This window comes from Passer montanus, unplaced genomic scaffold, assembly GCF_014805655.1.
Source record: "Passer montanus isolate IOZ18808 unplaced genomic scaffold, ASM1480565v1 scaffold54, whole genome shotgun sequence".
Taxonomy (NCBI): Eukaryota; Metazoa; Chordata; class Aves; order Passeriformes; family Passeridae; genus Passer; species Passer montanus.
In genome coordinates, this window is record NW_024370374.1 from 5,150,705 (window position 1) to 5,222,793 (window position 72,089).

The following is a 72,089-nucleotide window of genomic DNA, read 5'->3' on the forward strand; positions in this document are numbered from 1 at the left end:
GCATAGCTGAGTTCTTAACTGTGTGAGAATAACACCATTTAAAATCAATGCACGATTATTCATTCCTGAGACATTTTTGTGATATTCTATTTAGAGAACTCTCACCAGTGAGATAGTATTTCCATCTGTAATACCTTCACCACGACAGAAGAATAAAACTGACTTTCTGACACTAGGTCTTCCCTGATCAAAGCACTTTTTCCAGTCAGAAAACACATATTTTTTCAGTTCTTCAAGCAGACAGGACTTCACATCACATCTTTGCATGAGACTGAAATAATAACATGCTTTGTTACACTGCAGTATTGGAATAATTACACTTGTGTTACACTGCAGTATTGAGAGATTAAGAGTTAAAAACAAAAGTATGTTTTAGTGCATTTATCAAGAACTATATTGTGGTTCTCCTTCTGCTACATAGAAGAAAAATGTGCTAAAAAATGCACATGGGTCACTGCATCCAGTAGATGAAGCATGAGAATAGGAGCTGTGCTCCTCTGCATTCTAGCCCTAGCTTTGACAATCATCATCTTGCTTCAGGCAAATCACTTGGAACTCTTTGGTTGCAGCCTCTCTATCTACAAAATAATTAAAAATATTTTACTGTGCAAAGCTTTCACTATAAATTAAAGGCTAGGGGAACTATTATGTGGGAATTAAAAGGGACTGAAAACAATTTTTAGCTGCAGACTCTGAGCCAAGCTCAGTCCAGTGGTAACCAAATGTAATCCAGATGAAAAACACCAGGATTTCATTAAAACCTCACAAAGGCTTTTTTTTTTTTACTGCATCAATTGACAGAGCAACACCAGGCCCCAAATTCTCAGCTAATTAAGCAGCTTTATAGGGAAATAAGATTATGAATTGATGTGCTGGGTTACAGACTTACAGCTGAAATGACCATCCCTGCGTGTGTGTGAGAGAGATAAGAGTGGAACATCTCTGCCATTTCACCACAATAGCTGTGCCTCCCCATTGTGCCACAGGGCTCTTCCCTGCTCTGCAATCCCCCCAGCTCCTCACACGTTCACAGACTCCTCATGCCCCCTTTCAAAAGGCAGTGCTGTGCATTCATGACTCGTGGAAAAGCAGAATATTGAGATTGGAGTGGCCAGCTGGTCACACACAACACTGCACCTCAGTCAGACACGGCACCAAAGAGCACACGAGCATGAAAGCGCTTCCAGACTGCACCAGTCTGGGCTTCTACACCCACAGTGCCACTGATTTCTGCTCCATTTTATTTCAGAGAGCTTCCTTCATGCCAGCTAGAATAAGATCTATTTACCTACTTTGGTTTTTAAAAGGTCACCTTTTCCCTGGGATAGAAATCTGAAGTTTCATTCTGTTATAAAAGCTTCAAAATGGAAGAGTGGCACTGTGCCTCTGCTTGAGTTTTGCCACTACCTATTTTTTTACTTAAAAATGCCTGAACAACAACAAAAAAAATCTAGGAATTAATGTATAAATTGTATTTTTTATATAAATTAGATTTACAGTAAAGGATAATCCCTTTATTGTAAATGTAATTTATATTAAAAATGTGTGATTTACATAAAATCAAGAGGAAGAGCAACATGGACCAGATTTCCCTAAAGAATTCTAATACCTGAAATTCAGCCTTTATCTCCTCTGACACAGCTTAAGTTGGAAAAAAACCTGCGCAAGCTATTACATAAATCCAAGAGATAACTGCATGATAAAAATCTCCAACTGCAACCCACAACTATCTAAACTGCTATGAAAAACATATGTTTGACATAAAAATAACTGGCATTATGTTACCATGCAATGAAATCTCCGCATAAGTCATAGTTAATTATACATTCAGGGGAAAAAAGTGAATAATTTAACCCACATCTCAGAAAAAAACTCAAAAGAGCGAAGCAAAAAACATCCATCAACCCATTGTATCACCACAGCATATTTCTACACAATGTAAAGAGAACGAGCAACAAAAAGTCTTATTCTTTACTAATTGAAGGATACATCAAGACCCTAATTAGGAATGTTCTGAAGTAAGGTGATTACTCACCAGGTTCAGCACTTGGTTACGGCTCTGATGGCGTGCCCTAAGAGCACTCCAGGGCCCAGCAGAGCTGGCACAGTAAGATTGGGGTGCAGCTTTGGGAGCAGGGTGGTGCAGAATGAGCCAACTGCAAGGAAAATGGTCCAGCCATGGACATTTGTGCTGTGGGCAGGGAGAGCAGAACTGCCCTGTCCTTCCTTTCATCACATTTCTGCAGCATCTCACTCATCACTGAAAGTCTAAGTTGGTTTTAGTAAGTTGTCTTAGTAAGTTGTTGTTTTTTTTTCTACGAGGGCAATTCAGACATGCATTGCTACATGAATGCCATGACTATCAAGCCACTAAAATTACTTTTTGAGACACAAGGCAGTAATTTTATTCATCCATCAATTCAGACATGCATTTCTACATGAATACCATAACTATCAAACCACTGAATTTATTTTTTGATATACAAGGCAGTAATTTTGTTCATCCATCCACTCTCTGATTAGGGATTGTATATTAATGGAGTCTGCACATCTGGATTCCTTTTGGTCAATGGTGAAATGGGATCCTGCCAAGGGCTGTTTAGCCATTCCCACAAAGAATTTGGTTTTCTATTTTGTATAACTTTATTAGCAAGCTTCTCATTATTTATGTGATTATAAGTTAGAGGATTTCATGGTTCTTTTGTTTATGTATAGCACAGTGGCTAATTGCTTTTTGTGGCCCTGAGCAAAGTAATTTTATTATCTACATTCATGACAATCTGATCAACTCATGTGTAGGAAAGAAAGGCTTGACTTTCAACTCATGTGGAATGTCTGGGATATTAAATATGAATTTGACCTCAACTAAATTCCAAATTAAAGTATTGTTTCCAGATTGTGGAAACCAGAGGACACAGCCTACTTCAGAGGAAAGTGTAGCTCTTTGCTGCTCAGGAGATCCAATTTAACATTTCTGATGGTTTCCTCTGGCACAAAAATCTACTATTTGCTTAATGTGATTATAGGATTATGGCATTGTTTGTTATATCTGAGAATTTTCTTGGGTTTACAACTTTTAATCTCTGACCTAATTGAACAGAAAGCCATTTCCTCTTCACCAAATTTCCCTCACGCTGTCTGCACCACTCATTCTCATTAGTACCATGTTCTAAAACCAGTACTTGTGCTGATCTTACCTATGTAGAAGATTTTAGAAAGGTTTATTTCCTGACCTTTTGCAGCCTGCAGCAATGACAAGTACAAATCACAAACTACAGGGTTGAATTGTGCTAACAACAACAGGGATTCCCAAGAACACAAGAGAGACCCCAGGTATTAACCAGGTATTAAAATGTTGAGATAAATTAGTGATTTGAGACAATGAACAGCCAAATATTTTGGTTGACCCTTTAATGTAAAAAAAGTTGCAAAAAAAACCTTTTCCTTTCCTTGTTCATCTTTTCTAACATCAGATATCATCCCTTATTATTCTCTCATACCTTGATGAAGTCTAGCTATAATTAATGAATATCATCTGGCATGATATCTAAACAAGATAACTCCCAACTCTTTCTGCTCATTTGAAATATTTTAGTTTAAGCAATTCAGATTAAAAAGAAGTTTAAAAAAAATTATCCAATGAACAAGAAGGGTGAAAAAAGAGTCACCACTAAAGTGGATAAAAATCAGGAATGCTTTTAGAAAAAACACCCCAAAAAAATGAAAATGTGTGATGAAAAGACACAATCTAGTTCAGGGAAAAAAATGCAGAACAGTGCATGTAGGTCAGCAGCTCCCAGGGTTTATGTGCACCTCTATTCCTTTTGGTGGGTCCTTTTTACATATTGTTTCCATAATTTTGTTCATAATCACTTTGGAAAGGGAATAAATTAAAACATGGATAAGGTTTTGCAAACCAGAACTATTTTTGCAGCTCCTCCAAAGATAGAAGTCAATTCTGAGATGCCACATAGTCACAGGATCTGCTCACCCTTAATGCAGGCAGCGAGACCGCAGTGGCTGCTCCATCTTCTGAAAATGCAGCAATTGTTTTTGGTCATTCTGCAATGCCAGCCCAGACAACTTCCAACCCAGCTGGATGAGGTACCTGTACTCACACTGGCTTCAAAGATTTGATCAGAGCTCACTGGAATTTGCCAGAGAGTTCCATTTGCATCGTTGGGCTCTCAAGTATCATTGCAATTCTGGATGGATTTTAATGGGACACTACCTACTGCAGGAACCCAGATTAGGTGGAGATTAAAAACCTATGTGTTTAAAACTTGCCCTCCAAGTGGGGCCTGTTTCATCTTTACTGAGTTTGAATTATCATATAAATAGAGAAAATATGAAACAAAGTATAAAATAATGGGCAGCACAGCTGTAAAGAAAAATAGAACAGCAACAGAGCAATGGCAGCATACTAATAAAAACACATGCAGTATCTAATAAAACCACAAACGTGATACATTTGCAGTGCAGCCCCAGCCCTGGTTTGCCGCACAGAACAGCGAGCAAGCAGCAGTTCTGCTGCCTTGCAAAAATTCTCAGCATAAACACGGTTAATCAAAATACTCTGTAATAATTCTGGAGTTGAACATTCTCCCATAATGTATCAGTCATGGGTGGGAAATCAATTTATGCATCCAAATGCTGACCATCAGCATAGGTTCTCAAAGATTAATAGGGTACTCATGTTTGACAAGAATTTACTTAATCAATTTATGGATTAAAAGTAAGAATCTTGACAGTCCCATAAATCTGCATTTTAGTTTAGAAGCAAGGATCTCAAAAAAACCAGAATAGCTATTTAGGGAAAGATTTTTTTTAAATAGCAACATTTAGAGATAGGGCAAACACATTTAACATTCACTTTTCCATTTTACCAAATGGTGATGAGAATATATAACTGACTGTGCTAATGCACTTTGAGATCTCTTAACAAAAGGCACCAATAGAGTTTTTCACTTGAAATGGAGGGCTTGCTTACAGAAACACCTTTCTTCATTTGTCTGTGTTATGTGCACCTCTGAGAGCAGCATCTCAGTGCCCTCTTGGGCGTCATGGCAGTGAAAACATTGACATGAAACCCTGGGCTGATCTGGGTGCACATTTACCAGGACATTTGTGCAGTGCCTACAGAAGCCAACAGAAGCTGGCTTACAAAGTGCCTGCTCTGCTTGCAGGACAAGATCACATCCCTCCTGCAAATGAGTAAGTGGTGCCTGGATCTGCCATCCCAAGCGTGCATCACTCAGGAGAGAGAAACAGGATTATTCTGACTTCAGTCACATTTAGGGAAATCCAGACTTGAGGGCAGTTGAAATACAAGAGGGAATGCTGTGAAGGAACAATCTGAACAGTGCAGCATAGAGAGAATTTTCTAGAAGAAAAAGCTAACAAGGGGGAAAGTATTTATAAAGCATAAAATGGGTGAGTAACTTGGGACATCAGTATGGAGGAGAGAAGGGTGCTGTACTTTGGAAAAAGAAGCTTATTTTTCTGATTCTTCCCTACCAAGTCCTCTTGTGGCAGCCCAATGCGAGCGCAAATACAAAACACAAAATAGCCATAGAAATTATTACATTAAATAGGTATAGTATATGAGTGCAAACACAAAACACACAATAGCCATAAAAATTACTCAATTATTAAATTCATGTGGAGGGTGAGGGGACATGGTTACAGCTCTATGTACTTCATGATCCCTATTTCAGGCTTCACTGTGCTTTTCTTAGAAGTCCTATGCACCCCCAAATGTGGCTGTTGTTACAGGTGATGCTGACATTCAAGCTCTAAAAGATTCTCCATCTCCTCTCTGCTCACCTGAAGACTCTTAGGAATCTGCTCCTCTAAGTTCATCACTGAATTTCTTCATGAATATGATTTTCATTTAAATGATTTCACTGTTTTTCTTCTACCTATTCATGTACAGCTCTAAAATTATAATTGAAAAAAAAGTCTGAGCTCGGTACATTTTTTTCCCTGCTGTCTACTTATAGTTATTCTTTTTACTTTCCCTTTGCAGAAGGAAAGTGAATAAAGTACATGCCACTGTGCCAGGGAGACACACTGGGAATTATGACAAATCTAGGCTATCTGTAGTACAGGAGATTTTCTTGTCACTTCACTCTAACTATGTGCAACAAAGAAAATCAAGCTTTTCAGTGTTCTGCAAGAAAATTACAATGATAGCACCCTGCATTTCAGTTCAAACCACTGTTCTGCATTTTATTCCATTGACTTGCAGAAGAAAATAGAAGCCTTTGCTGAAGACTCTTTGTACCATCTTTCTGAGTTTAAGAATGATGCTCTTTTTAGAATTATAGGGAACAGCTCCAGGAGGAGAAAACTATAACTGGAAAACGTTGTGAACTGCATCCTCCAAAAAGAGTCATTTTTGAAGAACTCTGCTGGTGGATACCATAAAATAAGATGGTACATGAATAATTCCAACAGAACTATGAGAGTGAAGGCATGATTATACTGCTTTTTTTTCACCTGAGCAAATGTAATTGTCATTTAGATTCCTCGGATCAAAAAAGATGCAATTAAGCTGCCTTTCCTCTCCCCTCTGTTAACATATATATTGTGGAGAAAATGAGGCATATAGATAGTAACACCAGAGCATTAACACTTGTGGAAAATGTTATACTGACAGAACAGAAGCAAAATTACCTGCAGAGTTGAGAACAGGGATGGTCCCCATTGTCACCTGAGACACGACATGCTGTACTGGGCACATTCCAGTTCAGGATGTTTCGAAGTGTTTATTTGCCCTTTCAGTCCAGTTCTTCAATTCTCCAGGTAAAAATGGCATCTTTTCCTGAGGGAGCCAGAAGCCAAGCCGTGTGTCAGTTGCCCAGAAGGACTGACACTGTGTTAACAGTGATGGTATCTTATTATTCCCTCCCAAAGATGTGGTCTCACCATTGTATTCAGTTTTATCATACTCAGATTTCTCATTTAATCACTGAAGGATAACTGAAGTAACGTGCATTTACTGTACATTTTGCTTTCATCTTCTGCCTGGCATTTTAACACTGTTATTTTATTATTGTGGTATCTTATTTTTTGAAGTCTTCAGTTTAACTTATTTCTACCTCTTCAACATCATTTAAAACAGGGCTGCTGAAGTTTAACTGAGAAGCCCATAAGAGAAAAATAGGCCTTAATAACTCATTAAATACATTTCTACAGCTGAAAAATTCTCAAGGAAAGCAGAAGCTTCAAATCCAGTTACTTAACATATTGAAAGTCAGCCATAATGGAAGATTTAAAAAGAAGGGTTAATCAAATAAAATTGAGGTGTTTTTTAATTAGCTTGAGCTTAATTGTTGCATTTGCTGCAAGTGATGAGAAACATGACCAGATCCAACCAGCTGCAACCCAGAGCACCCAGTTCCTACCTCATGCTCTGCTTATGACCTTGAGGACATCACCCAATTTTTCCATTCCCCTCTTTCCACTTTCTCTCTTGTTGTGATGGATTTGCAGCTGCCTTGAAATAATCTATTAATGCTTCACGTCGACCTGCTACAGGGAAGATGAATGCTCTGAATAAATTCAGTGAGCTCCTGTCTGGAGGAGCAGACAGGAAGAAAATGCCTGTTCCAAGACAGGCATCTCCATTCTTAAGGAACACACTGAGGACTCTCATTTAGAGTCATCCTTTTGTAAAAAGAGCCTCAAGAAAGAAAGAAGCTTCCCAAAGGCCTGAAGCACAGCTTCAAAGTTGGCCACTCTCCAGCCAAGAGAAGCAGCAGCTCTTTCTGGGAATAGGATTCCCATATAGAACCCTAATGAGACCATTAAAAAGCCCCACCTGCCAAAGCCATCATCTGTGCACGGCGAGATTTATGGCTTGCTAGGCCTGCTAGCAAAAAGAGCTTTTTCTAAGTCTCTTTTCCTCACTGAACACTTTGTTTCCAGTGTTAAAAGAAATATTACTTTGATGAAGAAAGGCCCTTGCCACACATTCCACCAACACCAGCATTTAAAGTGCTCCAGCAGTCTAGTCAAGAGAAAATAAAGAGATGTACTTTTATGGACAAAGAAGTCTACAGATTTAAAATGTGGCTATTGAATTGTTTTGGTAGATTGCCTGAACACATCAGAGCTTTGCAGTAAACAAATCTAAAATAACCAATATATTCTATATTTTTTTTAATTAAGAGGAGGGTGGGGGTGCAGAACAAATTCAGGGACTATCAACCAGCTACTAAAACTTCAGTTGCTGTAAAAATACTGCAGTTTATCAAGCAAACTACCACAAGCAACTGAAAGAAAAGGAAGTAAAGGGAAGCACCTCTGCACACGTGTGAAAGCCCACTCAGAAAATGGATACCCTGGTAATGGGAAAAAAAAACATTTAGAAGTCATCATGTACAGGAAGAAGTAAAAAAAAACCCCTTTCTACCATGTTATCTATCTCAGCTTTAAAACATGACAATGAAATTCTTGGAGCAAGTAAATCTTTTCCTCCACTACTTTTTGAAAGCTGCCTTTTGCAAAGAAGACCCCACCTCATTCTAAGGCAATTCTGTAATCTGCAATTACATAAAGCACAGACTATGCCAACATGCTTGCTTGCTAAATTCATTGTAGTTATATATCTCAAAATTAAAATTAGCTGTGCAATTTAAAGCATTATTTTATTTCTGTACAGAATTTCATTCATGTTTTCTTTTACTTAAATGCCCTGATGTTAACTTGTTATGTTCTCCTTTTCCTCAAGCTACAATATATCTAAACTTTTTTTTTTTTTCTTTTTTTAAGGGAAAGCTTAAGGATTAAGGCAAAGATTTTTAAACTGCTGCTATGAAAGAAAAAACCAGACCTTTAAAATCTTCTTTGCAAAGAAAGGAAATCAGGAACTGAGAGTACTGTGGTAATGATTACCTGACTGAACCACGGTACAGGATTGCACGAAGTGATGCAGGGCAGCATTTAGACAAAGCAGACTAATCCTACAGCCCCAAAGGTGGGGTTTTTTAAAATGTTTATTTTTAGGGATCTAGCTTCCAGATATCAGAGACTTTGCCAAAACTCAAGTCCTGCAGAGAGAGGAAGAGAGGCTTAGCAGTACCACTACTGCCCACCAATATTCCCTGGTGTGGTGCTCACATCACAGCTCAGGAGAAAGGCTTTAGAGCCACTCATTATCGTTTTGCTACTCATTATCATTCTGTCATTATCATTATCACATTCACTGACCTGTACCTTCATTTTCTGAGCCTTTCCGTTTCCAACATAAGAGCCAATTGTTGTGGAAGTGTTAAGGATGACCATAAAAATGATTTTATTACAGCTGTGCCTCTTATACACATTAGCTACCTACCTCATCTTCATAAAAAGAAATTAAAAACCAACAGTAAAAAAATTTTAAAAATTACAACTACTCTATTAAAACGACAAGTCTGAAAGTAAACTTAGAATTGAAAATAATTCACAGAAAACAAAACAGAAGAAAGAACAAGAATGAGAACTTGTAATGCTATTTCAGGATATATAGGCCATAATTAACTAGCTCCACTGTAATATGAAACCAGTATGAGGTGGTTATTTGGAAAATTGTGTTACTTTGGGACATAGCTGCCAATATTCAAGGGGTTTTTTCAGTTTGTATCAACTCCAAATAAAACCCAGAAGACATAAGTCTTTATTGTACTTAAACACAAACAAATGAATTATAAGTGCACAAAGTACCAGTAAGTACATTAAAAAAGTCATTCATAATTCTGACCTAAAGTGAAGTCTACCCTCTGCCCACACACTAAAGCTTCAGAGATGTTAAATTTTATTGCTCCAAAGAGAAACTAAACCCGCATTTCACATGCTCAGAGTGCAACATTTTTATTCAGTTACCAGCTGAAGAATCCGCTACGCTAAAATGAAATTAAAGGAGCAGTTTCATTAACTACCACGGGGTGTTTGTAGTGTGGATGCAGGGTAGAACAGAGCCTTCCCCTCCCGTTGGCAGATAAAACAGGATCAAGCATTTGAAAGAAACTCAACTAGCTACACTGCTGTAATATCTGCATTTGTCGACACCCAGCATCACTCACCATCTCTGTTGGCCTCAATGTCATTTCTGTACAAATTATGTCGATTTGCACCTTAACTACTTTCTGTAGCTTTGTGTCCACAGCAGAGCAAGTCTAGCTTATCTGCTCCAGCTTCTGTTCCTTTCCTCATTTCATCTCTGAACACTTCTTCCCATCTCCTGTGTTCATCTTTCTCCATTACAAAAGCTTCCTCCTTCCTTTTTTAACTTTTCTTGGACTTGAAACAATCTGCTTCTATTCTCTCTACCTTACAAAACCTCACGTAACTTTTGCAGATTGACATACTTTATCTGGTTTCTATCTAAATTTTTAAGATCTTTATAGCAGAGCAAGTATAGTTTTCATGGTATGTTCAAGTCCTCTGTGAATGTATAAGTGTTACTCCTAATGTATTATTGCAGCTGCAGTTCATGTAGAATCCACTCTTCCTCCAGGTCATGTTTCAAATCTTTTATTGTTCCATTTATTTTCAAGATTTTCCTCTCACTGGATATTAATGTGAAGATTTGATTATAAAAATAGAGAACATGAAAGTTTGCTACTGTAATTCTTCTGTGCCAAGCAGCTGCTGCAGTCCTTGGCTCTAAACACTCAATCCTTCAGACACTCAGGTTTTGAAATCCCTGATGTACCAGCTATGACAAAACTATCTTAAGAGCACTATTTATGTCTGCCCTGCTCTTCATACAAACCTTGTGATCAACTTCCTGCACAAACCAAAAAAAACCCGACCACACTCTAACCTGTTCCAGAAAATCCTGTCCTTATTCCAGCATATTATGTTCTTGCAAGTCCTCCAATATTTTTGCAAGATCAAAACAGACATCTTTTCCATGCCACTTTGTTCTATATGCTTCACAACTTCTGCAGCCCCAAATGCCAAGAAATCTTTTTCCATCCATTCTAAGACCCTTCTTCTGTAAATTCTGGTGGATATAACTCTTGCCATAAATATTTTCATTCTGCTTATACGGTGATTTATACAAGAATCTACCCTACACTAGCAACACAACCAAATTTGCAGTGATTTGACTGGATATTCATGGCACAAGCACAATAACTCAATCTAGAGGAGGAGCCCATGCATTCCATGTGTGCACCCACCCACCCCTACACCCTCACTTGGCAGGCTGGAAAATCCTCTGAAAAATCAATATTTTGGCTGTCAAATGTTTCTTCATCATAAGTAGTACACACAGAGCCCCTGTCAAAACCCTTCAATATTATTCACTATTACCAAAGCTTTTTCATGTAGGATCAAGTAAATTTCAGTCATTCAAGAACTGCAATGACAATCTGCAGAAGGAGGATTGAATTACACAGTCTGAAATTGCAGATTAACAACTTAGAAGATAATGATGATGATAAAAATATAAGGAAAGCTGAGACTAATAAATAAATAAAGCTTGAGATGTTGGATGATAAAGTACTTCAAGTTGACAAAGATGATCAGAGTTAACAAGGTTGTATTTTAACTTTGTACCTGGGGAAACTTTAAAATAAATCATTCGGTAAACACAGGGATGAAGAATTAAGTAAATTAATTCTTAGGAGCTAGGAATCTTGCCAGAAATGCCCTGTGTTTATGCATGAGCTCAACAACTTACCTGAAAACACAACTGGAATGTGTTCTAAGTACAGAGCCTTAAGCCAGCTTGCATTTATTCCTCCCAAAACAGGACAGCAGAATACACGGAGAAACAGCAGAAACACTGAGAAAGTGTTTCAACAGGCACAGTTATTATTATTACCTCTGCCAACACCATCACTAAAAAACTACTGTCTTCCAAAGAAAAATAAAGGGCAAGTTGAATCAAGAAATACAGGTCTTGAGCCAAATCTTACAGAAGTGAAGTCCCCAGTCTCACTGACACCAACAACTTCAGTTTTGCTCCATTAACTTCAGTAAAAAGTAACACAACTTATTCATTTGTATCAATACAGCTATGAAGCTATGTACTTGTTTATTACCATTTAATACATGCTTTGAGATTGATGTAAATTTTTAATGGATTTTATTGCAAAAATGAGAAAAATTAAAATTTATTACAGCACAGAAAAGCATGATTAACTAAGAAAGAGTAAAAACTTGGATTTTACACATCTATTATTCCATGTCATAATACACTTCAAGTATTGTAATTTCTATACTAATACAAGAGATTTAATAACTGTGAGCAGTTTTACAGTGGTAAAAAGTTACTCTGAACCAGCCAAAGGGCCAGAGAAAGGCATATATAGACATATGCAGATGGCATATATTAGCTCAATGACTTCTGAATAATTCAAAGAGTATCTTCTAAGACTGAAAGTTCAATATAGTGGTTTGCTTTAAAAATGATGCCAATAAGATGGAGCTTAAAACACACCTACAAAGCACTGCACTGTGAGCCTCGGAGCAGTAATATTGTCATTGGGATCATCTAGGGATAGAATACATTTCCAGCCAGGTGGAAAAGGTCACTATCCATTCAGGAAATTCAGGAAGGTCTCCATTTGTAAGAGAAGATGTAACTATCCACTGCAGTTTGTCAAGAGCTCTGGCAGCTTTTCAGTCTTTGCAGTGGATAAACTTATACCGTGCTTTCCTTTAATATAACAAGGTTCCATCTGAGGTGCAAGTCTTGTGGTTTAAAACCCAGACAGGAACCAAGTACACAGAGCAGCTGAATGCCCCTTGGGTGGGATGGGGAGAAGAAACCTCATTTCTGTTTGGGATACACAAAGACAGGGTGGACTGAGGAGGTGTTTAAAACATGGTTTATTGCAAAATCAGTCTCATGGAAGGGTGGGACTGTAAGGTTGCTACATACAAAACCATCACATTGGAAGCCTTGCATCAGAAAACCATTATAATTCCAGTTACAATGTCTTCTAGAAATTCTTATCCAATCAGCACCTTCCACAAAGCTCATTAGGATCTTCATAACAAATTGCTAATTGTTACGTTTTACACAATTTACCACAGTGCCTCTTTTTCTATCCAATCACATAACTACAGAAACTTATTACTTGATCTTCTAGTTTTTATCAACTCTATAACAAGTTTTAGTGTTCAACTCTAAAATCTTCTATCTTGTTTAACATATTTTTATAATCTACTTGCTTAAAACATATTTCTGCTTAAATAACAAATCTTTATTCATATTTTGTGTCTGTGTCACTATTCTATTCTAAAGCTCCAAGCCTTCCCCATGGTCTTGGGTCAAACACTGCATTCATCTCTACCTCTGAGCTTGTATGCTTGAGTCTTTGGGAGCCAGGGCACAGAATATTCTGAGCTGGAAGGGACCCATAAGGATCACCAAGTCCAGCCCTCAAGTGAATGGCCCATGCACGGATTGAACCCACCACGCTGGTGTTATCAGCATCATGCTCTGACCAGCTCAGCTATTTTCATCAATCAGCTGAGATAAGAACAGTTTCATAATTGAAATACCAAAAAACAGAACAATAATTGCAAAGAAAATGGAGGCTACAAAAAGAGGAGTAACAACAAAGCCAAAGGGGGACAGGAAACAAAAAAAAATTATGCACAGTTCCACTGCTCATCACCAGCTGGCCAGTGCCCAGGCTGTGATCAGCCCCTCCTGGCCCCCAGTTCGTGCACTGGGGATGACCTCCCATGGATGGAAATCCCTTTGGCCACCCTGGGTCACCCGTGCCAGCCCTGCTCCCTCCCAGCCCCTGGAGCACCTGCCCACAGGCAGGGCTTGGGACACTGACAAGTCCTGGATTTAGGGAAAGCCCTGCTTAGCAACAACCAAATATCAGTGTGGAATCAAGGTGCTATCAGGTATTCCCATAGAGAACCCAAACCACAGCTCTGTACTGCACTTTTACTGTACATAGTTTCTCCTATATTCAATGCTATGGGTATTATCTGGTTTTGAGAGAACCTTTATTCCCTGTCTCCTAACATAATGAAGAAATTTAATGTCACATAACACAGACATTTCTCATGACAGGCAGATGGTGTTATGCATAATCTGTAAAACGTCCTTGAGAAAATGTGCATGATTTCATATAAACTCAAAGAAAACAATGTATAATGGCACTAGTGTTGTTGCAACTGTGTCTTCTACAATTCTGCTTTCTGTTGAAGAAAAAGGAGAACCAAATATATTAGTATAATCTTCCTCTTCAGTTTTCTACCACAAAATCTGTAACACTGTCTCAGCTATCACAGCAGGAGGATAGGAGTGGAAAAAATGCAAAACATCCTGGGCTGAACCACGTAAGGCTTTGAGGCACTCATTGGTGCTCTGAGTTGCATAAAAAAAAACAAACAAGAAGCTGGTGCTGTGTTTTGATACCAATATAAAACCTATCAAAGTTGCTGCTTATGAAAGCCAGTACTTCAAAATCCTTATTGCAGCTGAAGATTTTCTGTAGGCTCACTCTGCGAGGGGAGCAAACATAAGGTTTACTTTCACATACCTCTTCGTGTTGACTCCTCCTCATAATTTGAAACAGTAGGAGTATGTGTCATTATCTGCTCAAAAAAAAAAAAAAACCCTGATCTGTACAAGTACAATAACACATTCTCCTTTCATTGTCATCACCAGGCACTGTAGGTGTGCACAGAGGTGCGTTGGATAGCAACAGTTGTTTCTCTGAGCAGGGCTGGCATTTGGTGTGGGATGCTCTGAAGGGTAATCTCACAGGAGGAGGCTTTTCTGCTTCAAGTGCTCAGATTTTATATTAAGATAATATTAAGTTATATTAAGTAGGATTAGGATATTCATATATAATTAAGATATATTAAGTAGGATATTGGTATCAATACATGTAAGTTAAGCCATTATATTTCCATGGTGGTCCTGTGAAGCTTCACGGTTGTGGAAGAGGTTTTACGGGGATTTCTGTGAGCCAGAGAGAAGTTTGATAAGAGGATCCATGTTTACCCCTGAAAGAATTTCCTACCAAGGTCGTTGACATAGAAACCAAGAAAGAAAGAAGGATAAATAAGAGAAATCTTCCACTGCCTATTCCAATAGCACTTTGCTTGTCTCTTGTGACCAATGAGTAAAGTGTAAACTTATGAGTTTTGTAAGAAAGTATAGAAAGCATGCATGCTAGAATAAAAACAGATTTGAAGCCTTCTAAAAATGAAGTGCTGTTTTGTATTCTCTGTCCCAACTACAACACACTGCCTTCTTGAGCTCTAAGAAACTCTTGCAGATGTGTTAGAGGCTTAATGCTTTAATGATTCTAAAGATCACCCTAAATGCCACATATTACTTCTTGTCACTTATTGCATGCATGCAACAGTGACAGGTTTCACTGAAATGCCAACCCTTTTCCTTCATCAGATGCTACTCTAGGTATTAGCTTAACTCACCCTCTACCCAAGTAGGGAAAAATCTCTGCATTAGCTGAAGAGCAAAAGTGAAACCTGATTTTTTTTATCTCATGAACAGCAAAACTCAAACCTGAACATTCCTCCTTGACATGGTACAGTGTCTAATGAAGTTCAAAATCCTTCCTAATAGGAAAAATCCTTCCTAAAGAAAGAATACCTTACAATGGAAGCAGCACACACAAATTTGACATAACATAGTCTATGAAAAAGAACTGACAGAAGCACAAAGAGCACACTACTCAAACCCATATCAAGCTCCAAGCCATCACTGGACCAGTTATGCATCTGCTGTTTCTGGCATTCAAAACCAGTGAACAGGACACCACAGTGGTTGTTGTGTGCTGTATAATTTTCTAAGTATCTATACACTTGTTATGTTTGATTTATGATATCTCCATGGCACTAAAATACTTTGTCTGACCTGACTTTTCAGAAAAATGTTTGAAATATTTCACAAATTGGTACCTAACATCACTTTTTACTAAAATAGTTGTATTGTAAATTAACGGTCAATCCATTTAGCTTTTTGCTAAATTATGCAAAATTATGCAAATTATGCACCAAGCTGATTTTGTTGGATTCTTATTGCAGCCTCCAGTGATGTGATGGGGAATTTTGTTAAGCCAAGCTTGAACCTGTGTCCTGTATGTTTACAGAGGCAATCTTCCACACCCAAAACAGACAGAGAGGGACTGAGAATTAATCCTGTTGATATGGTTCCTGCAGACCACCACACATCAGCTCATCCCTAATGCAGTGAGGTCTGCCACATGCAACAACAGGGTATATCCCTCTGTGGTCCTAAAATCTCAAAGATTTCTGCCTGACACTTCAGGATGGCCAAAACCTGACTGACTCCCCTGCTGCTGGACTCCCTCCTGTGCCTCCAGAGCTGAATATCACATCACCTCCAGCCCTGGTGAAGATCTAGTGGGGCACTGACACCAACCTACACACACAGACCTCCTTCTGCTTCTTCCATTCTTCCTCACTCAACATCACCCTTGCACAGAAAGAGCTTTATCTGCTGTCTATAAAAAAAATCTGGTAAAAAAATAATAAAAAAAAGCTTCACAATTACAATTTTCCCCAAACAACTGCTACACCTAAAAAACAAAAAAACACGAGAGAACTAAGTTTTTTTCCTTGTAAAGAAGTCCCTATGAGATTAATAAAAAGAACTTCACCCCCTAGGTAATCTAAAAAAAGACTATCATAGAAATAGTAAACTAACTAAAATTTTATGTTGCTCTTTACATTGTCAGTAAGCAAAAAAAACTGCAAGGAGAAGAAAAGTATTCTGAAAGTTTTGTTCCAATTCTTATTACTCTCTTTAATTACTATTGATAAACTTTTCTTTATACCCTTTTAAAATTTTAAACCTACTTTACCTTTCTCCTAATCCTACCTCACAACAAAAAGCAAACACAGTAATAATTAACCAACACTAAACCCACCACACTTCCAATTGAGCAACTTATATTTTCCCACCACACTGCCATAAGCCAAGACTTTCTTTAAAAAATGAAACCTTTCATGTAATAAAACTGAAGCTGCTCTTTTTGTTTGGTTTGGGACATTCTCCAAAACACTCACGTATACAGAAAATAATCATAACATTCAAAACAACACTGTAAATATTCAGCTGTTCTCCTAAGGGTACAAAGCACTAAAAAAAAAAAAAAAAAAAATTCAGTTGTATAAATTATTCATCCATTCTGAAGTAAATACTGTAGAGCACATTAAGCTGGGTTGTGCTCAATAGCTGTAGGATTTACAGGCACCAGCGAGAGAGCAGCTTGAAAACCTGCTCTAGGTGCCTACAGCAACCATCAATAATCCAAACCTCCAACACTCCTGCAATCCTTTAGGTATACATGAAATTGGCTTTTAACAAAAGGAGCTGGTGTACTTGGGGGAAAGCCCTACAGCAGAGAGAAAAATACTGAAGAAAAGGAGCTGGAAATAGTCTAAGGCAAAAATACTCAGTGGTAAAAGCATACATATTCCTGGAACAGAATTATTGACATGGATTCCTGGCAGATTATTAACATCAAGTGGTGACAGCGTGATGCCATGTGAGTCAAATTGCCTGTTATTGTTGAGAATGCAATTAATTCTGTAAAATGTTGTGCTAGGCTGACAGACAATTATCAGAAAAGTTTAAGAACTCAGTCAAGTGCCAGAAAATGGCAGTGAGTGGAACAGAAAGTGTTGAGCTGCCTGATTTCAGATAGAAAGATTGGCAGGAGAAAAACAAAAACAAGAGAAAAATGGGGAAAAGAGATGCAGGATGAGACTTGCCTTTTTGTGTGACATTTTCTGCAATGCATCTGCCTCTCAGTTACTTTTTAGAAGTGAAGCCCGCTCCCAAGGTTGAGTTCCAAACAAATAAATGTGTCTGCTGACACATCTCACTTATTCTGTCTTGCTCAGAAATGGATTGTACAACACTAGTTCTTCTGAGACTTAAACCTTGACTTTGCTCAGGAGTATCACTGAGTCCTTCTTCCAAAAGAGAGTTAATTTTAAAAATGTTCAGTTATCCTGTCACTGTCTAAATATCAAGCAATTCATCAGTCTCTCTATAGGCCCTCTAGCCCTTAGACTGAGAGCTTATTCCCACACCTACCAGTCCAACCACCCCTAAGTACTTTGGACTAAATTTCCAGTACTTCTTAACCATTCTCAGTAAGAAAATTATTTAAATATAGAACTCCTTCTAATATTAAAAAAAAGTCAAAAAACCAGTATTTTCCATCGTAGCAGAAGAAAAAAAACTGTATTATTTTGGTTTCTTTCAGTTCATTTTCAAAAAAAAATGTTTGCTTTTATCATAAGATGTCTTGAAAATGATGGTCTGACCTCAAGAGATTTACTGTTTACTAGCTATGATCTGCTTCCCCCTTCTCCCATGATTTTGGAATAATAAAATTTATTAGTAATATATTAATTAAGAATTAACTCCATCTGTACCATTCCACTGTATGATTCGGAGGGGAAACTTTGCAAATATTACAGTAACAAAGAGGATATTAAACTGTCATTGACTTGACATTTTCTTATTACTGAATTGATGTCTTGGTTCAGGACAAATTTGGGAGATCATCTCTAAAGAGGCTCTTCTAGAAAAGCAGATTTAATCAGCCCTTCCCCTCAACCAGTTCAGGAGAAAATATTTCTTTGGAGAAAAGAGGAAAGAAACTTGTTTATTAAACAATAGAACTTAAACAATAAAACTTCTTGTTGCGCTAAAAAGAGATGACAAATTCAAAGTCCCCTCCCCGGGTTCCAGCTCAGCTCACTCAGTCTCTGATCAGTCCACAGTCCTGGGACCTTCTTTGCCCCAGCTAGCTAAAATTAACTAAAGCAAAGGAGAGATCTGTCCTGCTGTCCGTCCATCTGCAGACAGCACAGTCCAGGAGCAGGAATGGGGAGGAGTGAGTGCAGTGTCTGAAAGCAAACTGCGCACTGGAACAAGTCTTAAAGGTGTAAAACTTATCATTCAGTACAAACAGAACAAGATGATTGGGGATAAAAGCATCATACAGTCAACCCAGGGCAATTGCTTAACACATTACATAAGTGTGCTTTCATTGTTGAGATCTTTCTTTAAAGCAGGGGTACTTGAGAAAGTGCAGTGATATTTCCTTCTGGTATTTTTGAGACACAGGAAAGTGAAAAAACATCAAACTTTGCAGAAAGGTATCTCTAAGTCCATTTTTTAGAGAAAGGCTGTCTGATCTAACACTGAAGAGAATCACTAAATAACAATTAATTATCCACCAATTGCTCTGTGACTTAAGCTTTACTACAACCATTGATCTTCCTTTTTTAAAGCTTAATACCAAAGCCAAGAAATGACACTTAAATCCAATAAATTATCCACTGGATTGTAAACTGGTTTCTAAAATATTTTTGACTGAAATCTTGTTTTCGTTAGAAATAACCGTTGAACAAAACTGTTGCAGGTCCTGACTTGACAGAGTCTGCTCTGTAAAGCTCAATTCCAGCACAGGCTTCAGAAGTTTGGGTTTTTTTGGTAAAATCCACACACTGTGTAGCACTTCTAGCACTGCATTTTTCCAGACACAGTCTGGCTCAAATTCACCCAGAGTTTTTTCTGAAAGCTTTTCTCTGTTAGAGCATGCAGAACCAGAGTGGTAAAAACTTACTTCAGCTGTACAGAGATGGGGGACAAGGGTAAGCACAAGCAAAGCTCAGAGAAGACAGATTTCACACAAACAATAAAGCCCCAAGAATTTAACCTTTGTCTGCAGCTACTTGAGTTTAATCCTACAGCTAACTACAATTTGAAATAAGGGCAGAAAGGGAAAGAAATAAGGGTAGAACTTTCATAAATAAAGGTAGAATTTTTAGAAATAAGGGTAGCATTTTAACCTTGAGTACAAAGAACCTGGAGGCTGATAGAGGTCCCCAGACTTCCAAAAGCCACATTTTGGCTATGCTGAATGGACAAAGTTGTCTCATAAAATATAACAGACCTCCAACCTGTTTGGTTTGGATTTTCTCCAGAAGAAAGAGTTACATACCCATTTTCAGCCATGGTAGCTAAAATTCAGCTGGAACTGAATATTTACTTATCCTGTCTCTTTGTAAACATCAAGCAAACACTCAGAGTGAGGCTCTTCTTGGCACTGGTTACTTTCTGCTATGCTGATATCCTTGTCATTACATCACAACTATAACAAAACCAAAACCATTGCTCCCTTTTCAGCCATCTGTGAGGCTTGTGGTCTGATGGATGGACAGATTCCTTCAGCCCAGACCTCCTTAGCCTCTTCAGCTTTTACTGAGAGATATGTTGTTCCTATTAAAATTAGCCTTCTGCTTACTTAAAAGAAGATTTGGATGTCTTAAATGTTCTGGGCATGTCAGAAAGATGTTGCCTCTCAAGGTGGCAAAAGCAGCAAATAATCTGCTGGCAGGCTGCTCCAAACATATCCAACTTGTCTAGTGAGGAAGCTTTAACTTCATTGGAAAGCTAAATAGCAAGGCTACAAAAATCCCTTTTACTCCCAAGAGCAGACTTAAATTGAAAAAGTCACCCTAAATTCAAAAAAGGAGACCAGCTCATCAAAATTTCCAAAGTTTACCTCTATTCTTCCAGCATGAAATGAGTGAAATGTGAATAAGAATATAAGAATTATGTTCATGAAGACAGCCAGCCAGAATAGTAAAGGTGATGCTGATTTTCACTGTTAAGATACTCTTAAAACTAATGACTACTAGGATTTTACACTATAATTATTATTATTGTGTAACTAATTATTTCATTATTAAATAATTCATTATTAATTATTCAATTTAGACATTATTAAATAACTATTAATTAGAATGATCAATTAGAATTATTACTTCATTTAGAACATGTATTAATGTCTTTTAGAAAATTTATTAATGAAAACCACAAAATACTGTCCAGGGAGGTAAATTAGTGTTGGTCCACTGAAATAGCAGTTACACAATTTACTTCATCCCTGCCAGCAGACCCAGAGTTAAGAGCTCTCAAGCAAGCAGAATCCAGAGGCACAATTGAGTTCAAGCAGGAGATTATGTTCAGTCCCCTATTTCATTAACTTGATCCTGATCTCTAGAACTGGCTTCTTTCACCAAGTCATTCCAGACCACTGAGCTGCTGAGATACAGAAAGCTTCTGGAAGTGGCAGTTGTAGAGAGAAAAGAACATTTTTCACTCAATGAAATTCATGGACATCCTTAATTTATGCCTCTAACTAAACTGATTTGATTCAAGGGTTTTTTTGCATTTTCTTTTAATTAGCCAGGCAGCTTAAATTAATTTTGTCTTATGTACAGATGCAGGACCAGGATGTTTCATGCAGGAACAAATATTACATTTTTTTAAAAAGAGAAAAAGGGTTGGTTTTTTTTAAGGTTTTAAAGGTTTTTTCAAATTTAAGTTACATAGAAAATGCAGTATTGATTTGCCTTCATTGATAAATTGCAATGCCCAGTTTGCCACATGGCTGTTCGAAAGCTGTGGTGGTCAGTCCTGCATGAAAACCTGCACACCAAATTGTGTCCAATGCTGCTGGGCACTGCACTGAAGGGTGAAATGCTGAGCAGCATCGGCCTGGAGCAGTCATTGCTCTGCTCCTGGTGACAAGGACACAAACCTGGCTCAGGGACAGAGAGACAAAAGCTTCCAGTGATCTGCCTTGATTTGCATAAAGCTAAACACAATCCAGTACACATTTAGATATGGGCATGTTCTGAGTCAATCCATCCCACCAAGCTGTTCTCTGGTGGGATGGATTGAAATAAAAGCAAAATCTGGCCTGAATTTTGCATGTATTTTCTCTGCTGCTGCAAAAGACGGGCACTGCCCATGGACAACCAGACTGCTGAAAGCTCTTGGCATGGCATTCCTCATTACAGCAGTTAAATCTGCTGCCCTAATTTGTCTTTAATGGTTACATCACTTTGAGACAGCTGAGGACAAATCTCCCTTTCCAGTGCTGCTGTTCCAAGCTGCTCAGGAGCAGCAGCAGGTAACGAGCACCATGCTGCATCTCAGATCAGACAAAGAGCTGAACACCTGCTTCTTAGCCACAGCAAAAATTTGCAAGTTGCCAAAGAAACAGTGGTAAAAATTTAAACCTCCTATTTCTTTAAGAAAAATAGATATATGATAAGGCCATGTTCTCCCTCTTGTTGCACCCACAGTATTTCTTTTCTAGCAGCCATCACTGGTTTATGTCTTTCTGACTGGTGAGTCAAAGTTTGAAGGACTGCTTTCTGTTACTTGCCCCTCCATAGCTGCTATCTCTGTTTATGGATTCCTTGCTGGATACAGAAATTCTGCTTTACACTGAGGCAGTCATGCCACATCACATCTCCCAGAGCAGCTTGCTTGCTTTGCCATGGCTGTTGCAGACAGCTAGCTAATACGGTGAGAAGCACTGTGCCCCAAAATAAACTGCACATGAAATTGCCAGGACAGGGGCTGTGTGCAAGCACAGCCTAGAATTAAGCTTGCATACCACACTTGTAAATGAGTGGGAAGAAGAATCATAGCTGGCTATTAAAATATATTGCTTTTTTGTTCTTAAACACTAGGTTTTTTTCCTTTTAGTTTGTATCAAGAGCTTGACATTGCACACTGTGAAGTTTTAAAAAGCTGACCTTGAAAACGCAGTCACATTCATTTTTGAGTGTTAGTTTAGCTTCACACCCTGGAAGTGGCTTCCTGCCTTCCAGACTCTGCTGAGCATTGCAAGACCAGCCATGCCTGAACTCGCTGCACAGCTCCCTTCAGGCCACACTAGAACCACTCAGAACCCACCCACTGACAGCTTGAAATACAAAAAGGGTCAGTTTTAGTAACCCATGCCACCATTCCAATCACCTCCACCAAACAGTGACCTCCCCAGTGGCAAAAGTCTCAAGCTGCATCAAAAGAAATTTAGGTTGGATATTAGCAAGTTTTTCACAGAAAGGGTGATGAAGTTCTGGAATGGCTGCCCGGGGAGGTGGTGCAGTCACCATCCCTGGGGGTGTTTAACAAAGCCTGGATGTGGCACTGGGTGCCAGGGTTCAGCTGAGCTGTTGGGGCTGGGTTGGACTCGATGGCCTTGAAGGTCTCTTCCAACCCAGTGATTCTGTGAATTTTCAGAGGTGGCAGGCCAGTTCTCCGCAGCCAAACTTTCCTGGGATCTTCCTCAGCATGGGCTGAAGGGCACTTTTACTCCCTGACAGGCTTCAGGCAGTGCTCCCACACATTTCCCACCCTTCCCTCCAAGGGAGGAGCTTTTCCCAGTGGAGCAGCCTTGCCGAAGGCTTGGCACACCCCACAGAGAGCAAGCCCAGCACAGCTCCCTGGCTGAGCTGTGAGAACTCTCCTCATCACAGCAATCTGGCAGGCTGGCACTGAGGGTGAAGGGGCTGCCCTGCTGACACCAACCCCTAACATTTCCACGGAAATCCCCCCACAGCACTAGCACTGCTATCTACACTGTCATTTCAGTAGGCACTGCAAGAAGCAAACTGTGAGGAAATGTGTGCAGCGCTCTGCAGGGAAATGTGGGGTCCTGTCAGTGTTGTTGACACAGCTGGGCTTGAGCAGTAGGTTCAGCACTCAATTCAGGCACTAAATCACATCCCAGGCTTCCCCAGGCACTGAAGATGTTGGGCTAAAGACACTGAGACGCAGACAGTTCCCAAAGATGGGTGTTCACACACACACCACTGTCCTGATTCCTGAGATTTCCAGGTAGCTGCAGGCTCTGCACAGTCAAATTTTAGACAGCTGTGAAAAAATCTACAGCACATGACATTTAAGTTGATATTTCTTTCACATGTGGCCCATTTCAGCAAGGCTTGCTTGGAAAGCATTTCTCCATTGTGCAAAGTCACTTTTTCACCACTCAAATTGACAATACCCACACCTCATGTTTCCCATCTGGCACCACAGTTAACCAGATTTACAACTTCAATCTTTATTAAAATTGCTCCTGAAATGTCCTAATGCAGCAAAACCAGGATAGTTTACCTGTTTATGACTGAGAGATGAGCTGGTATAACTTATTAAATGCACACTCTTGACTTCTCCCAATGGCAACGTAAAACAGGCTAACCTAAGCCTGAACTGAAGAACGAGAAGACAGAAAATAGCTGAAAAATTATTAACATTGGAGGTACTAGCCATTATCTGCTGGTGCTACAGAGGATATTATTAAAATAAACAGCAAGAAATCCCCATTCACCACCAAATTCTCAGGGAACAATTACTGCCTCTCCAATGAGAAGAAAGGAAATAACCATTAATGATTATGTTTCTGTGCTGGACTCAAACACCTGTTGCTGCTTAAGGGATTTTTATTTTTTTTCACTGCACATAATGCTGGAACACATTTTGTGCAATAATACTGTTATGTCAGTGCTCTTGTAGAACCACAATTTCTTCTTGGACAGCTGCAGCATTTACATGGATTTATTAGATCCAAAAGTCCACATAATCACATCACCTGAATAAAAAATTAGGCATCTGAAAGTTTTACATAACCACAGCATTTGTGGTCAGGCAGGATGGTGCAGAAGCTCATACTGGAGTAAAAAAAAAAAAAAATCAATCTTAAAAATCAAACAGATTTTCAGCAGTGCTGCTGAAGTTTAAACCAGAAGCTGAATCTCTGTGTAACACTATGTTGGTCCCTTTCAAGGAAAAAAAATGGTAGAAATCATGGCTCTCAGATTAATTTGTCTTTGGCTCATTATGACACACTCAGTCTTTTCTTGATCCTTACCCCAGGTAGGCCAGTATGAACTCATTTAACTCCACTCAATTAAACAGAGAATTGCAAAATTATGCCAGCTGATATTTCAGGGCTGTGATCCCTTATCAAAAGGGCTCTGCTAAACAGCAATTTATTTGGCTTATTAAAATGGAATGCTGTGCTACCCAGCACATTTTTGCCTGCCAGAATAATGCTTTCAAGCAGGGGATGTAATTCTCCCTAGAAAGACAGGCTGAGAACAGTGAGATTCACAGCAGGTGTGAGAGCTCAGTTCCTCAGCACTGACAGCAAAACATTGCAGAACCTCAGCGTGGCAAACTGCACCCAACAGGCACAGAGCCAGGCTTGTGTCCTTCAGAAATCTGGGAACAGCACAGAGATCTGGGAACGGCACAGAAATCTGGGAACGGCATGTTCTCACTCACCCCAACACACCCCCTCTGTGGCTGGACATGAACACCAACCACCCCAAAAACCAGCCAAGTTTTTTAGCCATTTTACAGCTCCCATATAAACAACACCAGCACTGCAGACAGCCCAGGAAAAAGAGTTATTGCACCTGGTAGACAACAATAAATAACAATCAGTGGATACCATCAGTCATGATATGATTTAATACTGGGCTGAATGCGCTTTCAAAACCAAAAGTATTTATAGATAGCTGGCTAAAAACACTGACAACAAACAGCCATAGAACAAAAAAATGCTAGCATTTTCTGGACAGGATGGCCTTTTTCAAAAGCAAATGTACAGTGATGTGCTTCAAAGCAGCTAGACTAGCTGCTGAAGCTGATGTTTATAAAATCTAAATACAGTTGACACAAATGAAAAAGCTCTGCTTTCAGTTACACATGTAGAGGCTCTGCAAAGAGCAGAATTTGTCCCCAAGGGAACAAACTGTGCCTAAGAAAGGAAGGACAGGACCTTAAAGGCAGACATAAGCTAAGCGGGCCCAGTTCTGTGAGTTCTATGAACGATAGCCAGTTCACGGTGCTCCTGCAGCATAAAAAAACATGGCACTTCTTAAAAACAATCAAGTCAAAGGAAAAGGGTATTTTAAAACCGAGTATCAACCTTGTCAGGAAAATCAAGGGGACAAACCATCAAAGACCGCTTAAAGATTCAGGTAAATATTGGCATTTTTTGGTGGCACATTGCCCCAGCTGTAGCCACGCCCTCGAGACATTCCCAAGGGAGAAACTGCAAGGTGTTTGTAAGGAATAAACTGAAAATTTCATCCCATAAATTACAATCAGATACCTGCCAGATACTGCCTGTGCAGTAAACAGTGTCCATCTCCAAAAAGCCACTGGAGCACACACAGAAAGATGTGAAAGAGGAAGCAGGGGAGTCAAGAGAGGAGCTCAAGGTAGGATGACAAACAATTCACATGCATAGCCTGTAAAACTGGAAAGTCAAAGACTTCACATCTTCCAGCTCCACCTGTGTTTTGTGGCTCCTTCACTGGTACTTTGGTCCAAATTCACCAGTTCTCCATAAGTTTATGCTGTACTTTTATTCATTCTTCAATATTGCACACCTTTCTTTATTCTCAAGTTCAGCACTGCTCTTAGCTCTTTTCAATTACTGAAATCTTTGCTCATCAATTTTAAATGAGCTCAGGGAGCTCATATAAATAATTCTAAAATCCATCTTTTTGTTGTAAATTAGTATTGCAAGCATTCATTCATTCTTTCACCCATTCTACTACGTCACTAATCTTCTAGCCAAGAATTTCCTGAGTATTTGCCATTTTTGGTCTAAATTAAGAAGTTGACCTCTGACACTCTTCAACATCCTATTTTTACCACCTTGGACAGGAACACGAGCAGAAGCACATATAACTGATCTCACCTTAACTTTTACAGAGCTGGCAAGAAATTCTCATTCGCTTTTGGAGTAATTTAGGAATAACAAATCAACGCTAACTCTCTGCAGTTTCACAGACTACAACTGTGAGCCTGAAAACATTACCCCGAATTTAAAAGGTTTTGCTGAATCACCAGAGTTCCTTTCAACACACCTTTGATCTTCAAACCTGAGGGAAACTTTTAAAGTTTAATTTTTCCTGGACTGCCTTTCCTTGCTGCCACAGAGCAGGAACACAGGTTCTATGGTTGTGTTTGAGGGTCCCAGGATGAGGGAAGAGATGAGAATCTTGACTCCATGTTTCAGAAGGCTGAATTATTATATTATGATATTATATTACAATGCTATACTAAAACTATACTAAAAAGAATAGAGAGAAAGGATCCATCAGAAGGCTAGAAAAGAAAGGCAAGGAAAGGAATGAATAACAAAATCTTGTGACTGCTCACAGCCTTGACATAGGTGGCTGTCACTGGTCATCAAGAAAAACAATTTCAAGTGCTGGGTAAACAATTCTCCAAACCAGATTCCAAAGCAGCACAACATGGAGAAACTGAAGCTTCCCAGCTTCTCAGGAGAAAAGATCCTGGCAAAAGGATTTTTCATAAAATATGTCTGTGACACAGGTTCCTTTTCGGGACCACCTGGGTGCAGGGCTGGAGTAAACTGGGAGAAGCCACGAATGTGCCTCCTCACGTGGAGCCCAGCCCTGCCAAGCAGCCCTCCAAATGGCATTTTGGAATATCACACAGGGCAAACTTTCATTTTTCAACAGCCCACAGTGCTGTTGAGAGCACTGGAAGCTGCCCAGACACGAGCTGCCAGGGCCCTGAAAAGCCATAACGGGTGTGATTGCTGCAGGAAAGGATGGCAGAGAGAAGCTTGGCAGCCAGTGGTCACTCAGACACAAAGAGCCAAGGGAGAAGCGCTGCTTCGCCAGGCCAGCACTGGGATGCCAACGAGCTCTGCCTTAGTTTGGGAAGAGCAGCTCACTTCACCAAATGGAATTAAAAAGTGCAAGAAAGAGGAAGACTGCAATTTCCCAGCAACTTCCAGCCCTAAACGAACTAGTCCTCAGCATTAAGTTCTCACTCAAGGTAATGACTGCTAGAGCTCAACAGTGTCATAATAACATAAAGTATATATAATAAAGTCCAGCTCATATAAGGTATAAAATAACATTTCTTACTGTAAATGCAGCGAGTGCCATACTTAAAGCAATTGGCAAAAGATGATACAGTTCCATTTAAGAAAAAATGTTTCTGTTGAGCCTGAACTGCCTAACCCAGACTCACCAATAATTTAAGGCAGGTACCCCCACAAAACAAACTTCAAAAAGTGTTTTTAAGCAACCAAGAACCACCAAGAGCCGTTGTGCTCTAGCAGCACTCTGAACTGTCACCCTCTCCAAGCTGCACGCATCCCAGAGCAGAGGTGGCTCTGTGGCTGGCCACAGTGAATTGCTCTTTTAGCACTCCTGCATTTTCTGCCACAAGGGTACTTCAGCAGCACTTTGCAGCAAGTTCACAGCAGTTCCTGAATTTCTTGCTTCTGGGGTCACTTTTCCTTATGCTGACAGCTTCACCCCACAGACAGTCACTGGCATTTCCCACTTTACAAGTGTGCAAAAGTAAAGCCTATTGATGCCTATCACATTCAATACTTTTTTTTTATAAAAAGATGCCACGTAAGAAGGGTTGGAAGACAACCTGCAGTCCACATTTCCATGAATTAATGTTAATGCACAGATTTTTTTTGGTTTAAATAAAAAGTCTTCCAAAGTGCATGTTATGATAGACAGTGACTAAAGTAATCTCTCTATAATGCATGGAAATACACAAATATAGCAGAAAACTATTTTAAAAATATTATATCTTTTACACACACAAACTAACTCAAAATCCAGCATTAAGTACTGCAGCACTACTTCCATTAAATAGAACTAATTTTCCAGAGAGACAAAGAAGTTCTGACAGAGACTGACCAACTGTAAACTATCCCTTATTATCAATAACTGGTCATTACTGTAACAATTATAAAAATTACTAAGTACTTCAGCTACTAAGTCACAACGTCATTAACAAACTTGTACTTGATTTGTTACTGACTGTTTGTATTTTTATTTATTTATTACGCTTGGTCTCTACATTTTAGGCTATTTAATAGAAAACTGTGTTAACAGCTATTATTCTTATTGGCTTTCTGCTTCAAAACAGCAACTCTTTCCTTGTGCAAGTTATTTTGACATGTAAATTCTTATAACTAGATAAATTTCAGTACAAAACAGTATTATTGGGAATATAATTTTCTATTTTGCAGCACTGGGTGAAGCAATTCAGTAAATTTAGAAACCATCCATAATAATAATGAACTACACATTTAAGCCATTTTGCATCATCAGTTCCCAAGCAGAACACATTAGTGACTGATCACACTAATAGAATGTACTACAGCTTGATAATGTTTTTCATAATTAGAATTATTTTGTCAGTCAATTTAGGCCAAGTGTTTTAAACACAAAATTACAAATATTTCAACAACAAAAGTACCAAAACCTTGTGGGATTTTTTCCTCACTTCTCATGACTGTAATTTTTCTTGTCTATTTGTATTTCTTTGGAGTCCTCATAAGAATAGCACCATAGCATGAGAACCACAAAAGAATTCACTAAAACAAGAGTAGAAAGAAGCTTTCTAGCTAGAAAAAAATTAGCAAGATACTGAATTCATTTTTATATCACAATCATTCTCCAACTCCAATGTGAGCTATTCATTTTAGATAGCACTTCACAATTGCTCTTGAATCTATTTATATTCTTTGACTAGAGATTTTGCTATGCAGTTAAGTAAAAGACACCTGAATAAAGATTAGTAATGATATTCTCACTGGTTTAAAGTAAAAGAAACTAAATATACCCAATGTAATTTGTTCTCTGCTAAAATTACTCTTCCATGGTTAGTTACTGAGTTTTCTTATTAGGTCACACATACTTAAGAGCAGTGATATCCCACTAATTCCTGTTAGTGACAGTGGAACATGGCCTCTCCCTGTTCCAGGGATCAGAATAAACCCTAACATGTCTCTGCCATGATCACCTCTGAGCTACCAAGGGCAGCTCAGCTAAAAATGCACCATGGTACAGATGGGAACAGAGGCATCCCTCCAGAAACAGGGGTGATTGTAACCAATAATCATTTTGGATTGGGAAGAGAAAGCTCTGGCTGAAGGAAAAGGAGGCTGACAACATCTGGGTCATCATTCATGGAGTCTATGTTTTCATTTTTGCTTCCTTCTCAGGAAAATGCCTGCCAGTTAGATGCTGGAGTCCTTTTAGGATAAATCACATTGTTGCCTCACATTCCTGGCTGTCCCATGACACTGAAAACCCTTTAAAGTCACAGGTGAGAGGAGGCTGCCTATTCTCAGAGCATTGCCTCTCCCTCAAGCCCCGAGTCTCTGCAGCAGAAAGAGGATGAGTGGATTTGGGAGCAACAGACAGAGCTGTTCTACAGCTCCTGGGGAGCTCCTGCCTGCAGGACTCCCCTGTGCTCCCACAGAAACCCTGCAAAAATGTCCCATAGACTCAGGGAAATAGTCGGGGTTGGAAGAGACCCTAAAGTTCATCTCATTCCAAGCCCTGCCATGGGCAGGGACACCTTGCACCAGAGCCTGCCCAGTGCCCCATCCAGCCTGGGCCACTTGCAGGGATCCAGGGGCAGCCACAGCTGCTCTGGGCACCTCCTGAGTGCCTCAGCAGCTCCTGCACAGCTGCTGCAAGGCTGGCTGCACGAGCACCAGACCCTGCATGGCAGAAATGCATGGCTTTATACTCACGGCTAGCCTGGGCCCAGGAAATTTAAAAGTAGCTCCACATCCTTTTCAAAGAGCGTACATAATACACACTATTCTTCACATAATAACGAGAGAGATTATGAATGGAGCCTCCTGGGTATGATCTAAATCCCTATTTTTTTCATAATTTGACATTCAGCACCATTTAATGTTTTATGTTGGTAAAGGCCAGTCCACCAAGAGGTTCTCAGTGAACTGCAATGTACTGAAACATTGCACTGAAACACTGAAGTCTCAAAATTAAGATCAGATCACTTACTTGTAGGAAATCAAGCTCAAAAAACAAACTCTGCACTTATAAAATAAATGGAAAATTTCACCATGATTTTAACAAGAGCAAAAGTAGTTAGAAAGTAAGATGAGAAACTGTGGAACCTTAACTGCAGCATTAAAAAGAAGCTCTTTCTTCATTTAATACAATACCTCCTTTGTATAGGCTGAAAACATTAAATATTACTGGTTATATAAATCTCAAGCAGAAGTAGCTGTAGGTGGCTTGGAACAAGTAAATGCTGTATTTATACAAGTGCAGCACTCTGCAAGCAATATTAGTCAGCCATTGAGCAGGTTCCCTGAGCTCCAGTACACTGAATATGTGCATAATTAGGGCTTGTTTGCGTGACATCTGGTGGGGAAATAATATCACATCTGATATGAAAGATACAAAAATATTTTCATAAAACAAAACCTCGCAGTGGAACAGGACCGTGATGTTCCTTTTCATAACAAGCAGCCTCACATCAATAAAACCCAATCATCCTGCAATATCAACTGTATCAGCTCTCCAGAACACAAAATAAGTCAGGGTGCAATTAGGCACAATTTGCCAAGATTGGCAAAACTCAATTTCCTTCAGCTCCTTGAGTGCACAGCAAAATGGAACTCAGGTAATGTCAAATGCACGCAGATGAATGCTGCTGAGTAAATCCACTTATCATTTAAAGACCTGACCAAGCAGCCCAAATCCTTCATTGCTTAGAAGCATTTTATATATGCACAGTCCTAATAAATCTGCCCATGAGCTGTGCTGTACATGTTATCCTGCAGAATAACATCTGTGAGCAAAGTCTGTTCCCTTCTGAGTGCCACTGGATCAGAACTGGGGTACAGAACCTTGTTGTCTGCAACATTCTCCACAACAGTAAGAAAACAAAAAGTGAATCCAAATGAAAATGAATTTAAAGGGGGTGGGTTTGGAGAGAGTTGCACTGGACTATGAAAATAAATCTCTATTCTTTGCTTGTATTAAATCAAGAGGAATGTTCAGTGATCCCACAGACACCCTTCCCTGTGTTCTGGGAAGGGCTATTCCAAGTCCTGAGCAAGTTTGTTCAGAACTGGCTCAGATACCAGAGCACTGTGCCACATCCTGCTCCAGCTGTGCCACACTGACATACCCATTATACCATTAACACACCCACTGTAACCTCTGCATTACTGACCACCTCTTTCTCCCAAACACAAAGGTTACCAAAATTCAAGTCAGTGGCAGGAACAAAAATGAGGCCAAACTCAAAAGCAAGGATCCTACACATCTCTGGTTCTGATTTTTCAGATCAAGTTCTGCAAAATACTGCCGATTTTGATGCCTTCCTAAACAGGGATCTTCGTCCTGCAGTATGTGATGCCCTGCTTGGTGCCTGTGCATATACAATATAATTTAAACAGTTGAATAATTGTTTAGATCTCTTTTTTTAGTATGGAAAGCCTGTATGGAGTGGGGATGACAACACCATTTTGAACATTCCTGTCCTAAGTATTTATTTGGGCAACAACATCTAGTAAAAAGAAAGATCATGATCCACCTCAAGTGGTTTCAGGCAAGAGCACTATCTGTAAATCCAGCAGGAAAAGAGAGATGTCTGAACTTTCAGAAAGAGCAAAGTACAGCTGCTCCATAATCTGAAACACTGTAGGTAATTGCAGAGGCACAGTAATTCCTGTCCAGTTCTCCTTAACCCTGGCATTTAAAAGCATTTTTCCTAAGTGTGCGAAACTCATTATCAATGTGCAAAACTATAGCTGCTGCTACTCACAGACCTGGAGCAGGGCAACAGCACACTGCTCTTTTGAGCCCCAGGCACAGAGAATTAGGAAATGTCTGTCATTCAAATATCAACTTTTTGGTGGCTTTGTTTAGGAGATAATCATTATTTTATAATGCCCTTCACTCTTCTGTGCATTTACCAACATGTTATTTGATTTGAACTTCAGGGTTGAACTGTCTGATAAAAATGCTTTTGGAAGTTATGTTATCAATTATCAAAGTTCCTAATGCACAAAGTGGTATTAAATCTGTCATCACAGGATGGTTTGGCTTGGAAGGGACACTGAATCTAGTTCCAGCCCCCCATGGTGGGTACAACCACCAGAGCAGAGCCCCATCCCAGCTGTCCTTGAACAGGGATGGAGCACCCACAGCTTCTCTGGACCCCTGTTCCACAGAGCTCCTGGTTTTCCTTCTGCTCAGCTCCAAAGGGCATCCCTGAGCAGCTTTTCCATTCCCTGGAAGTGGGACTTCTCCCAAGGACTGAGCACCACTGACACACAGAGCTCTGCAGCTCCAGATGGGTAAAAAAGCTTTTAAACCTTTCAAATTGAAAGAAATACCAGTCCCTAGAAAGAGGAAGACTCAAGATACAACAGTTTGAAGGATGGAGAGGATGAAACAAGGAATCTGCCTTTGGAGGCACTGGTCAACCTCTCTAATTAACATAACATTCTTACCAGCAGTTACTGCAAGTAACAACAAAAACCTCTTAACTTCACTCACTGATTTTATGAAGATTTCTGTCATTTGAATTCAGTTCCTGAATCTGCTTGGACTCATTAACACCAGAGAGCTACAAAAACTAAGTGCTCATCAGAGAAAAAGGCTCCTGAGAATGCTCACAGCACTGCATCAAACACTGGGTGTTCAGGAAAAAAAAAAAAAAAGGAGGCTGAAGGAAGGCATTGCAATATATTGATTGCATTTTTCATTTAAGGCTTTTATTCTACACAGTCTGGGGTGGATGCTCTCCTTCACCTTCACATTTTCATTGCTTATATTTGCTCCTTTCTGGGATTGCCAGTGGGCTGCAGAGGTGGAGAGGGTGGTTGAGGTTGTGGAGAAGCAAGCCCTAGGAAAGAGATGGGGTTTTGCTTTGTGATCCCAAAATATGCTGCTTGGTGCTCTGGAATTTTCCATCATGTTCCAGTCTGCAGGCATGGATGGTCCCATGAAAACTGCTTGGACATTCTGCTTCCCAAATATGTGCCATTTCCCAAATGTGTGCATATATACTGGGAGAAACCACTCTGGCTTTCTCTGAAACAATGCCATTCCAGGTCCAATCACCGTTTTAACAACACATTCCACTGTCAGGACTTCAGTACAGGCCTTACCTCCCACCTTCAGCAAACACACCAAGGGAAGGCATCACACCAGCTTTTTTTTTTCATTAAGTTAGTTCAGGATAATTTCATTAATTTAATTCAGGCTAATTTTTAGACAACTCCTCAAATATTCCAACCATTGTAAAATGATAGTACAGAGCTCAGACAGTTTGCAACACATACAAGACACAAATTTAGATATGCAGGCATCTGCTATGGCTGTGTTTACTTAATACCAACATCTGCTCCAGCTCCAACAGTGACACTGCTGCAAGAACAGAGAAAAAAAAAATAAAACCACAAAAAAAAAAGAAACCCAAACAAACTAATCATCTCAATGAAAAGATTAAGAAATCCTACACATCATGCTCTAGCACCTTTCTGGATGTCAGTCCAAATCAGAACATCATTAGCTGCTTCCCAGCACCTTCTTTGGAACCCATACATCCCAGAGCCAAAAAACTGCCTTGCTTTTGAAAATCCATGACAATGTTCTGACCTATCACCACAAGGAAGCCGTCTAAAAAATGCAAGTAGTATCACAGCTTGAGAGAAATAATTGTAGAAGTATTGGCAGCAGTAAAACACTCAAGAAACAAGACCTAGGCATGACAAAAAAAAAAGGAGCAGCAAATAGCTTAACTCACAGCTCTGAAAAATGCACATTTTCAGGTTTGGATGGAGCAACACAAACCTTGAGGTACAACTGCATTTTGGCAGAGCAGACCTGCTGTCTGTGGTTAATGCAAGGCCTTTGTCAGGGCACAAATTGGCTGGAATGGTCCTGCCCAGCCTCACCTGGAGCCATTTCACCTGGAATGGTCCTGCCCAGCGCCACGTGGAGCCTGTTTAACCCTTCCCATGCTGTAGGACAGTGCTGAGGTCCCATCCCCGTGGCTTTGGGATCCCACTCAGCTCCTGCCTTTCCCAGCTCCTGGGAAAGGAGCCAGCCCTGGCTGCTCCCAAACACATTTCTTTCACCACCTCAAATTGCCATTCCTGTTCTGGCGTCAGGAGAACCTTTTACAGCATAGAGCAGAGGTCAGAAGTATTAGGAGCACTTCTTTGGGCAATCCTATCATGTAAGATGCCTGACTAATTAGGGGAAACTGCTAAATCACATCTGTTGTTTCATTTGGCAGTGCAACAGAGACTGTGCTTGGAAACCTTGTGGGCTCTCTGCTTGCTTCTATTAGGTATAATTCAAAATACAGAACAGCACAGATACCAAAAATAGCTGAAATATTATTTGTTCTCTCCTCTCAAAAGACATAAATCAGTCAAACCATCAGAAATTTTCAGAAATTGGTTGTGGCCTGAACATCCTTATTTCTGGGTGCCCAAATATGAGACAATTTAAAAGGCACTTTTTCTGCATGAATTCAAATGTAAATCTGTTTACAGCCACTGCATTTGGCTTAGGAATTGAGTTGTCCAGTATCACCAATCAACTCTGGCAATACTGTCTTGTAAAAAGGTCAAAGAGCAGCAAAGTAGTACAGCTTCTACTTTCTAGTCTCCTCACATTTTCTACATATTTCTAAGACATTAAAATGCTTATCCTCTATTAAACTCTGAGAAACAGGAAATATTTTACTAGCCACACAAAACCAGTTTTACCTTCCAACCTATGAAATACTCCTATCATTTATTAGAGATGTTCACAAGTGAAATGCCACCTAAATAACAATTTGTTCTTGCAGATCCTCAGAAGAATTAAATTTTGTTCCTCTCATTTACTTAGACCTTTATAACATTTTTGTCCTTAATTTTGAGATCTAGGAATACATCCTGAATAAATAACATTGTTAATAGCTACAAGTAGCTAACAGAAATAAATAGAGACAGAAATAAAGGCTGGAGTATAAATTGCTATACAATTCCTCTACTGCACACTCTGCAGTAGGATAGATTATTGCTAAATTAACATTTATCTGAGCTTGTCATCTGGCACAGAGTAAAACACAATGATGCCCTTTAAACATTGAATTAAAAATATTTTCTATTTTTTCCCTGTGATCAAACAGTATTTTTCTTCTGCGTGTGTAACTGCAGCTAATATTTATGAAAGACTTGAACAGAAAAATATTATTCCTCAGCTTCTTAACCTGAAAATATGCAAGATTTCTGCTTTAACATAATGCCTTGCCATTTTGAATGCAAAGAGGGATCATCTTCCCTCATGCTTGAGAGACGAAACTCTTCAATTAATGAGGAATTCAGGGCAAGTTGAGGACATCTTTAAAATACAGACCCACTAATGGAACAGAAGGTGTTTAATCTGAAATAGGCAGTGTGTGGAATATGTAACTCGTAATACCAACACAGTTTTGGATAGAAAAGCAAGAGATACCTTTGTTGCAGTTAAGATGGCCACAATACCCAGCGACACCAAACAATTCCAGAAGGCTTCAGCCCATGCAGAGCAACACCCTGACATTTCAGGAAGCTGCAAGCTGTGCCCTTCTTGTCCTTCAGCCCCCTTTATGCCCTGCTGTTGGTGCAGTGCCCCTGTGTGCCCTCTGCTCCCTGCGGGGTTGGGCAGCACCCCTGGGCACTCCATGGCTCCTCACCTTCAATAGCATTCACCTGTGCTGCACAGCTGCAGCCCATTAGGGACCAATTAGGGACCAATTAGGGATCACCACAATCACCACAGAGTGGCCACACACCTTCCATCAGCACTCACAGCCCTCTGCAGTTTTCTGCATTCAGGCTGCCTGTGCAAGGAGAAGCTGTCACTGAATGACACCCTGAGTGCATCACAAAGCTGTGCCAGCAGGGAGACAACAACAGGCAGCAATTACAGCTCATTCATACAGTGGGTGACGCACCACAAGGACAGATCTCACGGGCCCTGATGGAAAACCAAACCTGCACTGAGTGGAACAGGAACATGGATGGATCTACAGTGCAGTGTCCTCTGATTGTGCAAGGCAGAGGGGAATGCAGTCTCCCCGTGCATGTGATTGGATTTCTTTCCAAAGCATGTCATGGGAGCACCCCTCCTCGACTGCAAAATTCTGCACCCAAATCATACCAACATAAACACAAACAGAAAAACCGATTTTCTCCTTGGCTCTCCTACATGGCAGGGCCAGGTACTGCCCAGTATGCCATAAGAAACTCTACAAGACTTCAGTGCAAGAGCATTGGAGCCCAAGCCAGCACACCTGAAACCCAAACAGAAGGACAGGAGTGATATTGAGTATGTATCAGTTGGTTTTCTGAATGGAAAAAATTACCATTTTTTGAATGGAAAAAATGTACCATTCATGTCCAGGATGATAGTTCCAGATTCAGTGTATACCATCCCTTTATAATAAATGTTAGGACTAAGTAACTAATAACAATAAGGTTAAAAAAAACAAAACAAAAAAAAAAAAAAAACCAAAAAAAAAAAACCAAAAAAACGATAGTTCCAGATTCAGTGTATACCATACCTTTATAATAAATGTTAGGGCTAAGTAACTAATAACAATAATGTTAAAAAAAAAAAAAAAAAAAAGGTTAAAAAAAAAAAAAAAAAAAGGTTAAAAAAAAAAAAAAAAAAAGGTTAAAAAAAAAAAAAAAAAAAGGTTAAAAAAAAAAAAAAAAAAACCATCGACCCCAAAACAAACAGAAAAAAATTTACACACCCAAACTTAGCTTATTCTGACTTCAAAGAACAGGAAAAAAACATGTATCTAAAATTAAAGGTGCATTTGACATACCTCACTGACTCCATGCATCCCCCTTCCTTACTCTGAACACAAATCAACCCCAAAACAAACAGAAAAAAATTTACACACCCAAACTTAGCTTATTCTGACTTCAAAGAACAGGAAAAAAACATGAAAACATGTATCTAAAATTAAAGGTGCCTTTGACATACCTCACTGACTCCATGCATCCCCCTTCCTTACTCTGAACACAAATGCCTCAGGAACATTTGAGCAAGAGATTAAACACAGAGACCAAAATCTCTCTTGGATAAGTGCTGCCCCTTCCTATACTTCTTCGTGTAACACCCGGAAACCTTCTCCACCACAGTGTCTTTTTTGACCTTAAGAAAATCACTTGTTCCTCAATTCAGGAAGCATTTCACAGCTTTATGAAATGAATGGAATTCAGGTATTGAAAAGCACATTTTGTGAATGCAAACCTCAGACTCTTTCCAGCTTAGGAACTGGCAGACTGGAGTCTTTGAGGCCTCCCTGTCTGGGAAGGCTGCATGGTATTACCAAGCAAATAATCCACATTTTGTACTCAGCAGGACACTTCTGGTAGGAGTGATTCCTTGTGTGGGCTGTCCTAGAGCAGAGGCTGGACAGAGCTACAGAATAAAGCAGGGATTCATTCCAAGGATCTCCTTCATGGATGCACCTTGGGCAGCACCAGAGCCCAGCCAGGGCTGCACCCAAGATGAACCCAAATGGCCCCAAAATGCACGAGCGCTGCCGGGGTCTCTCCCTGGGCTCAGCTCTGCTCCATGTGCACATTGCAGTTCAGTGTCCAGTTCCAGCTGCAGCCCCTGCAGTCCCATCCTGCTTGTTTTTCTCTCTGCAGCCCACGGGGTTTGTGCTCCTGGGCTGGGATTGGGATCATTTGTCCTTGGTGCCCAGCTGGAGCAGGAATTGTTTTGTCTCCCTGCTCTGTGCACAGAGCTCACCATGCCCTCATGTGAAGCTCAGACCCACACACTAAAGCAGCACAGAATGTGAGAAATAGAAAAGCTGAACCCTGAGGCATCATTTCCCCCCATGGATTTGCCAGACAGGCTAAAAGCCTCCAGGAGCCTGTGGCACCCCAGGTGCTGCTGCCCAGCACAGGGAGCATCTTCCCAGGCACACGATGCTCCAGCAGAGCTGAGACCAGGGAAGAGAAACAGGGCATGGAGCACCTCCCTGCAGACCAGTTCACCCAGTGTGCCCCCAGCTTGGTTTTACTGGCAATACCATAAATGCATAAATGGAGGAAATAAAATAAGTTCGTGCCCCCAGCTTGGTTTTACTGGCATAAATGCATAAATGGAGGAAATAAAATAAGTTTTTACTTACTTTCCCTCAATTAGTGTGTTTTATGAGCTTTTTACATGCGATATAAGTTTTCTCTTCTTGACTTCTTATATACTTATGTATTTATTTTCCAAAGGGCCTGTTGCAGAAAAAGGGCTCAAGGCACATTATAATTGTACAGACAAGGATTAAAAATAAGAATTAAACCATCTCAGTACATAAGGCTTTAATGATTTTTCCTTCAGAATTAATGTTCTCGGAATTCTGAACACGCAGGAAGCATGGCAGGGATATGTGGAGTACCTGGGGTTGAGGTAAAAAACATTCATGCACTTGAACCCAGAGTTAATGTGCCAATCACTTTGTCCACACCAGATGGCCTCTGTGGAAATTGAAGATGTTCATTTTTACAAAAGTGCCAATTTTTCTCTAAGTATTTGTTTCAAGTGGAGGTGCCAAAATATGATAAATCTGTCAACTAGATCTTTTTCACTGCAAAATCTGAAGCATTTGATCATTCACTTACAGCAAGAGGAAAGTGTATACCCTGCCCCATGTCTACTGAAATTATTCTGTTATTTAGATTATTTAATGACAAAAAAATATGTAACTTACATGCTGGATGCTATAGTTGGGGAGATTTTAATATTTGTTTTTACTTCTTACTGTCTCATGTCAATTAAAAAATTTAAAATATTTTTATTTAATAAATTTAAATAAATTTTAATATATTTAAGACATTTAAAGTATTTATAACTGGGTGCAATGACAGTAAAAAGTATTAAAGAACCAGTAAAAAGTAGAAGAAGCCAGTAACACAATGGACAGATTTAATTTGAGGATTATCTATAAGTTTAAAATTATGCTAAAAATTAATTGGTATTTAGAATTTGTTTTATGCATCCAGGATGGCCAGAAAGACACATTTCATTTTTCACTGCTGTGCAAGAAGGACTTTTCAGCAACTAGCTGCAAATGGAACAGACTTTCTGATATTTAGCTGGTTTTCCATAGCACATTTATCCTACACTTATGCAAATATGAAGTACCTCCTGTTCTTGGGCAGCTCGGCACTGAATTTTCAAATCCTGAGTCAAATGACTCTCAACACCTGACAGCAAACTTGACAGGAATGTTCCATGTCAGGAGTTACACTCTAACACCCTTTCTTCAAGGTTATGGCCTGATCCCAAACTCTTTCCACACTAGTGTTATGAAAACCATTTTCACATTCCGAAGCTTTACAGGCTGAAAACGCGCTCAAATCCCAATTTTTATGACCACAAGGATGCCTGTCAGTATCCCCAACCACCAAGGACACTATTGTAATGAATGAGATGTAATCACGATCACACTGGGGATTTTTATCCCCTGGATCTCCCAGATTTATTCTGCACTACATGAACACCATAGAGGTGGATTCTACACATGAAAACCTGTGTAAGCAGAAGAATTTTCCTTCAAATACAAACAAATTATATTCTCCATCAAACTGAATTAGCCTCTTGTGGAATCACTCCAGAAATCTTAACTGAACACTAAAAACTTTCGCTCTGACTGTGCTACACAACACCTCTTCTGGTACACAGCTCAGCATCCAGGCTCATGTTTTCAAAGAATCAATGTAACATCAAAAATGTAATAAAGAAAAAAAAAATTATGGATCTCTGAAGTCAGCCATTAAATCCAACCCTTCAGCTGGCAAAACTCTCTCCTCATTAGTCTGGCCTTGGCACTTAAAAGATGACTATAAAAATGCCTAGGAAATTCTTTAAATAAATGCCAGCACACTGTTAACTATCAGACTATATTTGAAATCAGATTTGGTGCTGCTGTGTTTCCATGAATTCTAATGGAACTCCTCCAAATTTTTTCACCACTGCAAGTGAACCTGAAATATCTCATTTTGCATTATTTTTAGCTGAAATGTATGTCAATGTGAAATCATTTGAACTACATTAGTAGAACTAAAATGATCCCCTGTGTAAATCCATTCACATCAGCTACATTAGGAATGCATTTCACCACTGTAATTTAAAAATGTAAGATGCCCAAATCACAATAAAATTATTTTTCTGAGAGTTGTCAGTATCACTGGGAAAGGTCTGACAGAAGCAGGAGTGGTAATCTGGAGCCATAACAGCCCAGTTAGAAGGTTTCTCTGGCACACAATTTCAACCAAAGTAACACTTAACACAAATTTCTATTTCTTAAAGCACTTGGGAGCTTTGGGTTTTAGCATGTTAGTGGTAGGACTTTGGCATGATAGAACTATATTGTGACTGGACCAACAGATATAATAATCAAATAATCAAATTATAAACCCAAGTAGAGCTATTTGCCTCCACTCTGGAAGGCACAGTTCTTTCTGTGATTCAGAATGCTGACAGCACAACCTAGCACTGGGCTCTATAGCTCTTATTTATCATGACCAAGTGTTTATACACTGCAGGAGGCTCCAGCATTACCTGAGGATACACCCAGAATTTTGCTCTGGCTACTGCTAGGAGCCCCTACAGTCAGACCTTCTCCTTCTGAGAGCAAGGTACTGCTCTGGAAACAGCCCAGCATGGACACTGCATGCTTGTTTAAATCAACAGCTGAGTCTTTGAAGAAGTTAAGGTAACTTTTTTTTTTTTTTTTAAACATTAATGTATCAAGGAAACAGAGCAAAAACCAGTTTGAGATCAATAGCGATCACTATTCTTTTGTGTTACCTACAGAAGACAAAACCAGCAGAGACTGTAATGAAGAATGCACCTGTAAATTAAATTGATGATGTAACAAACTGCATCTTCTTGCACCCCTGAACAGGAGTTTGTCAGCATCTGGCCTCAGCTGTTTATTAAAGCACTCCCCTCATGCCGAGCTCCATGGCTACAGCATGAATGCATTTTCAAAGTGTTTCAAAGAGTTTTCTCCTTTCCATTAGAGGTCTGAAATCCCACCTCTCATGAACCACCTCCCCTTTCAACCAGTCAATACTGCAAACACGTACTATTTCTTTCTCTAAGTTCTTTATTTACCTGGTCAGTGTTTCTTTCACTCCTAGCTCGTTGCCATGGTCCCAGGCCCTAAATGGTCTCTGGTGTCAGACAGAATTGGTACCAAGGCATTCAGCAAGAGAACCCTCGTGCCCTTTAGGCCATTAACTGCTGTCTGTGAAAGAAATACTTCCAGTTACAGGTTTTTGCTGGGTTTTATAGAACACTCATCCTCACTGCTGATATTGCCCCTGTAGAAAAAAGCATTTAGCATGTTTAACTGGGGTGAGCTGGAGTGAAAGGTAACATTAAATTTTGGCAAAGGTCTATGTATAAAATTACTGAGTCACTTCATTCAAAGCGCAGTTGGAATTGACACCACCACAATAAAAAGGAGCTCTTTTTAATGCTTCACATCAAAAATATAGTGAAGCCTGCTCAGTGTTTTTAAATTAGGAATCAGACACTTAAACACACATTTTGAAGCAGGGCTCAGCACAACGCAGTCTTTTGTCTGTTGTCTTTTTTTTTATTTTTCTGCAATGCAAAAGAAGACAAGCAGAGAAACTTTTCGAAGAGACTCACAGAAAAACTATGAAGGCAAAACCCAACCATTAAAGAGAAGCCTGTGTCTGCAGCTCTGTTTGGTGCCACTGGATTCAGCAAACAAGGCTTGTCATGTATAATATCATGGATGCCCAATTCAGAGTGCTTCTGTTGTTGCTGTAAGTCAGTCACTAACAAGTTCTCCCCTGGCAAAAAAACCCTGCACTCAGCTTTAAATGAACATGGCAAACTTCTGTAATTCTGTGGTGTTGGTAAGTCCTTTTTCCTTCCATAACAGCCTGTCCCAGAACTTAAAGTGCATATGCCAATTTGGTTCAAGTTTTATAATCTGGAATGTTCTGCAGTGCCTCTTCAAAAACAGTGACAGATTAATTGTGCCTTCCCTCGGTAATGGTAAGCCTGAAAAAAATCTTGTTCTGAATCTATTATTTATGTTGTATGCAGCAATATCTTACCTATCTCGTTCTGGACTCTGGAATATACTGCAGGCCAGCTAATCTTTACCTACCTGAACCTCCTAGGAATGGCAGTGGGAGGTTTTGACACATAGCAAAACATAACTGGCCTAAAAATCAGTGAAGAGAAACCATGGAATGCTCTCACAAGGACTCAATAGGGGCCAAGGACTCCATGGGACCCAATACGTTCATTTTGAAGCCTAAAATGCCTGGTTTAGATCTTAGATGTTGCTTCAAAGATGCATGGGTGAAAGCTGTAATCAAGGGGAAATGCAGCACCAATAATAGCACATTATTAAAAGTCAGCAATCCTCAATTGTCAGCACTGTAACAACTGAGTATCTTATTACTTCTACCTTCTCCTCCCATACACCAAATTTCCTCAATACTGACAAAGTGCATGTATTAATCATAGACTCTGAATGCTAAATGAAGCAGAAGAAAAAAATATATAAATTAGGTTGGTATTTCTTGAGGGCATCAGTAGAAAACACCGATTTCAAATAATTTTGATTAGAAAATTTTACTTCACAATCCTTTTCCAGATCACAGATATTCATAATTAAAAAGAGTATGGAATTGATGTCATGTCAGCTGTTTTGCCATCAGCATCACAGAGAAAGAGGAAACAATAAAATATGATGCAGAATTCACTCTCCCAATGATTGTCATTGAACTATTACATTAGTAAACATTCACAGTATGAAGTCTCTTTCAATATATCTCCAGCATATAAAGTAGTGCAAAAAAGCATTCCAGTCATTTTGCCTTTGCAGTCAGACCAGGTTTAACAATTCTCTTACTTCATTTCTTTCATTATTAGACAACAAATGCTGCAGTACCTCCAAAGAGAGTTATAAAAATAAACAATTTCTGGAGGGTCAACAGCCTTTTCAAAGTAAATTTCCAGTTAAAAACAAGCATTATAGATTTCAAGAAAAAAAAAATTAGATCTATCTTCTGTAGAATATCGTTTTACAATAAATTTACCGTTTGAAAAACAATGACTATGGTATCCAATGATTTATGGTAGCTGCTATTAAAGCACTGATAAATAGATAAATGACTACCAAACTTCATTGTTTCTTACATAGTAAATACCTCTGAATGCCAACTTTTACCACAGAGCTGTTATTAGTGATGTCGACAGTTCATGCACCCACTTTAAAACTGACTTGGTTTTAATAAATTTTTCAGCCTCATGTGCAAAACACTTGCATTCTAATAAAAATATAAAGTCTGAAAATTTATCAGAGCTAGCAATCCTTTCCTCAAGTTGTACCACTTACTTGATATGTAATACATGTTCAGCAATGCTTTTTATTTGTGTTTAACCATTAAATGGCATACTACTGTATGCTGCAGACTCTTGTTTGCATATTTCATTATTTTCACTGCACTCTTTAATGCATAAATATATTTGGAAACGCTCAAAACTACACATCAGTTTCCACAGAATTTGAATTTACACAGTTTTTCTTCTCTGACTCACTGCTATTCCCCGTGTCCTGACTTTTAGTCTCCTTTACACAAAGAGATTCTTTAACCCCTTCTTCCATCTCCAAATACTCTGATTTATCCTCTGTGGATGAAGATGATGCGCTCCTAAATTTCTTCAGTAAATTTGTTGGGAGGTAAGGGCAACTGACCGCATTTTGCATCATCTGCGTGTGCTCTTCGTTCTCAGTTTCTCTGTGGTAGAAATAGTTAAAATTGGAGACAATCACTGGCACTGGTAAAGCAATGGTTAACACTCCTGCAATGGCACACAGGGACCCAACTATCTTCCCACCCACGGTTATGGGTTTCATGTCCCCATAACCAACCGTAGTCATGGTCACTACGGCCCACCAGAAGGCATCTGGGATGCTTTGAAAATGGGTGGCAGGCTCGTCAGCTTCCGCAAAGTAAACAGCACTGGAAAACAAAATGACTCCGATAAAAAGGAAGAAGATGAGGAGGCCAAGTTCCCTCATGCTGGCCCTGAGCGTGTGACCCAGGATCTGCAAACCCTTGGAGTGCCTGGAGAGCTTGAAGATGCGAAACACCCTGACCAGACGGATGATCCTCAGGATGGCAAAGGACATGGCCTGCTGGCTGCCCTGCTCCTGCGCCAGGTCTGTGCCCAGGGTGATGAAGTAAGGCAAGATGGACACGATGTCTATGATGTTCATGACGTTCTTGAAGAAGTGTGCTTTGCTGGGACATGCAAAGCAGCGCACTGTAAACTCAAAGGAGAACCAGATGATGCACACGGTCTCTACAATGAAAAAAGGGTCATTGAAGATGCTGTGCTCCCCAGCGTCCAGGCGGAGAGACTCGTTGGAAAGCCCCTTCCCTAAGCTCAGGGACATGACGAATTCCTTGTCATCTCTGAACTCTGGTAAAGTCTCCAGACAAAAGATGACGATGGAGATCAAGATGACCAAGACAGATACAATGGCAATGCCTCTGGCTGGACTGGAGCTTTCTGGGTACTCAAACAGCAGCCAAACCTGCCTCTTAAACTCATTCTCCGGCAAAACCTTTTCCTCTTCCTCTTTGACAAAGCCTTCATCCTCCCTGAACTTGAGCATGGCCTCCTCCCCAAGCTGGTAGAACTTCACCTCCTCTGAGAAGATGTCAAAGGGTACATTGACCGGCCTCTTCAGCCGGCCACCGCTCTGGTAGTAGTAGAGGATGGCATCAAAGCTGGGCCGGTTCCTGTCGAAGAAGTACTCGTTCCTGAGAGGATCGAAGTATCTCCCCCGCTTGGCCGGGTCCCCCAGCAGCGTCTCCGGGAACTGAGCTAAGGTCTTCAGCTGTGTCTCGAAGCGCAGGCCCGACACGTTGATCACCACGCGCTCACAGCACTCATACTCGCTGTAGCGGACGGAGCCGTAAGCCCCGGGGCCTCCCCCGTCATCGGGTGGCTGGTCCGAATACGAAAACTCATCCTCCCCATAGTCATCGCTGTAGCAGAGCTTCCCTTCCTCCTCGTCGTCTTCATCCTCGTCTTCATCCTCCTCCTCCTCCTCGCTCAAGTCCTTCTGGATTCTCTCCTCAGAACCACTGAGCGGCAGCAGCTCGGAGCAGGGGAAGGAGGCCCCGCACTCCCTGCTCCCCAGGTGGTGGCTCCTCTTCTTGCCCTTCTTCCTCCTCTTGCCGCTCTGGCGGCGGGGCAGGCCGCCGCGCGAGGAGGAGGAGGAGGCCCCGCGGGCCTGCTCCTGGTGGTAGTGGTGGTAGGGTCCCCCTCCGCCCGCCGCCCCACCTTCCACCGCCGCCGTGGCCGCCGCCACGGCCGCAGCCGCTGCCGCCCTGGACTGGGCCAGCCGCTCCCGCTCCCGGGCCCGCGCCTGGGCCGCGTAGCCATAGGGCATGTGGGTGTTGCAGCCCGAGCTGTCCGCGCTCACCATGGCGACCTCCATCCTGCAACTGCTTGTTTTTGTTTGTAAGTGCCCGCCGTGAAGAGGTTCTGCGTGATTTACAGCGTCGCCGTAGCTTTCGACGGGAAGCTCAAAGCCATTTGTGTTTGGAGGATGGTCCCCTGCACGTCGAGCGTGGCAACGTGGCTGTAGCACTGGATCTGTACTTTGGAAAACCACAGAGCCACATTTTCCTGTTCTCCGGAATGTCTGACACAAACTACTGTTTTGCTAATGAGAAAAGATGAAATTCTCAGATTGGACCAGAGAACAGCTGAGACCTTGTTCTTCCATCCACCAAGCCCCTTTATTTTCATTTATCTCCTGCAGCCATCACAGCTGTATCTGATCAGAATCATGACTGCCTCGCAGACTATAAAGGCTGCACTCCTCAGGAAAAAAAAATGCAAACCAAAGGGTACCTGCTCTCTGCAGATGGTTTTAGCTCATCATTGAAACCAAATGCAAATAGTGTCTTTACTCATTATTTGTGCCTGGTAATGCTTTGGCCTAGCAAACTTACTGTTTCATGTCATTACTTGGAGAGTTGAAGTTAATTCCAGCCATCACTCCATTTACACAGTGAGGAGGTCTTTGCAAATCCTTTCTTCAGCCTGTCAACAATGTCTCAAACCTGGGAGCAGCACCCAGGGCATCAGCAGCAGTGGTAAGAGGAGGAGGAGGCAGTGGAGGAGGAGGAGGAGATGAAGACTGAGAAACTGGCTCTGAGGTCCCCATAGGACACAAGGGAGTGGATGGGTCACCCTTTGGTTATGGTCATGCAGAAGAAGCACTTAACCTGAGGCACATGCACAAACACACAAAAATAAACAAAACAAAAAGGGAAAAGATTGGATTGTTTTCCTAAAAGGTCACACCGATCAAATGAAACTGTGTCATCTATTACCATGGCATTCAAATCTTCTCCTGCCCACACTATTCACACTTCTACATTACACACACACCCACATCACATGCACAGAGATTTTGAACGACTCTGTGGGTAAGGATGTGGGTGGGTATGTCACATATATATAGAGACAGATACAAAATCCCCACCCATATAAGCACTTGCATCCATACACAAACATATGCATGCTTCTGAAACACCAACACTAATAAAAATACTGCAACACGCGATGCATTCAGGTCTTTGAGCACATACGTAAGAGATACATCTACATATATCCACAGGAAACATTAAAGAATAAATTTATCTAGACAAAGAGCTTTTGTTGTATTTTCAGAAACACATTAGATGCGGGAATGTTACATTTTAACCTACAGCAGAATTGTGTTTCGATCACACTGAACATCTCGCTGGATTTAATTTGGAAACGGGCACATATGATGCTCAGCCAAGTGAAAATACCGTGATATGTCAAGAAAACAACTGCAGGTGCACTGAAGCAACATCTACATGCAAGGACACACACAAAAAAAATACACAGCCCCTCACACCCCCCTTTGAAACAGAAGCCTCACCTATTGCCACATCTATTAATACACGAGACAAGGTGAACACTATTAAATGACGTTATTTTTGAAATCGTACCTACGTGTCATGCAGAAAAAGATCCTAAAAACGCCGTTATACTTACTGATCCTAGGCAGAGAAATAGCAGCGCTGCTCCCGCTGGTGTAGGGACCGGGCGACAGCGGCGCTGAGGGGCTGTGCCGGCTGATCCACACTCGCAGGTGGCCGCGGTCAGTGCGCACCACAGGTTGGCGAGTTATTTCTGCCCCTTCCAGCCGGGAACCGGGCGAGCGAGCCGGGGACGCGGCCGGGGCTGGGGGCACCGGGCACCGCCACAGCCGCTCGCCTCGGCATCGGCCACAGGGCAGCGAGCCAGGGTCTCGTCCCCACGGGGAAAACCGAGGCGGTGTGCGTGTGCTGGTGGTGTGCGAGGCGGAACGCAGGGGCAGGCGCGGTGGCCGGGCTCCGCGAGCGCGGCCCCGGCGGCAGCTCGGGAAATCAGCGCCGGCTCCCCCGTGCGCGGAGCGCGGCTCCGGCGGCGGCACCGCGGGGCTGCCTGCGAGCGGCGCCTGCCCCCGCCACGTCCGGGGCTCAGCCGGCTGCCGCCCGCTCCATCCACTTGTTGGGCGGTCCCGCTCGGGGGGACGCGGCCGAGGAGCCGCGGGGCGCAGACCGCGGGCGTGCTGGCGGCCGAGGGTGCCGGGAGATAGCCGGGAGATGGTCGATGGGAGCCGGGCCAGCCCGCGGCACCGCGCCCCCGGCGCTCCGAGAGCCGGCCCTGTTGCTCCGGAGCCGCCGCCGCGCACGGCTCGGCTCGGCACGGCTCGGCTCGGCACGGCTCGGCTCGGCACGGCTGCTGCCCCCGCCTCGCCCCCCGCGTCCTGTTAACGCCGTAATGCTCGCGGTCGATGTGGCCGCGCCGGCGAAGCTGTCCGCCCGCAGCGATGCCGCCAGCACCGGCCTCTGCTCCCCTGGGCGTGCCCTGAAGGAAGAGAAACGCCTGCTTGAGGGTCGCTCAGATCCGCGTTCCGACAGGGTCCAACAGATTCCAAAGCCAAGCCCCGATCAAATTTCCCAGGAGGAGAGGGGAGGTGGCCGCACCTCCTGGCCGCTGCCTCGCCCGGCCCCGAGCCCCCCGGCAGGACGAGCCAACATTGCCTCTGCTCCCGCAGCCATCTCGCACATGGAGCCAAATCAGCTTTCACTCCCAATTCTGAACAGAAAGCCGGTCCTAGTTCATGGCTAGAGGGTACCGTGGTGTGTTTGGCAGAGGTAACACCTCAAACGGCTGCAAGAGATTCCCTGTCCCCACTGCAGCACGGGCAGGGTATAGACTGGCTGCTCCTTTTGCACCTAGAGAATCGCAGTGTGGCACATTCCACTCTCTGTAAATGAGGGCTGTGAAAATGCAGCTTGGCCATATTTGACGCTACACCTCCAACTCTACCCTCTCAGTACAAACTGTGGGCACTCCTGCTTCCCCTCGTGGAGAAAGAAAAGACTGGATCGAGAAGAAATCCAAGGCAGCGCTCGCACCAGACTCTTTGCCTCAAGGTGTTTGCAGCTGGAAACAAATCCAACATGTGCAGCAAGTGGGTTGGGCATTTCTTTCATTGCCTAGGTCCTCCTCCACAGAGAAGCCAAGAGAGCCTGGTGGCTATTTCTCTTTAGATCCCCAGCAGCACTACCCACATTATCCATGTACTTCTGTGTCTCTGCTGCCTACACCAGTTACTTGCTGCCCATACCCTTCATCCCACTCAGGTCAGTGCCTGACCTATTACTATGTAGGGGAGCATGGGGAATCAGCCAGATGAACATGCTGAATGTCAGGCACCAAGTCTTGCCAACAGAACAGTGAAACTTATAAATAGCAGCCAGAGCTAACAGGTTTTTCAACATTCACAATACTTCAGGTTCTATAGTCAATGTAAAGTGGAAAATACAGATTAAATCACTAATGTCATCCCAAACACCATAACAATGCGATGTCTTCTGCCAGCACAAAAGCAGTCCAAAATTTGGGTACTCTAGGATGCATCTAAAAATTCCTTTTCCAATACCAAAACCCAGATTCTTCTGTAACCTGGCACAGGAGCACACCAAAGTCATGGATCAAACCCCTGCCATCACTTCAGCACAAGGACATGTATGAAGCCATAAAAATACCAGAGTTATCATAGGTAAACTTATTGAATCATTAGGAGCACCTAGACTCACTCCTTCATCAGTAAAGTTTAATTCTAGGGGCATTTTCCAGAGCTCAGTCCCTTCATTCTCTAACAAGTCTTATGCTGCTTTTTATCAGTAGGATTTGAACACCCTTCTATTTCTTTTTTGAGATGTTTCAAGGATTTGGGGCAAAAGATAACTGCTTGTTTAGCTTTTCCTTCTCTTTCAAAATCTCAGATGCATTGTCTTGTCATCTAGTGACTTAAAATGAAAAATTCAGGGGACATGTGAGGGAAAAAGACAAGTAGAGACAGACCAATCACTTTGGCAGTCCTTTTTGAGCACCGTTTTTCTTTCTGTAAAGCATGTTCTTGAGCAAAGGTAAACAAATTGTGGTCTATGATTCCATGCACATATGATACACACATAACTGACAATGGGAGAAGCAGAACAGCTTTTTTGTGCTGTTTTAAATCCATTCTAATGTAATAGGGATCACGTAACCACATGCAATTCAATCTAGCTCAGAGGTCTAACTTGATCCAATTTTTAACTGTTTTAAAAGCAAAAAACAAGCTTTGAGTATTTGCAGATAAATACTGTGGCTCATTTCATTCAGCTTTGTATTTTTATAGTGTTCAAAGAATAATTTTTATTTAAGAGCTTTTACGCTTCCTCTGCTCCTTCACATTGGTAAGGGACAATATTATTGGTAGAACAAAGAGAGAATACCTACACATCACTATCTTTGACAGAAATGTTGTGTCATTGTAAAGGATCTCTAATGTATGCCGCCACACAGATTTGTCCTGTTTTACAGTGATGTAGCTGAGAAACATGCATCACTGCTTAGCTATGAAAAAATGCACAACCATTTAATACATTTCCATGCAAAGAGAACATGAGGTTTACACAGCTTCATTTATGTTTCTATGCCCAATATTAATTTATGCTGCAATTCACACTGGCAGGGTCTGGCCACAGTCCAACCCTCACCTCCCTGCTGTAGTCTCTGCAGTGAATAAGACTGAGCTACAGCTCAGTACTTACTTACTGCACTTCCAGACCATGAATTATTCTACTTCCCTTTCAACTTTCTCTTTTTGCTCTTCTGCTCTTTCCTAGGCTTGCTTCACTGTTATTTCTATTCTCCTCTCAAGGTGAGTTAGGGGCCTCCTTTCAAAACAAGCAAAATGTTGCAGCAGTGGGAACTTGGGATGATCAGGCGAAAAGGCTGTGGTCACTACAGCATTTCATATGTGCTGAAACATGATTCAGAACTTGCATTTCCCCCTCTTCTCAGCTGTTTACAGTGCCAGAGACCCTGAGGTACCAAAGTAGCAGTGAATTCTTACCTCCACAAATAAGTTTTGTCTCCCAGCAGTTGTGTCACTTCAGGAAGTTCATATTTTATTCATATTTTACTAACTAGGCTCTGTAAGACTCCCCTGTCAAAGAATCTGGCTCAAGTACTCTTCTTTTGAATAAGACTGGCAGTGTTTAATGAGACACTTGGCAGACTAAAATACAGCCTCTCCTCAGCCAGTTCTTCCACACAACCTGTATGAAAAGCACATCTGTTCATTCCTTGTGCTTCAGCAGGCTAACCTAAGGAAGCTGATGCTCCAGAGAAAAGCAGCCCTTTCATATTTTTTTCAGGAAAGTTTGCAAAACTGTGGCCACTCACCACTGAGTTTAGGATGAACAGCAGTAAAAACTGATGGTATTTTTACTTGGAGAATGATTTCTTGTAGCAGAGTATGGATTTACTCAGAAAACAGGATAAAAAATATCACGTATGTTCTATTTTTGGACCTGAATATTTCTCCATTCATTCTGAGCAGACAGGGGCTCATCTCAAGTCTATTCTGAAAAATGACAATAGTGGGGAAAAAAAATAATAATAGGGGTAGTCTGGATATAAAGTTTCTAAATGAGGAACCGGATTTCCAAGATACCCACAGCCACATCAATCATAATGCTGACATCCTTTTCCTATCCAGTGTAACAGGGGTTATTTATCACCCTTTTTTTTTTCTCTCCCCTAATAATTTGGTTTTAGCTGAAATGGAAGAACCTGGATCACGCACTGTGCCTTGTTACAGATATGCCAAGTAGTAGTGAGAAGGGTGGATCTACAGTCTGGAAACTGTTATTTTAATTAAATCATGAAGGAGATGAATTAGTTTTCACAGAATTACTTAAATTACCATGTCATTGGATTTGCTCTAGTTCTGCATTTAAGAATAAATGTATTATTCTGAATACCCAATTTTCCAACTATGCTGACAGAAAGCATAATGATTACAAAACCTGAAAATATCAGATGCTACTAAAAATCCCTGTTTGCATACATTTTTGTCCAGATCAGAAAACATTATGAGGGCATAGTAGACTTATTTCTCCCTGGGATTTTATAGGGAATATTCTGGAGAAAAATCAGATAGTAGGCTAGTAATTAATGTAAATTTGCATTATGAAGTTAACCATGACTCGAGGAGCAACTGAAAAGAAACATATGTATGACAAGATATTGTCAAAATATCTCAAAAATATTCCTGTTAAAATATATAGGAGTTGTTAGATGGAAGTTCAGGCCTCTCATGCTCCAGGAATGTGCAGTAGCAAGCTGTTATGTGAAGAAGCATGTAAAGAAAGGAAATTTAGATGTCAAGTATGGCATCAAACATGGCTCACATATGTATTTGTAGGTAAAAAAAAGGACATTTCTGTGAAATTCCACAAGATAGATGATGGTAAATTTCCAGTAAATATGATTTTATGATTCCTGTTTAAGAAATAGCTATGAATGGAAGACATGGATAAGGGAACTGTAGGACCAGACTAAAAGCAGGGATACACCATTGTAGTTGTAGCACTCCAAACCATACTAGAAGGCTCTACTTACACTATTGTTACACAAATTAGATTATAAAAATAAATTCACTGGACTAAGATTTCCTGCTGAAGATTCAGGGCTGTAGCTGCAGGAGGTACACAGATGTCTTGATTCATAAGTTGATGGCAGTCAGATGTAGCTTCCAGATGAATCTCTGGGTCAGAACCAGCTCAGTCTGCCCTGGCATCATTTTGTCACTGCTGACAAATGCAGAACAGCCAGGAGAGACTCCAGATGAGGGTGGTGAGGAGAGAAGCAGCCACCAGACCTCACAGCTTGAAGTAGATCAGCAGAGGGAGGACCACAGGCATTTCCCTTTGATGTTTAAAGGGGTGTGAGAGGTGATGCTTTCATGCCACCCTGGCTCTGAAGGATCATTCTTCTCTTGCTATAATAAGAATGCAGAAAATTGCTCCATGTTTTAAGAGGAAACTCCTTCTGCTGGGTCTGAGTTGGTGACATGGAGCAGAACTGTGTCAAAATATTCAGAAAACCAGGCAAAAGTCTGATTCCACTTTTTTCCAAAATATGCAAACAAAAATTCTGGAGGAATGTGTGTGGATTTTTAAGCAGTCTTGCATATCTGAGAAAATATAAGAAATTTTTAATAAGGAGGACTATGTTGACAAAAACTAGAATCTATTAAATCCTGTTCTTAATGCTTCAGAATGAGATTCACATGGGAGCTGGATGTCTGTAAGTTTAAGTTCCATGTATATTGATCCAAACAAACTGTTGTTCCAATAAATTATACTTCCATCTAGTTTATTAAACCTCTCTATTTTGGAGATATTGTTGTATGATCTCAGGGATGCATTAAGCACAGAGTTAACAGAGAAAAAGATGTTCACAGCTTGAATAAACACATAGGATTAACCAACTTTAGCAGAGTGCAACTACTATACAAAGTTGGAGAAAAAAATGATTAAGATTATTAAATAAAATAAATATTCTTGTGGCCAATTTTGAACTAGCAAACAGTACAGAAAAAAACCTATAGCCTTTATTGTGGTGTGCTACAAGGTAAACAAATAATTGTGGTTCTCTTCAGTGTGACATGTACTGAGGAAAAACTTTCCAGAATGGAAGTGCCCTTTCTAGAGTATTGTCATTGGTCTGGGCTCCAGGGACTAGCTGGGAAAAAAGAAGTTAAAATAGGTAGCACAAAAGCAATATAAAAATTGCTTTAACGCTGATGCAGAAATTGAGTTACTAAAAATACTTTTAAAATTACCCTTTTGAAGAAGACCTGCACTTCAGAGCATTGAGGATCATTTACAGTAATGCTTGAGAGGGCTGAGGTGCAGTTGATGCAAGGAAATATTAAACTCTGTATGTTGGATGAAGCCTTTCCTCCAGAGGGAAGAGGAAATGGTGTTCTGGAAATCACAGGCTGCCTTCCCTCACGCTCACACAGAGCTGCCACAGGCAGGGGAGGGACAATTTGTCTGTCTGTCTGTGCACAAGGCAGGTAAAGCTGTGAGATACTTGATGTCATAGCATCATTAGGCTAAAAAGTCATCCAAATAAATAATTTGCATATGCAGATCAGAAATAACCTGTAGAGAGCTGATTTTTTTTTTGTACACTGGTGGCAGAGGAACTCCTGGAAAACCCCTGGTTAATATTAGTTAAGTTCTACCCGGTTCCTGTCCCAGGTCAGTAGAGCTTCCACATCAACCTCTAAATTTAGAGAACTCTTGTGGTTCTCAGCTTCAGAGTACTAGAGCAAATTTGCTCCAATCTGTCAGTGTGGCAACTCTTGCTGTGTTATTATGTGCCCCTGGGCATTGCTTAACTATTGTTGAACACGAGCAGGGACAGGAGTTTTCATAGGGAGATCAAAAGCCACACCATTTGTAGTTTATGAATACAATTATCATTTTTATGAGGTCCTGAGAACTGAATTAAACTTAGCTACTTTAAAAATTGGGCATTATACCTGTCAGAAGCCTGTGTCAGAAATTAGAACGTGGAAATTACAGCCCAAGAGTTAATCTTGGCATGTAAGCCCAAGGTTGAAAGCCTTAGTGAAGTGAGTTGTTAAACTCAGAGTTTTAACTGGACCTAATGGTCCAGGTGCTTCAGATCTTTCAGGCTGATGTGGATTAATTCCTTCCCTCAATTGAAATCAAGAGCTTCAGTGAATTGTTCAAGACTAGGCCTGTGTAGCTAATTAGTTGGAACTGGAGCCTTCAACAGCCTGCTCTGTGTTTAGGAATGGCTCACCACATTCCCCATGGGGCACTCTAGAAAAGGCACATTAAACAACGAGCCACCTACCTCCCACCTAAAGCCAACAGGAATAGAGTTGAACTTTCATTTTTGTCAGTATTCTTCTCCATAACCATTAACTAACAGAGCCTAATGCCAACGAATTTGGTGAGGTTTCTGGGGAGCTCAAGAAGAACACTAAATCCCCCTGTGCTGGGCTCATAGATCCCCTTACCCAACTCTAAACAGTAAATAATTAATAAATAAAACAGCACTAAACAATGCTCTCCTTATGGGCACAGAGCCTCTCACAGGGGATTGTTGGTGTGTCAGCTGTGAAAGCCTCCTCTGCAGGGGCTGGGAGCTCAACATTCACCCCACTTCTCTCACCACACCCTGAAGTGGAATAAACACTGAATATTGCTCACACTGACAGCACAGCACTTCCTAACCACAAGTAGAAATAACTGGAGAGCGAAACCGTTCCCTAAACAGCAACAACAACAAAACCCCACCACACTCACAGGCTGCTGTATCACGGTCCTTCTAACCTGTTGAACACCTGCTCTCAGGTAATTTTAATTATAAATTAATAGTAGTAAATTAATTAATAAATTAGTAGTAAATATTAGTAACACTATCATAATACTACAGTAAATAGTAGTAAATTCATAAATTAGTAATATGTTAATTTAGTTAATTATAGCTATAAAATAAATAAATGCTAGCAACAGGCATAGACCCCCTTGTGTTTAAAATGGCCCTCACAAGGCAAATTCCTGTTCATTTGGAGCTTTAATAAGGCAAAAGAGAACTAATGTATTATGATATTGTTATATACATATTATAGATGTTAAATATATAATGTATATAATATATATAATGTATAATGTATAATCCAGTACATCTTTTCACCAGGACAGGCTTTTCATCCTTTCTGGCATCTACACTTCAGGAAGTCAGCTTCAGATATTCTTGGGGAGATTTTTAGAAAGTAATAGCTCTTATTTTTTCCTTTCCTGAAGAACAATGAGGAATGCTAAGTTTTTCCCGACACTTACCTGACCCAGAGAAGGAAAATTTGAGTGTAGTGCTGATGAGGGTGCTCCAGAGGCCAAGGCTCTCTCTTCAGCCATAGTCAAACAATGAAAAAAACATTCAGTTCTATTTCTGGGCACTTCTGTTAGGTGAGAAGGCTCTGCAGTTATTATTTCCTGTATCCTGGATGTGCTTGTACAACTCCCTTACACCTCAGTAAGAGAACTGTATTCACCAATGCTGCCACTGCTCATAGCACTGAAACTAAGCAGAGAAAATGAAGCTACTTTCTTTATAAGCTGATTTTCTTGTGAGTCATTAACACCAGGAGCTCAAAATCTGCCCAGATTCATCCACTTCAATAAGTTCAACTCCATTTTAAGCAGAAATTATTTACCAGGTGAAGAAGGACCCAAGTGAATCTCTCTAACACAACAGCTCAGCTCAGTCTTCAGGGTCTCTTCATAAATACAATTTGAACATAAAAATATTCATTATTTATTAAGGCAAACAATTATGAAAACCACAAGGTTTATTAATTTAAGACCACCAAGAATCTTCCAGTGGAAGGTGTTGAGGGTGGTCTACAAAGTTTGTTCTGACAAAATGGATGGTTCAATAAATATAATAATATTGTATAATAATATATAAGATTATATACTTATCCAATAGTATATACAATATAATATTATTATACATATATAATATTATATACAATATAATATTATATACTATATATAGTATACATACACTATATAATTGTAGAATAAGAAATATAATAATATTGCATAATAAACAATGCTGGCTCAACTGGGGCATCAGAAAAATGTAGATGTGTGTGCATTACACCTGGAGCTGAATTCTAGATTCACACTTTGCTGGTGGAAAATTATTTACATAAATAAAAGTTTAACTATTTCAAGAAATGTCTACCAGTATCTTTTGTGCAAAGTGGAATTGGTACATCTCTGCTGCCCATGCATGTGCAGAACACATCTGCACACATCTGCAGGGGCATAGCCACACAATTCTCAGCTGTCTGAGGGTTTCCTTTGTGCATCCACAAATTTAGTAAATGACAGAAAATGGGACCTGAATCATCTCTGGAAGAAAAAGCATCTCTCTCAGAAAAATAAACCCATTCTTAAATAATCCTTACTTTATTTTACATGTACATAAAGAAGTGAAAAAGGGTTCCAACTGTGATTTAAAACCAAAACAATACAAGTTCTTTCTGTGAAACATAAATTCTTAATTTGCTCTTTTCTTTGTTGGCAAAGGGAAAGACAAGATTTAACTGAAATATCAATCTAAAGGTGGCCAAAGTAGCCCAGTATACACCTAGAATAATGAAGGTAGGAATCAGCATTTTAATGATGGGAAGGTGAATGAACCCTGGCAAAAGCTTTCTCTGAATACAGTCAAAACAAATTTCCTGCGTTCTCTACAAATAAATAAAAGGACTTTTTGCATTGCTCATTTATGTTAGAGTCCATTACCTACCTTTAGGATCTTCTTTAGGAAGAGAGATAAATGAGCAACTACAGCTTTCTGGGGTTATTTATAAAGTCTTGGTTCTGCAGAGTAGGAGTTCCAAACATATGTTATTTTACATTTGAGAAAATGCCTGACAGATCAGAGGGTTTCAGGCAGTTCTAGAACCTTCTTTATGTTAATAATGCACCCTATCAAAGCAGTGTAAAAAATTCTGGCATAAGAATGTCCATTATCAAGGGAACTCATAATTGGCTTTCCTATCAGCTTTCCTTCTTAAAATAGCCAAACCAACAAGGCAGATAATTGCAAAGTTCACAGAGTAGTGATTATACTCTGACTATAACAATCAAAATGCCAGCAGACTAAAGACCTATTACCCACATAAAATACTGAATTTTTGTTTACAGGTGACAAGAAAGCCAGCCTTAAAAATAAATAAAATAATAATTAAATATTAAAATTTAATGAAAATAATAAAACATAAATATTAATAATAAATGAATAAAATTAAATTAATATCTTTATGCCACCCCTTAATGCATTCTACTGAGATTTACACATCTTGTTTGTGGCATTTCAGCACTTTCTACACCCTGGTTCAACAAGGTAAACAAAATGCATCTTGCTGAAAGGAAGTGATAAGTTACTGCTAGAATCCAAAATACAAAGAACTCTCAGAAGTTTGAGCCTGTGAGCCAAAACTTAAAATTAAACACAAGATTTGATCAGAAACCTTAGAAAAGGCTTCCAAACTTAAGTGCTGGAAACAAAAATGTAACTTTATCATTTAGAGCAAGAACATGTTAAGCTAAACAAAATAAAGTTTTAGAGTTTAAAGAAAATAAAAGCAGTTACAGAAATAAGCAAAAAGATTAAAATACAGTAGTACAGGTTTGTGTGCTTAAGATAATTAACTAAAAAACTTACACTGTAACAAGTCCATAAAACAAAATATGTAAAAAATTAAGTAAAAAACATAAATATCCTTATTAATATTGTTTTATTAATCCATAACTCCTTTAAAAGTCTTATAACTAAGACCCTTAAGACCTCCTAAACCATACTACAACAATGCAAGCCAAACTCAGCCTTCCTGCCTATGCAAAAAATAAAAAATAAACCACATTATCAAAAACAACTAAAAGTCCCATCTCTAACTCATTCAAGACTCCCCACAAGTAAATTATCACAAGCTACATTGCCTTTTTTGGACCACTTTTTTGTTCCCCAACACATCCTGATGCTCCTTGCAGAGGTGTGCTGTAATTAACTCTTAATGTATCTTAATTAATGTGTCCTTTTGTTCTATCTCACACAACGGGAATTTGTCTGGAATGGTTTGTTGGAAGCCTGGATGCTGAGAATTTCAGACTTTCTGTGCTGACAGGCACTGACCCCCAAGAGAACACTGCATTGACCTGAGGCCATGGAGAAGGCTTCCAAAATGGAATGGCAGAACTGGGATTGTGGGTGTGGAGTTCGAATAGAAGTGTGTGATATCACAGGGGGGAAAACTCAGAGTTTGAAGTTTTAGAAAACAGTAATATACATAAAGCAAGATGGAGGTCTTAGGGTGGGGGCTGGTTCTTCCTCTCCATCATCTCCTTCTCCATGGATTGGGTGGATTGGTGTAACTGGATAAAAAAGTCCACATTGCAGGCACAGGTGGTTGGTTATTGGGTTAAAAGCAAAAATAATTTAGGTGTCATTTCTTAATTGGACAGTTTAGCCTTAAAAGACCTTGCAGAGAAAGATAGTTAGACATTTTGTAGCTTTTTAGTAGAATGCTGCAGAACTCAAGGCTTGTAAGACTGTGATATGGATAAGAAATAACAAACACCTGAGTCTGAAAACAAACTATCATCTCAAGTGCTTCAATCCTGACCTTGACAGAGACAGAAAAGCCAAGAACCAACAACTGCTCTTCTGGAATTCGATGTAACAGACATCATTCCTACCACGCTTTCCCATAGTTGTGTTTGCACAAGCCTAGCCCAAACAGCAAATTCCCCTGGGCCACAAGACCCAAAATGGCATTTGGGGAGGTTTTCTTCCAGCAGGATTCATCCTTCCAGTCTTGCATTCAACCCAGAGTTCTGCCCCTGGTTTCACCTTGCTGGTTTTTTTGATGTTGATGAGGAAAATGTTGATCTTAAAAAAAAAAAAAAATCACTGCTTTGAAAATTCATCAAGGTGGCACAGTAACGATACCTACTTCCTATTTATATTTAGCATCAAAATATGTCATCAGTCAGCTGCCATCTTCTGTATTCTGCAGCTTCTGCTAAGAAACTAACATTTATTAAATCTTGCCACTGTATTTAAGCAATGAACTTTGTCACTTCTTTTGAAAAGGCCATTATCTGACTTTCAGCAGTTTCCTTCATTTTCAAGGAATTTCTCTTTGGGCCTTTAGTACCTTCTTTCCTATGCTTTTCTGGGACAGCATAAAGAAACAGAAACATGGAAAATGTAGTATATAATTCCAAATATATCACACAAAAAAATCAGTAAAAGACACAAAATAATTCTCAGTATTTACATTACCAAGGGCTACTGAACAGCTCTCAGGTGTATTTCTCTGTACCTGACTATTCTGGCACAAGTGAGAAGTGTTTCCCAGGCTGGAGTCCACTCGTTAGAGTCTGTAGAAATAAGTTTTGTAAATTTTATGGTAAATCAATGCCAAACACAGCCCAAAGGGCAGGATTTAGAAACCACCTCTTCCAAATGAGGCACTGAATGCAAACACAAGTGCCCTGTTTTTCTAATGACATGAATCAAAGTCCTGGCAAGAAATTCTTCCTTAATACATGTGCTGAGATTTTCACCTTTCAAGTAGGCAAAGAGGCTGCTGTACTGCATAATTACACAGTTATTTCAGTAAGAACTTTTTTTTTTCCTTTTCTAAAATGACCAGCACTTTACTGTTCTGCCCACTGCCTAATTTTCATAATTGAACTGTCTTTCATCTCTCTGGGAAAAGGTAATTCCCTAGGGATATGAGTTGTGTAGGGGTTTCTTTCCACACTTACCTGTCATCCTCAAATTCTTCCTCAGTTACAAGAAATTTTTCCTCTCCTGAGGTCAGCCTCCCAAGAAATCTGTTTTCAGTGATACATCTTCATTCCAGATCTCCCATAACTAGGGTTCTACAGATGCTGTGTTTTATATGTGGGAAACACAGGAAATCTCAAGTTTGGCTCCTGTGGCCTCTTTGATTGCTCTCTTTTGGCCTGAGCAGTCATGGCAAGCACAGGTAACACCTAACTTTTTTATTCAAACCAAAGACCCTGTTACCCTCTTAGCAGTACAACAGCCAAGTATAACACTCAAGCAAAGAGTAACAGCAAATCAATTTTCTTTTTTTATTATTAACTCCCTATGGTTCACTTATCTGGAATAAGTCATAGGGAGCTGTTTCAGTTATCTTGGACATTCCAGTGGCCCTCAATGAACAGTAACTATAAATAACTCCATAAAACCAAAGCAGATGAGTACAGAGGAAACCTTGATCTGATGAAGCTCATGCTCACCCTAAGGATACTCTTGAGATCTCTTATATTTGCAAAATAGATTTACTGCACAAAACCAGCCAATGATCAGGAAGTAAATTCAGGAAATAAAATACAGCTGTACACACTCAAAGAAAAAGATTGAAGTGCCACAGTGAAAATACAATGTGGCTAATCTTTTTTTAAGAAATACATTGATCAAGATGTCACAGAAATGAATTCTGACTGTGGTCATGAACACAAGGAATGAAAATACAGATTGGCTGCTGAGAATGAACCAGTACAAAAAGGAAAAAGAGCAATGATTCCAAAGATGAAGTATTGAGAAATTCAACTGGGAGAAGGGAATTTGCTGGATAACTGTGTGTGCATTAAATGAGAGATGTCTGGGCCAAGTATGACTGGAGAAAAAAATGAAATCATCAGAAATTTTGAGTCTTAGCCAAGACTTTACAACAGTAAATGAACAGAAATCTGGTTTTTAGTCATGCACTTAGTGCAACCTGGCAGCAACTGGCAATACAATTATAATCAACACAAGCACAATCATCAGGCACCATGATGACTTAGCTGGGGCCACAAGAAGCACATCTTAGTTCAAATGAACACATTCAAGGATCATTTTTGCAATATTAATAGTGGAATCTCCAGAATTCTTGTTTGTTTTAGTCTTAGAAAGAACTAAGGAAACATGCTGTAGATAAAAATGGGTTCAGAAGACAGATTGTAGCTTCCTTATGTAGTGGCATAAGGACCAGAGATATTTCTATCCAGATCCTCATTCTGATTTTACAAAGACTCTGAAAGAATCAAATTCAAGTTTTGAAGTCTTTGCATCACTGTAAACTCCCACTGTTGTTTGAAGGACTTTTAATGAATCACAAATGCAAAACTCAGACTTAGACTGAGTAGTTTCAGAAAGAGATGTGTTTTGTAAAATGATTATTACAGAAATTTTCCTTGACTGTTTTTCTGATTACCTAGAATACTGTGCTATAATGGGGGAAAAAATCCACAAAATTTAGAAAAACATAATATCTAAAAATAAAATGCACATTCCCAGAGCTATTCTTCATGAACAAATTAGCTTTTCACAGTAAAGACTTCCTACCATATTTCTTAAGAAATACAAGACACTCTTTGCAGTGGAGCAGAAGCTGGGGCACGCATGAAAACTCTGTGTATGGGTGGGTGTGTATTTTGCTCACAAAGTACAAAACCATTCCTTGCCCCTCACAGGATGCTCACAAGGCAAGCTTAATTAGAGATTTGCTGGAGATAATCAAGTGCAATGGTTTTCCACTGAGGATGGAGACATCATTACCTTGAACACAAGAACAGTTGGCATCAAAAGGCATTGAAGATAAACCCACGCAACCCCAAAAACCTGCAAATCCTTGCCTTTACAACACTCCTCTGAGGTAAAAGCATCCTGTCAAACCTCACCTTATTGTGAGGAAACTCCCTCAGAGAGAAGCCAAGTGGATTTCTGCAGTCCTGAAGGGAGCTGTAACCACCCAGAGCTCACTCAGAACTCTCACCTCCCATCAGTGTGGCACTGCCCCAGCCATGAGCCATTCACTGCTTCAGCTCCTGATGGGGGGGCCCAAAATGTGAAGTACAACAGGAATATGAACAGCATTGGGCTTTACCCAGTCAGAATTTATGACTGTGAGGAGCAAAACAGGATTAGCAGTTCTCCTCAGCTCCTAATCTCACAAAAGTAAGCTGCTAAAGTCTGAATGCACTGAAATGTTTCTGTGAAATAAAGACCAGACTGAGCTGTGAGGGCATTTACAGCTTCATTAAAATTACAAACTCAGCCTCTGGGTGCTGGCTTTCAAAGGCTGTAGATCAACCTATTTTTGTGTATGTGCCCCATATGGGATAATGCAATGTACCACAAACTATTTAAAGGACAATAGATTATTTTTTTTTCCTTCAAATCAGAAAACGTGAAAAAACCACCAGGGGTAGAAGGAGCTCACTGCAGTCATTTCCTCAGACCATTACACTACTCAAACATTTATTCAACTCTGAAGAAAAGTTGTCTGACTTGCACAATTACTTTCTTGTAATCAGTCAGTGAAGAGAATCTGAATTAAAAACATGCAAAGAGCAATACCTTCTCTTTCCTTGTGAGAAGAGAGACCTGAAGGCTGTTGGTCTTCTTCCCATCCCTCCATGTCAGGAATCAGATATGGCAGGAAGCAGAGAGTGTGTAATTAACCACTCCAACACACTTCTAACTTTTTTTAGCAATTAATTCGGCACTAAATGCAGATTCTGAATAATTTATGATTCAAGTAGCAAATAGTTTGTCAGGTTCAAACCTCAGTTTTAGCCAAATTGTACCTTGTTCTTTGCATTGCATTCAGCAGTTATAAAGCTTTTTATTCAGAACCCAAAACCAACAGAGGGCATTTCTGTACAGAAAAAGTTTCCTGAGTTTTCAGAACACCCTGCCTGTCAACCAGGTTTTCTATTTGTGAGTATTTTCATTTTTAGAACATAAAAGAGACTCTTGTTGTTGTTATATGATTCAGCTCAAAAACTGCACTGGAAAAATAAAAGTGCTTACCACCTATGTATTTTTCTGCAGTCACACTAACAGCTCTTCCAGCACAGGGCAAGAAGAAGCCCACAGTGCCACGTGCAGTTTCACCTCCCTGGCAGCTGCATTTGGTGCAGTAGAGTTTGGGATTTTTGTGGAAGTCTGCAATATGCTGGGCATGAGCTTTAATTCCTATTCTTTCTGAATCTGCACTATAAAATCACAGGCTCATGTGGCAGTCCAAAGCAAAACACACAGAAGAGAAGCAGCTTATCATGATGTGGATGTGTTGCTACTGATAAGTGGTTGACTAAGTTAGTTTTTATATATATTTTTTATGCTAGTCACTGTTTTTTATATTGATTTGATTGTGTCTTGATCTTAATCCCAAAGTTACCACTGTGCTTACTGTCAGTGACTAACACTGCACAGTCCAAGAGCAAGGCTATTTGGAATCTATTCTGTCCAGGATTTTGCTGACATGAGTTCACACAAGACATATAAATTTATGTGTTTGCTCCTAGGAAATTTCTCTTATTTATGTATTATTTGTTGAGAAGCAGTTCAAGCTTCTTATAGAATTTGATGTTGATGGAGACTCATATTTATCCCTAGTACCAGGAAATTCCAGGAATTAGTCTGATTCACCAGAGAAAATCTAAAAGTGCTGAAAGAATATAATCTTCACTCTGTCTACTGAATACAGAACTGTCTTAATGCTTCTTACTCAACTTTTTATCTCCCACAAACATGAGGGACAAGCAGGAAGAATTCAGAACCTGTGGATTGGGATAAAAGAAAGGTTTGCATTCTTGTTCAGAAGCAAATCTCAGGGGGAAAAATGAGTGTACAGACGTGTGTGTCATGGAGGAAAGTGTGCATGCAACAACAATGCACCACCAGTCCTAATTCCTGCCATGGCAGCACAGAATCACACCTTGGCTGTGATAACAAGACTCCTGTTATTCCTGTTTGCCCAGGAATAGCTGTAAAACAAACCAAAACTCACATGGCACCTTGGCAGAAAAATCTTCACTGCATTCAGATTAAGAGAAGCAGAGAAACCTTTGGATTGAGGGGGAACTTCCTCCTCATATGAAAGGGGAAAACACATTCAGAATATTCCAAAGCACTCAAGAGGTGCATCCTAAGAGAGCAAAAACACATCAAATTGTTCTTGGAGAAAAAAAAAAAAGTTTCCATTTCCACATCAACGCTTTGTGAATGTTCCTGCTCTGGGAAAATGCTCCTTTCTCCAATAAAACTTTCTGTGTCTCATCCCACACGCGTGTGGGTTTTTTCCTGCCATCCTGTGGTAGTGCAGACAGTCCTCATAGAGCCCACCAGACCCTAGAAGGCTCAGGTAGGACTGGCTTTTTTACGATATATTTGTTTCTAGACTAATATCAGGGTCTGAGTGGGTCCCCCTCCAGGCTCACTGCAATTTACATGAATTGAGATGATAAAACACATACAAGTTTTAAAAAATGAAGAGTTTTCAGAGTTTTTTGTATAGTAACAAAATAAAACATTTTATACTACACGACCATCTCACAACTTACTGCGACTATCAGGCACTGGAAGGAAAATGAAAATTGAGGGATCACATAAAGGTATCACAAGGGCAATGGAACACAAAATAAAAAAATTCCAGAGGGATGGAACAGAGCTGGAAGAGAAAAGGCACATACCAACAACAATAAGAAAACAAATAATTAGGAAACATTAGAGTATACAAGCTTCCCAGTCACTATCAGATTTCCTGTTAACCTGACAATTGTAAATTTTAATAAAGCATATTAAATGCTATTATAAAGCATTATATATATATATATTAATAAACTGATATAAAATATAATAAAGCTCTTTTCCTTACATCTGTTTGAGATTATGTAACACCCTTCTAGGATGTTAAAAAAGACAACAACAAGTTTTGTCAACTTTTTTTGACAAAAGAACTCAGTTTGTAGCCACAGAAAATACATATATTACAAATTAATTTGGGATGTATAGTGGCTACAGATGTGCTAAAGCTGACCTATTGAACCAGGTTGTACAAATCTGTATTTCCAACACTAAATTCTAAATAAAGTAATTTTGTTAAAGTATAAAGTAATACTTGTTGAAGTGTTTAGTTCATTACTACAATGACAAATATATCATTATGATATATTTTATATTATATTACATAAAGTATATTATAATGATTATTTTAATATTTTATAAATTATATATTCCATCATTATTACTGTGATGCTGAATCCACTTTCATAAATTTGTCATGAAAGAAATGCAACTACCTGATGTTCACAGGTTATATTTATTGTGTTTTCTACCTACAGATTAATTACTCCATCAATGCTAGACAGTATGTTTTGGTAATAGACTACACATCATCACAAGAGACACAAGGAAGTGTTCAGACAGAGATCATAATTCAAAGGACACGCATTGTTTTGTTTGTCTGTGAGTGGAATACCAGTTTAGGCTGTTTTCAAGGTGAGCCCATTATGTACCTCCAGCAATTCAATAAAGATAAAATCTGATGTATACATCACAAAACCACTTATTTCTGTTTACAACCACAGCTTACTGTTCAGCTCTGGGCCTTTCTTCAGCAGCTTTGCAACACAAACTTGAGAAGCTTCTTGTAAAATACTCCATGATCTTTGAAAAAAGGAAAGTAATGGTGCCTACACTGCCAATAAATGCAGAAATGATCCTGTAAAGGCAAAGATAGCAGCACAGTGCACTCAGGAAAATCTGTGACCATTTCAATCAGCCCAAAAAACCAACAGCAAGATGAGCTGAGGCTGTTTCCAAAGGATTAACTGAAACATTCCAGCTGAACTCTCACATAAAGACACAACTGTTTGAGAGCTAACCAGCAAAAACGGGCACACTAAGTGCTAAATACATCCACATTTCTTCCCAGCACTCACAACACTGGTAAGGCCTAAATTCAGTCAGCAGAAGCAGGATCCTCACTGGGTTAGCACACAACACATCAAAAATGGATCCAAAAGTGGATCCCAGCTTTGGCTCTGTCTCCTGAGCTGAACTGGGCACTCATTAGTTCCCACAGCAAAGTCAGTGTAGAAAAGATTAACAATTTCAGTGGAGAGGTAGGTAGCAGGGGCGAATCCTCAATAAAACCCAGCATTTAATCTTCTTTTTCAAATAGAAATTGTTTATTTATTACTTAAGAATTGCTTGCTGACTTTGCTTACACTGTGGCACTACAAAGTAATGAATAAATCCAAGTTGTCTGTCTCATTATAGCTCTGTTCCTGTACACCTTAATCCTTTCAATTCAGCCTGTCTGATGTCATAAATTCTTTAAGCTCAAAAAACTGCTTTTTAGTGCTTTGATAGATGCTCATAATGTGCATATATATATATAAATATTTCACATTCTTTTAGAGCCACAGTATCCTTTTTTTTTTCCCATCACAGTGGCTCAGTGTTTAAGAAAACCTCAAAAACCAACAAGGTTATAAGAAAATGCTGCTAAGAAAGAATCAAGTATATTCACTCGGATATCCACTGGAGTTTTCTGGGGATAGACAAATTCTTTTTGGCTTTTCTTTCTACAAAGATTCAGACATTTCAGTTTTACTGACATGAATCTCTCAGACAACTGAAATTCAAAACCATGGGGCGGGGGGGTGTAATTGCAGATATTTGCATTTATTCACACAAATAAGCTACAAAAGAAGTGATTTCTCCCATACTTAGGTACCTGTGAACTAATCAGAGTTAAAGGATGATTTGTATATTATGAAATCTACCTGAAGAATAAATGTCTGCACAAAGCCTACATAGCTCTTAAACTCCACTACTGCCTATAAAAGGACAGTTTCTTATATAAGGTAATACTATTTTTGTCCTGTATTTTCATTTTACATGAAAGACAACCTAAGAGATGACTAAAGCTGAAACTGGAAAAAAAAACCCCTAATTTTCAAGATAAAGGGCTCTATAGTGTGGATGTATATGACCTATAAACAACTGCTAAAATCATAAATAAAATAAAAAATTATTCCATTCCTAATCTCCCTGGATTTCAGTAATGATACCTTTAAATGAGAAGTCCTGTAATATCATTCCTAATCTCTCCTTAAAATACATTGAATTTTCAGGTTGTGTATGGAGTGATGAGTTTTCAAGCTATGTTGTGCCAGTCAAGCCTTTTTCAACTTCACTGGTAAAACCTCCCTGGATTTCAGTAATGATACCTTTAAATGAGAAGTCCTGTAATAAAATAAATATTTCACATAAATTCTGGGGTGTCTGTTTATATTTAGTGCAATCATTTCCAATCAGACTTCTTCCTTTTGAACTCACATAACAAAACATTCTATATTAATCTGATTTATTCCCAGATTGTTGCTTTACTAAAAGTAAGAAAGAAGTAACAAGTTCTGGACTCACACCTGATTTTAATCCTGATTATTTATTTCATGCATCCTAAACCAGACATGGTAAATGCTGGCCTCCAAGCATTTCCAAATTCCATTTGTGCTGGATAGCAGTGATGTGGATTCAGAACTGCCAAGAACTTCCAACTTCAATTATTCACTTGATTTACAATTCCTTTTCACTGATATATGTGCAGTGACAGACAAAAAAAAATTAAATTTACAAATTTAAATTGTAAAATGTAAAAATGTAGCTCTTGGAAAGCAAATTCCTACTACAATCTGACTCAGCAGCTACTGAATTGGCAAAATCTGTGATTTACTCTCCTGCTGACTTACTGGAACCTTTGAAATTCTATTACACAGTATGTATATATATATATTTTTATTTTTTTTTTACATGTGCCTCTTTTTCCATTTAATATTTGGAAATATACCCAGATTATTCAGCACTGTGTGGAACACAGAGCAATTGAAAGCAATGCTCAGTAACAGCAGAATAAATTCAGCTCATGGGTTCACACCATTAATGAAAGCTTCCTCTGCCCTCCCTGTCCTGCAATTTTGTGGTAAACCAAGAAGTGATAGTAAATATGTCTAATGTTTCCATTTTGGTATAGGGCATGTGGCTCTGAAGAGTAAGGCTTGGTTTTAAATCTTCTAATATTGATTTATCAATTTAAAAATGACAATCAGAAGTAATGGAAAGGTTATGGTATCACTTTTGAAGTAAATAATTCAATCCTACATGTTCAAGTAATTAGGTTTCTTCTTTGTAATCCTTGTCTGTTTAGAATCATGCATCTAACAGTGGTTATAGTAATTTATAAATATTAATAGTATATCCATTAAAATAAAACCATCCAGGAATAATGAATGAGAATAAATCAGATGTATATAGAATGTTTTGTTATGTGGTTGGAGTTCAAAGTAAGAAGCCCAATTATAAATTACTGAATTAAATAAGAACGAACACCTCAAAACCTATGTGAAATATTTATTTTTATTACAGGATTTCTCATTTAAACGTATTGTCACTGAAATCCAGAGAGGTTTTACCAGTGAAGTGGAAAAAGGCTTTACTGACACAACAGAGCTTGAAAACTCATCACTCCATACACAACCTGAAAATCCAGTGTATTTTGAGGAGAGATCGGGAATGGTGTTATTCCCAATAATTAATATAATTATGCTAAAAGCAGGGACTCCAATCAGAACTCCTCCAGGATGATGGCCTGACCCACAGCCTGGCAGGTGAATGGAAGTTGCACAGACCACTGGCACTTCTATGTTTGCTCATGTCCCTGCACTTCCTCACCATAACATTTTCTTTTCCAGATCCCTAGGCTAAATATGGGGGAAAAGTTTACGGTAAAATATTTTTATCTCTCTCTGTGCTATCTTTCAGGACCTCAGACCTCTTGACAGAATTTCTGTGTTTTGATTACACATTAATCCTGGAAGAGTGTGGGTCAGATTAGAGCCTAGAATCCTGCACACATTGCCTGACCTCAACTTATTTGTATGCATTCACATTTTACTATCTAAGTTTCAGTTCTTTTAAACACTAAATGAAATGTTTACTTGAACAGAGTAAAGCTTGTATTTCACACTCCTGATCTGAATAAGGGCACATACCAGTCCTCAATATTTGCATACAAGCTAGGCTTGTTTATACTGATTAATTGGGAAACCTGTTAGAAGGGACTCTTTTATCCCATTCTTTTATTGCCACATTTTTTAAGCAAGAAAGCCTTGGCAATCTTGGAAAATAGCGTGAAACAACTGTTTTCCAGCTGCACTTCTCCCTTAGATTGCAGCACACTGCCTGTGGAATGACCTGCAAATGATGACGAGTTAATCTCTCCCTTGGTGTCCCAGCAGCCTCCACCACAGGTATTTCTGACTCTGTCCAAATTGATGGAGCTGTTTCAGCTACAGATTTTAGCTAACATGGAGTCAGAGTGCTCTAGAACTGTGTGACTGTGCAGCCAAATTCTCAATCTGCTGACAGCAGCTGCTTCCATAAAATTCCCAATGCCTGGCAACATTAGAACTCACGGAAAAAAAAAAAAAAAAAACAACCAAAAAAAAAACAACTGGAGCAAGAGAATGCAATGCAGAAAGCAATAGCAAACAGAACACATTTAATCTTTTCTTCTAGAGAATAAGTACCAGAAAAAAATATCCTTTGATGCTGAGAGCTCCCCAGAAATAATCTGTACTCAGTGTTGGAGAGTTATATGGGTCATGTCTAACCATTTCTTCTTCCTATTACTATTGAAAAAAAAAACCCCAAAAAGGTGTCTCACACTGTGTGAAATCATGGTCTAAAGCTTCCCAAGTGGTACAGATGATATACAATCAGTGGACTATCAAACAATGCAAAATAAGAAATCAGGTTATGCTGTAATGGATGCCAAATTGAGCAATCCCGTTAGACACGATTCCTTTAACTGTGGGAGGCTGTGTATCCATGAGAATAAACTGCTTTTCAGATATAATACTTCTCATTTTATTCAGAGGTAGAGAAATCCAGCTCTTTCTGACCACTGGGAACAAAACCACATCTCAATATTCTTGTTATTTATTGCTGCTTTTGGAGGTTGAGGAACAGTTCTCTGGGTATAATTTTGAATTAGTACCTCAGAATCAGAAAATGCTCTATGTATATGCTTCTATTATGTGAAAGATAAGATTTTTCCATTATTTTCCATGGCAAAATTTGGAAATGGCAGCTCCCAAAGTCAACTATGACTGCATTGTCTGAGGAAAAAGTTAACAGCTCACCAAGACTCTTGGTCAAACAAGTTGTGCCTTGAAGGGCTGGAGTGCTTCTTGCCTCAATAATATAAAAAAAAGTAGAATTTCTCACCTTGTAGCAAGGAGTGAGCAAAGGGAAAAAAAAAGCATCATGACAGTGATTTACACAGAACTACCCATAGATACACATGCCTCTACAGCAGCAGCCAAATATGACTCTATCAAGAAGGAAATATCACAACACCCTCAAAGGCAACCATTGATGCCTTTTCTAGATCAGATTTCTGCACTGAGATTCTGGAAGGGGTCCTCTTCAATTCACAGCATAACAGAAATAACTGAAACAAGGGATGCCATTTACCAGAATAAATTGTCTCAAAGTCAAGCAGAGAGACTCATTCTTGGAACTCTGACTGAAGAAAGCACTTTTCTAAACTGACAGAAATTTCATGGAATTCCACTGCTTTGTTACCCACAATGAAATTCAGTCAGGTACTCACCCCCACTTTTCATGAAAAATTCAGAAATATAACTGATTTTATTCTTTGTCTTTCTAATGGAAATTTTAAAAAATATTTAATTATTCAAAACTATTAGATCAGACAGGCAAGCTGAAAACCCTAAAAATAAAATTTTTATTTTTTTCTAAACCAAATTATTTTATGCCCATATGGAGCCACATTCTTTACTTGCCATATTCAGTCTGATTTTGTATTCTGCAGCATGGAGGAGAACCAGGTTAAACTATTACAGTGAAAATTCCAATCCTACCTCACAGATAATTTGATCAATCCTTTTGACTCGTCATTATTTAAGGTAGTTCTTGCAGAATATATTGACATTAAAGTTATTAGGCAGCACAGGGGGTTTGTTAATCAGAGAACCTGATAACGGTAAGGAAGCTGAGGAGTTGATGCAGCTGCCTGCTCTAAGCTAAGTGAGACCAAGCCAGACTGCCTGGGGCTTGAGAATGTCCAAAACTCCCCAGCCTCCCTGGAAAACCTGTTCCAATGATTAATTATCTCCTAACCATGTTTTTTCATATATGTCCAATTCAAGACACTCCCATTTCCATGCATGAGCACTCCCCTCTTTCTCCTTCCACTCTGCACCTCAGCTAAGAATTCTCCTTCATTTTCCTGATCACTTTGTAGGTATTGACTTTTCTTTTGTCTGTTAATGGATGTGCAATTTGTATTTGCTCAGACTGCAACAGAATAACTGCCAGTAACTACAAATAGGGCAAATTGCACAGCATTAAATTTTACATTAAGTTTTCTTACTGCATTTAAGTTTTTAAAATTTTTTTTAAAAAATCTG

The 72,089-nt window shown here is 39.8% G+C and overlaps 1 protein-coding gene and 1 long non-coding RNA gene across 2 annotated transcripts; both read right to left on the minus strand.

The window, feature by feature from the left end:
- Window positions 1–6,709: 6,709 nt before the first annotated feature.
- On the minus strand, window positions 6,710–36,268 carry LOC120509893. Its single transcript, XR_005629358.1, has 3 exons — window positions 36,163–36,268; window positions 7,410–7,536; window positions 6,710–6,826 (listed from the first exon to the last, which is right to left on the minus strand). It is a non-coding gene; the product is annotated as an uncharacterized LOC120509893 (long non-coding RNA).
- A 4,849-nt stretch (window positions 36,269–41,117) lies between these two features.
- Window positions 41,118–48,497, minus strand: KCNA4 (potassium voltage-gated channel subfamily A member 4). The gene is made up of 2 exons (XM_039725106.1): window positions 47,821–48,497; window positions 41,118–47,018 (listed from the first exon to the last, which is right to left on the minus strand). Exon 2 carries the CDS (start codon window positions 46,220–46,222, stop codon window positions 44,252–44,254), a length of 1,971 nt encoding a protein of 656 aa, XP_039581040.1. The 5' UTR covers window positions 46,223–47,018; window positions 47,821–48,497; the 3' UTR covers window positions 41,118–44,251.
- Window positions 48,498–72,089: the final 23,592 nt, after the last annotated feature.

What these genes read in the sequence shown, in the direction of transcription:
- KCNA4 (XM_039725106.1), bottom strand. Translation starts at nt 46,222, where the DNA reads ATGGAGGTCGCCATGGTGAGCGCGGACAGCTCGGGCTGCAACACCCAC.